Source organism: Mirounga angustirostris, unplaced genomic scaffold (genome assembly GCF_029215605.1).
Source record: "Mirounga angustirostris isolate CCGP_5_RB_7025 unplaced genomic scaffold, mMirAng1.0.hap1 SCAF_13, whole genome shotgun sequence".
Classification (NCBI taxonomy): domain Eukaryota; kingdom Metazoa; phylum Chordata; class Mammalia; order Carnivora; family Phocidae; genus Mirounga; species Mirounga angustirostris.
In genome coordinates this window covers 815,706-877,876 of record NW_026991721.1, presented here as the reverse complement: position 1 = coordinate 877,876, position 62,171 = coordinate 815,706, and the positions used below count along the sequence as shown (strand labels likewise).

At 62.4% G+C, this 62,171-nt stretch overlaps 1 protein-coding gene across 1 annotated transcript; it reads right to left on the bottom strand.

The window, feature by feature from the left end:
• Positions 1–31,674: 31,674 nt before the first annotated feature.
• Positions 31,675–61,093, bottom strand: MUC2 (mucin 2, oligomeric mucus/gel-forming). Its single transcript, XM_064576418.1, has 48 exons — positions 61,018–61,093; positions 59,895–60,165; positions 59,187–59,301; positions 58,706–58,796; positions 58,498–58,607; positions 58,159–58,369; positions 57,789–57,914; positions 57,166–57,283; positions 56,483–56,621; positions 56,282–56,392; positions 56,115–56,184; positions 55,877–56,014; positions 55,618–55,782; positions 55,126–55,220; positions 54,621–54,747; positions 54,107–54,362; positions 53,933–53,985; positions 53,707–53,807; positions 53,215–53,366; positions 52,931–53,069; positions 52,583–52,693; positions 52,318–52,497; positions 51,977–52,216; positions 51,440–51,596; positions 51,120–51,251; positions 50,453–50,600; positions 49,160–49,203; positions 48,577–48,795; positions 40,951–48,051; positions 39,799–40,104; positions 39,294–39,523; positions 38,808–38,982; positions 38,142–38,389; positions 37,374–37,557; positions 36,894–37,116; positions 36,101–36,279; positions 35,664–35,737; positions 35,460–35,550; positions 35,338–35,369; positions 34,463–34,637; positions 34,159–34,263; positions 33,967–34,007; positions 33,706–33,828; positions 33,520–33,618; positions 32,755–32,883; positions 32,597–32,636; positions 32,171–32,297; positions 31,675–32,069 (listed from the first exon to the last, which is right to left on the bottom strand). The coding sequence occupies exons 1-48, from the start codon at positions 61,091–61,093 to the stop codon at positions 31,832–31,834; spliced, it is 13,815 nt and encodes a 4,604-aa protein (XP_064432488.1). The 3' UTR covers positions 31,675–31,831.
• Positions 61,094–62,171: the final 1,078 nt, after the last annotated feature.

The following is a 62,171-nucleotide window of genomic DNA, read 5'->3' as shown; positions in this document are numbered from 1 at the left end:
TGCCGAGGGGCTTACCCCAGAAATCGTCCCAGCAGGTGGACTGAGATGGCCCGGCCCCAGACCGTGGGTGTATGGGCGTCGGGTCCTTTTGGGGTGCTGTGTACCGGGGCTGAGCTCTCCCCGACAAGGCAACCACACGCCCCACAGACCAGCAGTACCACTGACGATGAGAAGTTCCCACTGGGGATGGTGGTGGCAAAGGCAGTGGGAGTGGCTGGGCTGGGCCCCTCTGAGCATCTCTTTCCTATTCAGGGGGGCCCATCCCAAGGGCCTTATACTTGCCTGGTTTTAGGTCTCTGAGTCGTCCTCTCCCCAGGCCCTGACTTGGCCCTGGTGCCTGTGAGAGAGAGGGCACCGCGTGCAGTGGCGGATTGTGGGGGATCATGGGGAATCATGTGGGATCATGTGAGATCATGGGGGATCATGGGGGATCGTGGGGGATTGTGTGGAATCGTGGGGGATCATGGGAGATCATGTGGAATCGTGGGGGATTGCAGGAGATAGTGGGGGATCGTGGGAGATCATGGGAGATCGTGGGGGATCATGGGGGATCGTGGGGGGACTGTGGGAGATCGTGGGGGATAGTGTGGGATCATGTAGGATCGTGGGGGATAGTGTGGGATCGTGGGGGAGCAGCAGCAGAAGGCTGACGGGGTGAGTGAGTGCGGCCCCCAGCTGGCTGGTGCTTCGGCCCTTCTGACCCCCACCAGGCTCCCCTGCTCGGCCTTGGAGCTGGATACCAGGTCACCTGCGGCTGAGCAGGGCAGCGGGGTCCCCAGGGACAGGCAGGGTGGACGGATCTGGCCCAAAGCGCTGTGAGGCTTTGGACAGGAGAGTGAACAGTGGTAACCGGGGCCGTGGGCGCCTGCTCATGTCTCAGCTTTTGGGGCTCTTGGGGGACCCCTGGGGAGGGCACTGGAGTCGGGGCAGGTGTGGGACTGGCCACCTAGCCTCAAACATCGGGGTCCTTCTTCTCTGTGACCTTGTGCCCCTGGGGTGGGCTGAGGGTAAGCATGTGGCCTTCTGAGCGTCCAGTGCTTGGCCAGCCCACCCCCAACATCGTCTACTTGGTGGCCATGCACAGAGCCAAGGTCAAGACTATGGAGGGGGCTGTGAAAGGATGAGGGGCTGGGGGTCCCCTGGAGCAGCTCGGCAGTGACTGCACCCTCCTGCCCCTTCTCAGGGGGCTTCATGCTCAGGGAGGGGTGGTGCGGGGGCGGGGCGAGGCTGGGGCTAGTCGTGGCCTCCCCGAGCCTCCATTCCCTCATCTGAGGACAGGGTGCATGGGAATCTTGGCAGGCAGTGGGTCACACGAGGAGAGTGCCGTGTACAGGGAACAGGGGGCATACGTGGTGACGGGCCTAGCCCGGGGCATTGGCCCCAGAAGCCTTTGCTCCCTGGGTTCCCCACTGCCAGCCCCCCACCCGCAGGTTTGATAAAGTGATGGGCTTGCTGGAGTCTGGTGAAGCCAGGCGGGGTCCGGCACTCACAGGGTCTAGCCGGCCTTGGCCGCGTCCCAGAGTGGGGCTCTAGCTGTCTCTGCTATCGCTGGGCCACTCAGGATTTGGGACAGGAAGTGGCCATCAGATGGCCCTCTTTGTCACGGGTGGCTGGACCGAGACTGACCCAGGTGAGGACGAAGCCCACCAGCCGGGATCGGGCCTGAGCAGGGCCCCAGGGGGAGCAAAGGCCCCGCAGGTGGGTGCGAGCCAGTGCCCCCATCCTGGGGCGAGGGTGAAGATGGGGGGCAGTGTGCTCCCTGCAGCTCAGATGCATGAGGTGATGGAGAGGCAGCCCCCAGCTCCTCGCCTGGGACAGAGCCCCCCCTCCTACTCCTCTGACGCCCATCACTATAGGAAGAGCCACAGTCCTGGGACTCCCGGCCCCCAGCCCTGGCCTGACCCTGACCCTGACCCAGCCCAGCCCAGCCGTTCCTGGGCAAGGTGACCAGGGTGGGGGACACTGGTTTCCACACCGCTGGCCCTCTGTCGGGGTTCCTACCCTGGACACAGCCAAGGCCCCGAAGCAGGTGACCCACGGACCTGCTGGGGTCACTCAGTGCTGGCCAGCGGGACCTGGGGGGCTGCCCCCAACTGCCCTGCTCCTCCATGAGGCTGCAGGCGGGGTCTCTGTCCAGGGGAGGCCAGGCTGGGCTAAGGCGGGAAAGGAGGCAGTTTCACGGCTCTTCTCAAGTGGGGCTCCATGGGGCTGTGTTCTCCCTCCAGGATGAGGAGGTCAGCAAGGACTGTCCTCCCTTCCTGGTGCCCTCCAGGGGCTGCAGTGGGGACACACCCCAATTCCACTCTCCCAACGGGGGGGCACTCCCACCCAGCAGTCAGCACCTGCACCCCACACGCCAGGCCCCTGCACCCCCTCCCCCAGGGAGAGGCCCCTCCCGGTGGCCCTGAGTACCCGGCCAGCCACTCCAAGGCACCGACGGCCAGAGCCGGCCGAGCCCGCGTCTCGGGGCCTTCGTCCGTTCGTTCAGTCCTTCAAAACCCAGACCCCAGAGTGGGAGGAGGTGTGGTTACCCCACTTTGAGGATGACTCAGGTGGGAAGCACCCAGCCGGGCTGGGACCCCAGACTCGGGGAGAAGGTGTCCCACCCACGTGTGGCCCGAAGCCAGCATATCACCCTCCCTGCACCTCAGGTCCCTCCTCTGGGAAACAGTGACCACAGGACCAGCTGCTCAGAGACATGAGTCAGCCAGGCATCCTCTGAGCTTCATCTGGACCCCAGAAGTGCCCCTACTGCCCCCGTGGGGCCCGCCACCCCACCCCGCCCCCCGAGACTTGGGCCGAGTCGGACCCTTGCAGAGTTCCTGCTGCCAAATCCCTGAAACGGCCTGATGACCCCGCACTGTGTCATTTCTTGGACTTTTGCACATTTAATGAGTGTGGTCTCGGCCCCCCGACTACATCAGATCTTGCACCGTGGCCCCGCCCGCACCATGCCTGCCACAGAGGACGGCCCGAGGGTCGCAGGTGTGGCCCCGCCAGCCCCCACCCAGCCCACAGGTGCGGAGCTTGCTGGCGTCACAGATGGGGAAATGATCATTTGTGGAAGGCTTACTGTGCGTCCGGGTGATAGGGAGTGATTTCTCAACCGGGATAGGCCACGACCCTCATAACCGCGGGGAGGAAGTGGGAAGTGGGCTGGGCTCTGGGAGCCACTGATAGTGGAGGCCGGATTATCTATGGGTGCTGTTGACACAAAGGGCAGGTGCGGCCAGGAGCTTCCTTGATAAGGACAAAGACAACCCGATCCCTTCCTGTTTCGCCGTGGGGCCCGGGAGAGCCAAGCGGCGGTGCCAGTGGCTGGGGTCAGCCTCCTAGACTGAGGGGCCGAGACCCTCACTGCCCGATGGGTCGGCGGTCAGGGGTGTGCTCTCCCATGAGAGTGAAAGGGAGTGGAGAGTAAATTTGGTTTTATGGCGGGGCTGCACTGATTTGGAACCTCCGTGTGCGTATTTATTTATGTGAATCACTGGACAAATAGAATTCCTCCGGAGAGCTGGGCTGGCTGCTGAGCCCTGGCCCCCAAGGTCCACTGTCTGGTCGAAGGGACAGCTCCTCCCGCGCCCTGCCCCCACCCCATCCACAGAGGGCCCCACCCCTGCCCCCATCACCCCAAGGGTCTGTGACGCGGGGAGCGGGCACTGTCCACTGGGGCTGATCCCTGAAGCTGAGCACGTTTGTGTCCTAGGGGTCAGGGAGTGGCTCACAGGCTACCCCTCCTCTGCCCCCAAGGGGCCACCAGCCCCACCAAGCAGCCTCGTCCACAGTGCCATTTCCCCACTGGGCTCAGGGACCTGCCAGACCACTTGATCACCAGGAAGGGGGGACAGAATGCACTGTTATCCACACGTCCCTCACTGCGGCTCCCCATGACACATGGACCATGGGTCAGTCCCTCTGACATCAGCACCACAGGGGTGTGTGGGAGGTGGAGGGTCTGTCTAATACTATCAACAAATTTAAAAGGTATTTTTCTCAGTATAAAATCCTATTTGCAATAATTACAGCACCATTTCTGGGTATATCCCTCAAAGAATTGAAAGCAGGGTCTTGAGATATTTGCATCCCCACATTCGAAGCGGCATTACTCACAGCAGGAAAAAGGTGGAAGCGGCCCAAGCGTCGTCGACGGACGAGCGGATAGACGTGGTCCATCCACACACCGGACCGTCACTCAGCCTGAACACGGAGGGACACGCTGACACCTGCCAGAGCGTGGGTGGACCTGGGGGACGTGATGCTGAGTGAGATAGGCCAGACACAGAGGGACAAGTACTGCAGGATTCCCCCCACATGAGGTCCTTAGAGTCTCCAGATTCACAGGGAACAGAGTGGACGGTGGGCGCCGGGGGAGGGGCGGGGGTCGGTGACTCAGGGGGACAGAGAGCAGACGATGGGCACTGGGGCCGGGGGAGAGATGGGGGTCGGTGACTCGGGGACAGAGAGTGGACGGTGGGCGCCGTGAGAGGGTGGGGTTGGTGACTCAGGGGGACAGAGTGGACGGTGGGCACCGGGGGAGGGTGGGGTTGGTGACTCGGGGACAGAGAGTGGACGGTGGGCGCCGGGGGAGGGATGGGGGTCGGTGACTCAGGGGGACAGAGAGTGGACGGTGGGCGCCGGGGGAGGACGGGGGTCAGTGACTCAGGGGGACAGAGAGTGGATGGTAGACACCAGGGGAGGGATGGGGGTTGGTGACTTGGGGACAGAGAGTGGACGGTGGGCGCCGGGGGAGGGGCGGGGGTCGGTGACTCAGGGGGACAGAGAGTGGACGGTGGGCGCCGGGGGAGGGGCGGGGGTCGGTGACTCAGGGGGACAGAGAGTGGACGGTGGCACCGGGGGAGGGATGGGGGTTGGTGACTTGGGGACAGAGAGTGGACGGTGGGTGCCGGGGGAGGGGCGGGGGTCGGTGACTCAGGGGGACAGAGAGTGGACGGTGGCACCGGGGGAGGGATGGGGGTTGGTGACTTGGGGACAGAGAGTGGACGGTGGGCGCCGGGGGAGGGGCGGGGGTCGGTGACTCAGGGGGACAGAGAGTGGACGGTGGGCGCCGGGGGAGGATGGGGTCGGTGACTCGGGGACAGAGAGTGGATGGTGGATACCAGGGGAGGACGGGGATCGGTGACTCAGGGGGACAGAGAGTGGATGGTGGGCACCAGGAGAGGGATGGGGGTCAGTGACTCAGGGGGACAGAGAGTGGACAGTGGGCACCAGGGGAGGGGTGGGGGTCGGTGACTCAGGGGGACAGAGAGTGGACGGTGGGTGCTGGGGCCGGGGGAGGGATGGGGGTTGGTGCCTCGGGGGGACAGAGAGTGGACGGTGGGCGCCGTGAGAGGGTGGGGTTGGTGACTCAGGGGGACAGAGTGGACGGTGGGCACCGGGGGAGGGGCGGGGGTCGGTGACTCAGGGGGACAGAGAGTGGATGGTAGACACCAGGGGAGGGATGGGGGTCGGTGACTCAGGGGGACAGAGAGTGGATGGTGGGCGCCGGGGGAGGAGTGGGGGTCGGTGTCTCAGGGGGACAGAGAGTGGACGGTGGGCACTGGGGCCGGGGGAGAGATGGGGGTCAGTGACTCGGGGACAGAGAGTGGACGGTGGGCGCCGTGAGAGGGTGGGGTTGGTGACTCAGGGGGACAGAGTGGACGGTGGGCACCGGGGGAGGGGCAGGGGTCGGTGACTCAGGGGGACAGAGAGCGGACGATGGGCACTGGGGCCAGGGGAGGGATGGGGGTCGGTGACTCAGGGGGACAGAGAGTGGATGGTGGGCGCTGGGCACTGGGGTAGGGAGGGGGTCGGTGACTCAGGGGGACAGAGAGTGGACGGTGGGCACTGGGGCCAGGGGAGGGATGGGAGTCGGTGACTCAGGGGGACAGAGAGTGGACGGTGGGCACCGGGGGAGGGATGGGGGCCAGTGTCTCAGGGGGACAGAGAGTGGACGGTGGGCACCAGGGGAGGGATGGGGTCATTGTCTCAGGGTGACAGAGTCTCAGTTTGGGAAGATGGAAAGTTCTGGGGACAGGTGGTGGGGACGGCTGCACAACAGTGGGAATGTGCTTAGTGCCCCTGAGCTGTGGGCTTAGAGACGGTGAAGACGGTACATTTAGTTATGTGTATTTCACCACAATTTATTTTCTTATTTTTTTAAGATTTTTTTTATTTATTTGACAGTGAGAGAGGGAACACAAGCAGGGGGAGTGGGAGAGGGAGAAGCAGGCTTCCAGCTGAACAGGGAAACTGATGTGGACCTCGACCCCAGGACCCTGGGATCATGACCTGAGCCGAAGGCAGACGCTTAACGACTGAGCCACCCAGGCGCCCCTTAATTGGAAAAAATTTTAAGCAAAACCCCTGCCTTGAGAAAATAACCATAAATAAATTTAGGTAGAATTTGCAGATCTAAAAGGAGGCATTTTGCAGCAAACTCTTCCAAGCCTGTTGGTGGCCGCCGGGGGTCCTCCGGCCGCACAGCCCTACCCAGGCCTCCCAGCCAGAGGGGCTTCTGCTCCTCCCATTTCCCAAGTTCTTATAAAATACAAATAAGCCGGCCCATCTCCGGGTATGTTCACAAAGGCCATGGTTGTGGGGGCTGAGCCACGGCAGGGGCCCCGAGGCTCCCAGGGCTGGCGGGGCATTGGCACCAGGAGCTCTCATGCCTGGGCGCCCGCTGTGGGGGCTAAACGCCCAGAGGCGCTGGGGAACCACCCTGCCTGGGGCTCCCACTCAGCAAAGCAACGGGCATGCCGACGCTCAGTCACACCTGGCATCTCGGAGGACTTCCGTGTGGGTAAACGGTGCAGGTGCTCTGCACACGCCTGCCCCCCAGGGCATCAGCCTGCACGTGGCTGGACTGCTATACCCCACCTCCCTCGGCCTGGCCCCTGTGGGGTGGGGACAGCACCGTGTCCCTCCGGAGGGACCAGGGGCCCAAGCCGCTGGGCAGTGACCCTGGGAGAGAGACGCTCGCGGCCCGGGGCGCGGGGATTTGTGAAGAGGTGATGGCAATTTGCCAAAGGAAATCACCACGAAGACAGCGGGGATGCAGGTGGGTATCCCTTCCTCCCAAAACACGGCCCCCAGCCAGAGAGCTGAAGCACGGTGCTGGCGTCCCCGGAGAGGTGCTGGGGGGACCCTGACACCCTCCCCGACAAACCCTGGGCCCCTGGCAGGGAGGGCGAGTAGGGAGCTCTCAGGAGCCCTGGGGGCAGCAGAGCCCCCGCCGCCCCGGGCCCGTCTGGCCTCCTCTCCTGACCCTGGACTGGAGGCTGAGGCAGCGCAGAGGCATGGACGGCGGGCACCAGGGGCGCCCTGAGGGGCTGCTGACTCCCCCCCACCCCGCCCAGCTCAGAGGCTCAGGTGGGGCAGGGAAGCCCTGCCTCTGTGGCCCCCGGAGCTGAGGAGGCTTGACCAGCAGAGACAATGGGCCACTCAAAGCGTCCACCCCGTTCCCCACAAGCCACAGCCCTGTGCAGACGGATGTCACTCAGATGCCCTCTCCGTGAGCTGCCAGCCAGCCTCTGGCTCCCCACTCTCTGCTCCGTCCTTGAGTGGGGCCCTGCCCTGGCTTTCCTGTGGGACACAAGTGCCCCTGATCGGGGGACAGAAGGCTCCCGTGTGTCCGAGCCGATGGCGGGGTGCCTGCGCCGCTGGCTCTCCCTGGTGCGTCGGGCATAGACGGAGCGGCCGTGGGAGCAGCTCTGTCTCCGGGCGCCTCTCTGCCCCGCCCGCCCGCGCCTCAATGGCTGTGGCAATGCCATGGGTCTTGACTACCAAAGTCCGGGGAATGGTGGCGAGGTCCTTCCACGTGGCTCCTGGAAATGCCGTGGCCACGGCCCCACAAATCTTAGCCGAGCTTGTCCGTGCCTAAAAAGCAGCTGGGGTTTGGACGGGGACGGAGTGTGAGGGGAGGCGGCGTCTTACCAGCGTCTCGTCCTCCAGTCTGTCCACATGATGCGCTCCTTCCGGGTCACTTTCAGCAATTCCCTGTGGCTTTCCGTAGAGGTCGTGCCTATTTCTGGTTCAATTTATTCCCAAGTATTTGAAGGGTTTTGTTTTTTAAAGATTTATTTATTTATTTGAGAGAGAGCATGAGCGGGGTTGGGGAGGGGCAGAGGGAGAAGCAGATTCCCCGTGGAGCAGGGACCCCGGAGTGGGGCTCGATCCCAGGACCCCAGGACCATGACACGAGCCGACGCCAAGCGTTGGATGCTTGACCAACGGAGACACCCAGGCACCCCATATTGGAAGGTTTTTTAATGCTAATTTCCAGTAGTTTGTTACAGAATGATTGCACTGGAATACTTTCTTGTGTGTCTTAGGCTGGATCATGGCCTGGACATCCAGGCCCCAATCCACGCGACCTGTGGGTGCCACCTTACGTGGTGAAAGGGACTCCATAGGTGTGATTAAATTAAGGATCTTGGGATGGGAGTGGGGGTTACCCTGGATGATGTGGGAGTCCCGATGTAATGAGGTCCAGGGTCTTTATAAAAGGGAGGCCGGAGGACTGGAGGAAGGAAGCAGCCGGAAGAAGGCGGTGGACGCAAAGTTGAGGGGAGAAGATGCACCAACGGCAGTGCTGATGGGGGACAGGCCTCCAGCCAGGGAACACGGGCGCCTCCAGGAGCTGGAAAAAGCAGGGGACAGACCCCCACCGCACCCGAGCCTCTAGGAGGAGGTCCTCTTCTCTGTTGACCTGTCCATCAAAACTACTGCCAAGTTCTAAATTGAGCAGTTGGCTTTGTTATTGTTAAGGTTCGAATCCAAGCTCTTTACCAGATTTGTGACTCGTAAACACTTTCTTCCGTCGGCGGCTGGTCTCCTCACCCTCGTCACGGGGTCCGCCAAGGAGCAGCTGGTTTTGCTGCGAAGAGACTGTTTACCAAGTCCTCTTTTCACGGGTCTTGCTTCTGCTGACACAGCTAGGAGACCTTGCCTTACCCGGGGCCACCAAGATTTTCTCCTGTTTTCTTCTAGAGGTTTATAATTCTAGGTTTTATATTGAGGTCCTTGATCCATTCTGAGTGAATTTGTCACAAAACCGTAGCGGGGGGTCTCAGCCAGGCTGGGACATGGACGCTCCGGACAGGGAACCTTGCCGTCCCCGCGAGGAGCCGCCCCCCTCACGCCCACCATCTATGTAACCCCTGGTAACCACAAATCCGTTCTCTAGTTCGATAATTTTGTTGTTTCAAGAATAGTCTCTGACCTTCGGGGATTGGCTTTTTTCATCCAGCATAATTCTCGGGAGATTCACCTCAGATTGTCTTGTGTATCGATAGTTCGCAGCTTCTTGCTGTGCAGTAGTGATCAGTGGTGCAGACGGCCCGCCACTGGTCTAACCCGTCACGTGTGGAAGGGCGGCTGAGCTGTCTTCCGTTCCCCGATATTCCAGAAATAAAGCTGGGGCCGACATCGTGAGAACATGAGCGTTTATTTGTCTGGGACAAACGCCCAAGAGGGTAATTGCCGGGTGGCATCACAGTGGTGGCTCTGGACTCCGGAGCACCTGCCAAACTGGAGCCCCAGAGGGGGTGTCACTGGACGTTTGCATCAGCAGAACGAGCACGCCCGCTTCCCCATGTGCTCACCAGCGCCCGGGGCCCCCAGGCGTCCTGACACGCCGCTGGGGTTTAATCTGCAAGGCCCCCAGGCCAGGGATGGCCAGTATCTGTCCTCGTGCGCATCGGCCAACTGGAATCCTCATCGGTGAACAGACTCTTCGTATCTTCTGCCCATCGGTTATTGGCTCGTTTGATCTTCAGCATCGAGTTTTGAGAGTCGGTCGTATATTCCAGACACAAATCCTTTGTTGAATGTGTGGTTTGCAAACATCTCCTTGCTGGCTGCCCCTTGTCTTTTCATCCTCGTTGGGTCTTCCATGGAGCAAAGGTCTTTCGTCTGGATGCGGTGCGGTTTGCCGTGTTTTCCTTCTCAGGGTCAGAGCCACGAACGCTTGGCTCATCCCTGGACCCCAAAGAATGTCTCCTATTTTTCCCAAAAGTTGCACCATTTTGCACTTTGCACTGAAGGCTATGGTCTGGTTGCCCCAGTGACTTGTTGAAAAGACAACCCTTCTCCCATCAAATTGCTTTGGCACATTTGCCAAGATCAGTCAGGTGTACGGTGTGAGTCTGTTCATGGGTTCTCGGTTCCGCCCATGGACGCACGTCTCCATCCCTCTCCCAGCACCACACAGTTTGATCCTTGCAGCTTAGTAGGTCTTGAACTCAGGGACACCGATTCGTCCCAGCGATATAAGTCCCCCAGCCCTGCCTGAGCTTTGCCCCTCAATTTCTGACACGCTGTGTCTTTCGTTTCCACGCGGCTCGGCGTATCGTCTCCGTGCTTCCTCGGACTCTCCCTCCTTGGCCCATGGATTGCTAAGACGTGTGTTTCCAAGCGTTTGGAGATTTTCTGGCTAACTTGCCATTACCAGCTCCTAATTCTCTCATCAGAGAACAGACTCTGCCCAGTTTGGTTTCAGTTATGTCCGACACGTAGAGGTTTGTTCTGTGCCCAGGATGTGGCCCATCTCGGTCTACGCCCTGTGGGTGCCCGAAAGGCGTGTATGCTCTGCTGCTCTTGGGTGGCGTGTTCCATAAATGCCAGTCCTGTTGGTCGACAGGATTAAGTTCCTCCACATCCTTGTTAATTTTCTGACCAGCTGTTCTATCAGCTGTGGGGAGGGGCGTGGGGTGTCTCCACAGGAATTGTCCATTTGTGTATTTCTCCCTTGGGTTTTGTCAGAGTTCAGTTCATATAGTTCGCAGCTTTTAGGGGCCGTCTTCTGGTGCACAGATCTCAGCTCCTTCCTCGGAGGATGTTTTGTCTTCCTTCCACTGATGAGCCCCTGGCTGGGAGGGGAAGGGCTGGGTCGGCACCACTCCCCTGACCCCGGCAAAGGGGTCATCTTTCCACCCTGACTCTGCCGGACCTCCAGCCAGAGCTTGGGGTGCCCCCCGGCAGCCGGGTAGGGGTGGGAGGCTAGCACCCTCAGCCTTTGCTGGGGGCTGGGGCACAGTCTGCTCCTGGAGTCAGGCAGCTGCTGGGCTGGCCTCTAAAACCGCTCTGGGGCGCCTGGGGGGCTCAATCCGTGACACGTCTACCTTCCGCTCGGGTCGCGATCCCGGGGTCCTGGGATTAAGCCCCGCATCAGGCTGGGGAACCTGCTTCTCCCTCTCCCTCTGCCCCCACCCTTGGCGCGTGCTCCCTCTCGAACGAACGAACGAACGAATGCGCTTGTTCCACCAGCCTGCCCCTTTCCCGACCACCTTGGCTCAAGCAAGTAGGTTCTCCTGGCACACTGCCCGCTTCCGAAGCTCCAAGATGAGGACTTGAGGCAAAACTAAAGGCCAGAGACCTCACCGCTGGGGTGCACTTTGGGCCCCGAGGCCCCTTCTGCCCGCCCTTCCGTCTCCTTCTGTTTGTCTCACAGATCATGCTCGGGGTATGCGGTGGTACTGCTCCTCTCTGTCCTGTTGCATTTCTTGTTTGAATTCCCCGTTTCCGGGTACGGACCCTGCAGCCCTGCGCTGACCTGCTCGTCCTCCTCGGGCACCTCGTGCCTTTACTTTTCTCTTTCCTGGGACGCGATTCTTGTCAATAACAGGTAGTCAGCCTGTGGTGCTTCTCTCGTGGCCCGATCTCCAGCTTCCTTGCTGTGGGGAGCCGGCCTGTGCTAGCGCTGGGTCGTCTCGGTTTAACGCACACCGCCCTTTCTCGTTGGTCATCTGTCCTGTTGCAGTTTGTCCATGGGTCCCTTGCCTTTTTTCTCCTGCAGATCTTCCCTCGATTCTAAGTTCTCACGGAGAAATCACTACGCTCTTCTTCCTTCCAGGTTGTTCTGAAATGTCCCATCCGGATCGTGTAATAAGGTCCCCCCGGTGATCCGTCCTCCAAGAATTATTTGTGATCTTTGTATTCTGTGTTGTCACCATAATGCACAGTTTTCCGGGACGACCCCTGAACCAGATCTTTCCAGGGTTCACAGCAGGTTATTAAGACTTCCCCACTCTTGACTTTTCCACTGAGATTGTGTCTCGGTCGACTGAAGCCTGCCTTTGAGTGTTTTTAGTTTTCAGGAAAGGTATAGGGAGCTATGCTTCCCCTTTGCTGGACAGTCTTTGGGGGGCCTGCCCTCTCCCACCACAGGCTTCGCCTGGAGCCATCGGCATCTCAAGACCCTGTCCTTACCCTGCCACTTGCTTGCGGCCACCTCCTCTGGCCGTCCCCTGCTGCAGGCTGGCCTCCCTCCCCACCATGGGTTTTCCCACAGAATTACGTCCCTTTCGCAATTACACGCCAATTACTGAGATTCTATAACCAAACCATAATCCCGCTAAATTCTAACCCCCATGAAAGCAAGAATTTTGTCTGTTCTGCGCACTTGGCTCAATGAAAAGCAGAAGTTCTCAAACAGCTAGCTGAATGAGCAAGACTGAAGTCTTGTTTCGACTCAGAAATGCTTCGTTTTGTTTTTATTGTGTCTCCAATCTCCTCGAGTTCCCGTGTGCTTGGCTGAGCCTACTACCGCCCAATTCAGTTTGTCCTTGTTCCTCTTTCCTTGTTTCTTTGCAGTTAATCAATGTATTCTTTATTTTAAAAATAAACTCTATTGAGATACAATTTCCATGCAATCAAATGGATTCATTTCAAGTTAATAGTCGGTGATTTGGGGCAAACGTCGGAACCACCGTCACAATGAACATACAACATTCCCATCACCCCAAAAGGCTAGTGCAAGCCCCCTTCCCGTCACCTCCCCCCCCCCCCAGCCGGCCTGGGTTTGGTCGTTATACTTCATTTCTGCCCATTCTGGAATTTCATACACATGGAGTCATAATGGACTCATGCCACTCGACATAATGTGCTGAGATTTGCCCATGTTGTGCGATATCCACGGACGGCTTCTCGCTATTCTTGCCTGGCATCCACTGGGGATGCTGCAGCTTGTTTATTTCAACCACCGCTGCTGAGTAGTTCCGTTGTTTCCAGTCTTTTCTAATAACCAGAATGCTGCCACAACATGTTTGTGCAAGTCTCTTCATACACACTCTCTGTACATTTCGTTTGGGTAAATATCTAGAAGTAGAATTCTGGGGCCGTATATTCAGCATGTGGCACCTCCTCTCCAATTGGTCCACGGCCTTGCCAACACTTAGTACAGTCCGTTAAGGACTCTGCATTATTGAGTTCTTAACACCTCCGTTGGCTTTCTAGCAATACCGCTTTATATTTTTAGGGATTTCCTTAAGGATTGTAGTATGCATTCGTTTTTTTTCATTTATATTTACCCATATATTACCATTTCTGGTATGTCTATCATGACATCTTTGATCTAGAGGTGATTTAGAACTCACCATGCTGTTTGATTTTCAAATATTTTCTCACTGCCTTATTGTTACTGGGTTTTAGTTAATTTCTAGTTTAGTGAGAAAACATACTTTGATGATTTCAGTCCTTAGAAGCTTATTGAGCCTTGTTTTATAGCCTGACGGTGTTCTCAAGATCTTAATGAACGGTCCACGTGGACTTGTAAAGAACGTGTATCAGGGGTTCTTGGGTAGTGTTTAAAACACTAACTAGGTCAAGTCTGTCCATGGAGTCTTTCAGATCTTTGATAGACTTACTGAGTTTTTATTTATTTGCTTTATCAGTTACTGAGGGGAAACAAAGCGTTAAAATCTCCAAATCTTGTGGGTGTGTCTGTTTCTCCCTTAAATTTTGTCAATTTTTACTTGGTGTATTTTGAACCTTTGTTATTAGGCATGTCATGCTTTCCTGAGAATTGGCACTTTCTCACTATAAAATGACCCTTTTTATCTCTGGTAATACCCTTTGTCTTGAAGTCTACTTTGTTAGTAATACAACCACTTTGGCTTCCTTGTGACTGATTACTGATCACAAGGCATACATTTTCCCATCCTTTCACTTTTAACCTCTCTGCATATGTATATTTACAATGTGTCTCTTGTAGGCTGCATATAGTTGGCTCATGCTTTTTTGTATACAATATTTGCCCTTTTACTTGGACAATTTAGTCTACTTATATTTAATACAAATTTTTATATGATTGGATTTATAGCTACCATTTTATTGTTTCCTCTGTATGCTATATGTATTTTTTTTCCTAGCTGTTTAAAGATTTTCTTTCACTTGTTCTTTTTAGCACACTATCATGTGCATAAATGTGATTTTTTTTTTTATATTTATTCTTCTTGGGGTTTGTTCCTTGGAACTAAGATCCTTAATTTTTAGTCAAATTAGAAAACATCTGGCCATTTTTTTCCTTCAAATACGTTGTCTATCCCCTTTTTTCCTTTCTTCTCTTCAAACAACTTAATTTCTGACATTATCTCAGGTCACTGAGACTTTTTAGAACATCTGTTTCCTCTTTGTTCCTCAGTGTAGATTATTTCTACTCACCTCCTCCAAGCTCATTGATCCTTTCCTCTGCACTACCTTATCTTCTGCCAGTTAATAGCCATTAAATGACTATTCTATCTCAATTTTTTTTTTCAGTTTTAGGATTTCCATTTGGTCATTTTCCAGAGTTTCTGTATCTCTCCTGAACTTCCTCCTTCCATTATATCCATTTTCTTCTGAAGTTACTTAGTTTCTTTATAAGGCTACTTTAAAAAGTTTATGTTCTAATTCCAAAACATGATCTCTGTGGGTGTTCTCTTCCTCTTGGTTGTCGGTCACACTATCTTGCCATGTGACACTGGACCTTGTGTGTGATACATGGCAGAGAACTTAGACTCTGTCATCTTCGTCACAAGAGTTTTCTGTTTGGTGCTAGTTAAATTATTGCTCGCTGGATGATCTTGAGGGAGATGCTTTAGGCTTTGTTGTCTGAACGTTTTTCAGCTTTGTGTCAGGTTTCGGGGCGCAGCTCTTCATCCTGGGACACAGTCCTTACCCCAGATGCAGTGCTTACGGAGTTTTAATGGGAAGTGCAAGCCGTTTATCAGGTGACTTGAACTCCAAACTCTTATATCTTTTAGCCTTCCACTATTTCTTTCCACTGCGATGCTAGCGTTGCCGGCCCTCCCCCCCCCCCCATTATGTGCGATGTTTAAGGACTCAGCCGATAACCTGTGGCTGCATCACTTCCATATCTTCCTTCTAACTTCCAGGCTCTCCAGCAACCTTGAGCTTGGACCTCAGATTCCTGAGCCCCGTGAGCATGCTGCATTTTACTTGAGCTCTGCCCAGCGTGCCTGCAGCCCGGGGAGGTTCTTCTGGGGGAAGCCAGCAAAATGCGGACCACTCCTCTTTGGCTTCTCTTTCTCAAGGGCAGTACCCATCTGGTTGCCACCAGCTCTGGGTTGCTCCCCATACTTAAAACCGTTGTATTTTATCTTTTGTCCTGAGCTGATCATCCTTGCTGGCAGGCGCACTGGTCTGATATGAGTTGCTTCAAAAACACTGAAGAGGCCGCTCACACCAGTTCATCTCTTCGTCCTTTTCTTCTTTATTCTAGAGAACTTTTGATATCTTCCGCATTACTTATTCAATGCTGTGCACTGTCATCTTGCTCCTTACTGGTTTTAGCAGAGATGTCAGCTCTCCCTGTGTTGTCTACTTCCTTCGCACACCCTCCTCGTGTCAGTCTGTTACCTTTCTCATCCATCTTCCACTTTTTGCTTCACTGAGTCAATGTTTCTTGAATTAATATTTTCTTTTTTTTTTTTTTAATTTATTTGAGAGAGACAATGAGATAGAGAGAGCATGAGAGGGGGGAGAGCCAGAGGAAGAAGCAGACTCCCTGCCGAGCAGGGAGCCCGATGCGGGACTCGATCCCGGGACTCCAGGATCATGACCTGAGCCGAAGGCAGTCGCTTAACCAACTGAGCCACCCAGGCGCCCTGAATTAATATTTTCTAAAATATATCTCATTTCCCTTTTTATTTTATCTTTTTTACAAAACTATGCTCCCCCCCACCTCTCAAGGGAAATGTTTGTTATAATAGCTAATGAATCTTTCCACTTCAGGTGGTTTGACTTGTACGTTGCTTGCTTCCTTTGACCTCTGATACTTTCTTATTCATAAGGGCCATGGGTTCAACTCGTTCCCAGACTCACCAGTCAGGTAGGTTTATGAGTCGCTGATGACATCTGATGTGACCACATCTCCCCCACAGGCCCAGCCTCTTTGCTGAAGCCCTGCAGGTGGGTCCCCCACTGGAGGAGGTCTGATGCTAGTTAGGGGCAGGGGGAACAGGCTGACATTCTAGGTGTGTGTGACAAGGGTGGGGAAGGGTGGGTCCCACATGGCCCTTGGGAGGGAGGCCACAAGGCAGTCCCTGAGAACTGGCTCCAACCAGGTGGGTCTTCTGGAACCTCATGGTGGGAGGAGGATGGTGGTGTTGACTCCCAGTCTGGGCCAGGACCATGGCCTTGGCTAGCCCTCCTTTGGCCCCTCAATGGGTTCTCAGAGGTCTTGGAGACACTGGGAGCTTGCTCCAATAGTTTCTGCGTCTTTGTCCAAGTCCCTTCCCCCACTGCCTGTGGGTAGGACCTGTCTAGATTACAGACTCCTCAGCCCACCTGGCTTTTGTCCCCTGAACCCCTCAAGCAGAAACCAAGGTTGCAGACAAAGGGGTGTTTGCTTTCCTCTCCCCAGCTGGTGACTTCACCTTGGCTCTGGGCCAGCCTCGGGGCCCCAGGCCCACTCTCCCAGAGTGCCATTGGCCAGAGCAAGCTCCCAGGAAGCATGGGCATTTCTGGGGCTCAGCCAGAGGGCCTAACTTGGGAGCTTGACCTCAGGAGCCTATCTCCTTTCTGCAGGCACAGCAAAGGGGGACAGGAGGTTGAGGATGGACTCCAGGGGCTTCACTGCCCGCAGGGGGATGTGGCGGGTCTCATGGAAGGTGTCCTGGTTAGGTTCAGATGCAGGGTACATCTTATAAGTAGACATAGGGCTGGAAGTGAACAGGCGTCCTGGGGGCAAAAATTCAGAATGGGCATGGTCAGGGAGTGCAGAAGTGGGAGAAAGAAGGGGCTGCTGGGTGCCTTGGGGAGGTCTCAGCCTGGAGCCCCAGCACCTGTGGGTCTGCACCCACCCAGGCCCCCAGCCCCAGCCCTCCCCTGGCTGTGGGGCAGGAGTGAGCCATGCTGCCTGTTGGTGGCCTGGGAACGCCCGCCTCAACTGGGCCTGTCTCGCAGCTCCACCTGAGACAACATCCTGGCCCTGATAACGCCGATTTCACCCACTGGGGTGCACATAGCACTAATCTGCTTATCTGCAAGGTCATCCAGGCCATACCCAAGAGGAGCTCACGCTGGGCTGTGACAGAGGAAGAGAGAGAGGCTCGCTCCACTGCCCCAGCTCAGCTGTCCAGCAGGGTCCCCTCCCCCTTCCTGCAGGGGTCACCTTGGAGCCATGCCCACCTGCAGGACAGCCGGGCTAGGAAGGACCTCCATCCATGGTAGTGGACAGGTCCCAGGCTGGGGGAATGCCCATATGTGGGAGGGAAAGGTCAGGACACCCTAACCCCCCTCCTGGTTGGCTGGACACTGTCTGCATACCCTGGGCTTGCAACCAGAACCAAGTCCTTTGACCCCTTTTTCATCAGGCAGCTGTGGGCAGGGTGGCAGGGAGGCATTTGCCAGGTGACTCTGGGCCTCAGTTCTCTGGCTGGACATTGAGAGTATGGGGGCAGGTGCAGCATGCCCCTGAGCCCCTCCCCGGGGCTGGGCACTGGGCACCCAGAGGGAGGGAAATGAGATCCCTGCCCACAGGGCTGCCTGCCAGGGTAGAGGGAGTGGGGAGGGCAAGAACCACTGCCCCTCCCCTGTGGGGTGCAGCAGGTTGGTGGGGACAGGAAGCGGTTCCAAGCATGGGAGCTGGAGAGGGGTGGGTCCTGGGGAAACCATCAAGGAGTGGGGCCAGCATGACTGCACCCTGCAAGCTACTTGAGAGTGGACAGGGAGGGCAATGAGAAGTGGCCAGCATGGTGGGCACTGTGGGGTGCCACCTGGGCCCCTCTAGGACCACAGCCCTGTCCCCACCCCCAGCCACTGGAAGGGTTGGCTATGAGGCTGGACTAACCCAGCCCCTCGTCCCAGCTCCAATGTCCCCAAGCACCAGGGCTCCCAGGACGGCTGTCTCGCAGCGCGGCCAGCACCCCTACCTACAGAGGTGCCCCTCCCCTCACTCCCCAGAGCCCCACCTACCCTGCTTTCCCAACTCAGATGGGACTTGGGGACTCCTGACGGACGGTGGTCTGTTGGTCCCTCTGTCTCCAGAGAAAGGCCTGCCTGGCTCCCAGCAGTAGTGACCACTGCCCATCAGGGATTTACTCCATGAATGCAAAAGTAACTGGGGCAAAACTTGGCATATTCTGTTTGCTGAGCCAGAGGTGTCCAAGAGCAAACACTCCACAGAGGCCCACTGGCCAGTGCTTGAATGACCTTAGCAACCTGCCCCCCGAGGACTTCACCCCTGCGTGTTGTCCCATACATGCTGTGGGGCTCGTGGGAGATGTGCTGGTGACCTGGCAGGTCAGGCCCCTGGTGGGACAGCTGGATGTTGCCCTCAAGTGGAGCCGGATCGTCCCAGGGGAGGGTGTCCTCCCGTGAGTCAGACCCAGCCCGGGGTCCAGCTCGGGACGGATCCCTGTGCTTATCACGTGGTGGTCTCACGGCGCCCCCAGCATCCCCCCCAGGAGAGCCAATGCACCCCACTGGCCCAGGGCGTTCTGGGCACCTGGCACTGAGGGGGATCCCTCCCATCCTGCCTGCTCCCCAGGGACAACACTGTCTGAGCTGACTTGAGGGGGTGTGGCAGGGCGCAGCATCCCCCAAGTGGACACACGCAGGAAGGTCGTGTCCGCGCTGTGCCCTCCAGGAGGGCGAACTCGGGCTGTTGCCCGCGACCCACCGAGAGGCTGTCTGGGGAGCCACCCAGCGAGGACACCTGCCGCAGGGAGGCCCGGCCCAAACCACGGTTTTCTGTTGTCGCCTTATGGTGGATTAGCAGGCGGCGCCCCTTCCCCCAGGGGTATTTGATGACAAAGGCGAGTGTGCTGGTCTCCAGGGTTAATCCAGGATCTCCACCTGCTCCGGGGGGTAGCAGCAGTTCCGGGTTCCCTGGGGCAGCCTGAGTCACGGCTGTGGCCCTGCAGGGCTCATGGGCCTGTGAGCCACGTCCTTGGCACCAGGACGGCGAGAATCACATCTACTCAGAGACAAGGAAAATATCGTCTCTGCTCCCCTCCTCCCAGGGAAAACAAAGGCCTGGTTCATCAGTGCCTTGGGGAACATGCCCTGGGTTGGAGAGTCCAGGTTCTTGCGAGAAGGCGGGGAGACAGGACTCAGCCACGGCCAGACCCTGGGCCATCGGAGGCTGACCCCCCCCCCCCGCTGCAGCCACCGCTCAGGCCTTGGCCACGGAGGGGCTGGGGCGCTGGGGGGCAACAGCTGGGCCGAGGGTCTCCAGACGCCCCACTCTGAAGGACCCCCCCGTGACGATGTCCTGGGGCTGGCCCCCAGGCCGAGGCTCTCGCCCCTCCTGGCAGGTCAGGCCCTGGGGGCAGAAGCCTGCAGTCCAGAGTCAGGTCTCCACGATGGCAGGCCTGCCCCACGCACTGTCCCTGGGGCTGGGCTGCCCAGCGCAGCACGTCCATCGGGATCCCAAGGGCACTTCTGGGCCCATGTGGGAGGGCCAGCTGAGGCACAGGAGGACAAGGGACAGGCTGGGGGTGGGACCATCCTCAGCTGTCCTGTGTCCCTCCAACTCGAGAGCCTCGGGGACTCTGCAGCCCCCTGCCCCGTGGGGATGCTCTTGTGTGGGCACTTCCTTCCTCGTCCCACAGACACATGCCTGGGGGCTGCCCCACCCCTGGACCTCACAGCTGAAAGGAGAAGGCAAACAGTGGTCACACAGGTGGTGACCAACAGTCAGCACAGATTCTCAGACCACCGCCACCCCATGCAGGGCCCTGGACCGCAGGACGCTGGGCTCAGGGCCCTTGTCCTGCCACCTCCAAGCGCCCCCAACAGCTGCCCAGGCTGGCCCTCCAGGAGTGGGGATCAGCCCCTTGCAGTTTAGCGACCTCTGTGTGGGGCACTCCAGGCAGAACTTCCTTCAGGGCACCCGTGGGGCAGGAGGGAGGCCATCGGCCCACCTGAGGGCTCACGTCCCCCCCCAGGGCTTCCCATGACAAGGCCCACGGTGCGGCCCGGGAGAGCAGGCCCTTGCTAGCCCTCTCCGTCATGCTCAAGGACAGGGAACACTGGGGATCGCCAGAGCAAGATTTGGGGTTTGCATAAGCAGTAAGGAGAGTGTGGTCTGCCCAGCCTGGCCTTCATGGAGCCCTGGTTCTGCCTGGGGCCCAAAAAGAACACGGGGAGGGGGGATCCCAGCAGGACAAAGAAAGGCAAGTGCCCCCCGATGTCAGGTCATGGTGTTTGGGGGCCTGGACAGCCCTGCCTCCAGCCTGACCAGCTGAAGCCAGGAGGTCCGTCAGAGGAGTGGCCCTGCTTGCTTGCACCTGTATCCACCTCGCGGCCGTCTGGGGCAACGTGGAGGGGACAGACCCTGCCTGCCACAGTCCCTCCCCAGCAGGGGCTCAGCAGGATGGTGGCAGGGCCACCGCCCCACCGCAACCCTCCCAGCAAACCATGAAGCTAAGCTACCCCCAGAGCAGATGGGGTTAGCTCTCCCCAGCCCCCACCACCCATGAGGGATGGCGTTTGCCGGGAGAGGTCGAGGTCAGGGCATGGCACACACGTTCGCAGCTTCCCTCTGTGCCAGGGCAGAGGACAGACACACCGAGGTGCAGGCCCAGGCCGGTGGGAAACAGGCCACACAGCCCTTCCCACGGAGGCCCAACTGCCAGCCCCAACTGGGTGGAGATGTTGTGGTTCGACCCTCACTGTGTACGTGTTATGTAACCCATGGGGCAGCCACGGCCAGAATGAGCAGCCAGGGTCCCAAGCAGCCCAGGCAGGAGCCGGATCTGCAGGTCCCCAGCTCAAAGTGAGCCAGACCCAGGATGGAGCCAGTGCAGCCTGGGGGGTCTCAGCCCAAAGTGCGCTGCTCCCTGGCCCCCCAGCGTGTCACTCTGAGCGGCAACCCCAAACCACTGCCTCCGGGTCCTGGGGCCTGTCCCCTCCCATGGCCTGCTCTCCCTCCTCTTTGTGAGTCACCCTGTGGGCCAGACCTGTGCCGGGCTGCAGGGGTGGGGCTGCAGGGGTCCCCTGAGCACCCCCACCCTGTCTCAGCAGCTAGACCCCAGCCAGGCTGGGCCACTGTCCCCTTGCACTTTGGAAGGACATTGGGTAAGGGTGTGTTGGTGCAGCCAGGAGGGACTGTCCCAGAAGTGGGACTTGCTGGGGGACTGTCCATCCCCATCCCCAGGACCTGGTCCCCACACTCCTGAACAATGGGGTGGAGGCCACACGGATGCTTCTTGTTTGCACACAGGGCTGGCCAGGCTGCCTTATTTAGTTATGAGATTTGTGGGGTTTTAATGAAGCCCCATCTAATGACACAGTCACTGGTCAACACCAAAGTGGGGCGTGGTCTGAGAGACAGAGACACAGAGATACAGAGATGCAGAGAGACAGAGCCCGAGGCTGCTTAGCTGGGGTCAGCTGAGCAGGGAGGGCAGCAGGAGGCCACGGGGACGCAGGCTGGTGAGGCCCCTCCATCTTCCCCCAGCCTCATCCCTCATCAGGCTCCCGGCTGTGGAGGTCGGAGGTCGAAGGTCAGCAGTGGTGCCCGTGGACCGAGGGGAGAGACGTGTATCAGTGTGTCATAAGGGCAATAACCAGGCAGGGCCACGGGCCAGACCCCCGGGCATTTGTTCCTCCCAAGCCCCTGCCCGTACCCAGGCTGTTGGGTCAGAAGCTCTTCCTCCCCGGCTGCCCAGCCCAGCTCACGTCAAGGTGGGTCTGAGAGCTTGTCCTCATGAGACATTGACCCCATCAGCATCCCTCCTTCCTCCTTAAGAAGACCCTGGAATCCTACCAAACAACTGAAAAGGGGCCTCAAACCAGCATATGCACCCCCATGTTCACAGAGCAGTGCTGAGAGCAGCCCAAGCGTCGACGGACGAGCGGATAAACGTGGTCCATCCACACACCGGACCGTCACTCAGCCTGAACACGGAGGGACACGCTGACACCTGCCAGAGCGTGGATGGACCTGGGGGACGTGATGTTGAGTGAAATAAGCCAGTCATGAAAGGACAAATACTGCAGGATTCCCCCCACATGAGGTCCTTAGTCTCCAGATTCACAGGGAACAAGGAGTGGACTGTGGGGGTTGGGGGAGGGGTGGTGGTCGGTGACTCAGGGGGACAGAGTCTCAGTTTGGGAAGATGGAAAGTTTTGGGGACAGGTGGTGGGGATGGCTGCACAACAGTGTGAATGTGCTTAGTGTCCCTGAGCTGTGGGCTTAGAGACGGTGAAGACAGTACATTTTATGTGTATTTTACCACAATCAAAATTTTTTAGTTTTCATGAAGATGAACAACATTAAAGCAATAATAGGAATAATATGGCGACAGTAAAAGACAAAAGCAAGGCTATAAACCAAGCACCTGGACCGGACGGTCAGCCACTGGCATCGGGGAGGGCCTGGGGGCGCTGGCCCAGAATGGCTCCTGGTGTGGACCCTCATGAGAACATCACCAAAGGTGAGTCACGCTCATTAAGGGGAGTGGACGTGAGTCTGAGAAAGGTGAGCCCGGCTGGGACTCCTCCATGCACTCTGGTGAAGGGACCACGCAGCCATATATTTTAAGTGCCAAAGGAAAGGATCTTTGAATTTTGTTTTATACCCAGCTGAACCGTCACTCAAACTGCAGGACATAGAACCATCCTCGGGGTCTCGAGGCCCCCGAGGGCTTGGCACAGAGACTCAGGGACTCAGATGCCAGGAGCAAGCACTGAGCTGCCACAAGTCGTAAGCCTGGTGAGAGAGTGCATGTGTCCGGGGGGCCCGGATTGGGACCACAAACACACAGGCTTGGGGGCAGGTGGGAGAGCCCAGCAGGTGCATCACCAGTGTGGGTGTTCTGATGCCCTTGGGGGCTTCTCCCACCATGCCACCCCCACCCCCGTCTATGCAAGACATCCAGACCCCCACGCATCAGCCAGTCCCCAACAGGCTCCCCAGGCAGGGCTGGGGAGGTGACAGGAGCACCCCCACCCTGATTCCAGCCATTGTGCACCCAACCACAGCAAGGACCCCCAGGGTCAACAGTGTGGCTGGCACCTGCTGCATTCCCAAGAGGCTCCATCCAGCTTCTGCGTAGACCATGCCAGCACCCCACATTGGGCAGAAGCGGTCCCTGTGGCTGGTAAATTTTGAAGCATGGAGCGCGGCCCACCGCCCAGCCAACGGGTCTGAAAGGGCCCTAAGACAACTGCTCTTTGGGGTCTGGTCTTGTTTGGGCCCTGATTTCACAGACAGGAGGCCCAGGATGCCCCTGCTGGAGACCCTGTCTGGCATCCTCCCCCGGGAGGGTCTGGAGGCCAGCACTAAGTGGGGGTCACATTGGGGCCCACGCTCACTGCAGGGGTTACCCTCCAAGTTCTCAGCATGTGTCCAGGTCCCTCTGGGGCCCTTCAAGCAAAGGTGGGAATTGACTCTGCCGGCTGTAGGGAGAGGCAGTTTGGGCAGTGGAGGGGGGCAGACACCCGGAGGCCCAGGCTGCAGAAGGGGCAGCATCCAGGTTTCCCTGGGGAGGGGGCTGGCCAGAGCTGGGGGGGAGGGTCATGGAGGGGGCATGGTGGCCCCGTAGCCCACTGCCCACCCTGCAGAGCGGCGGCCGAGCCCTGTCTGTGTCATGGGCAGGCGGGGAGCGCCTCTCAGCCATGCAGGAAACGGGACGGTGGCTGGATAGCTCGCTGAGCCTGGAGATAAACTGCAGAAAGCAACCCTTTCCTCGCCCAGAGCAGCCCAGTGACGGCCTTGGGCTGCTGGGAGGAGCCTGCCATCTCTTTGAGGCCTCTTTAAATAAGCCGGCTGACACTTGAGGAGATTCGAGGTGAAAATGCCCAAACTCTCCACTGTCCACTGACGGCGCAGAGGGGAGGTGGCTTGGCTGCAGAGGTGCATAGGAAGAGCAGGAATTCGGGCCGAGGGAGCGTTTCCGGCCAGGACAGGGCAGGTACTCCTGCAACACGACCAGCCCGGGCCAGTGTGTGACCCAAAGTCACTTGCCCATTTCAGCCCGCTTGCCATCTGTGAAGGTGAGGGGCCCCCCCTCAAGATCGCCACGTAGATTAAGCGGTTCTGCCCTCGGCACAGGGCACTACGTTGGTGCTTACTCCCCCGTTATCCCTGCGGCGCCTCAGGAAGTGGATTCTCAGCAGAAAACCACCTGGCCCTCTCTAAGCTTCTCGAACTGTCTGCCTGTCCTCCCTCCCATGTAGTCGTGGGCTGGGTTGGCCTGTGAGTGTCCGGGAGCAGCCGTGACACAGTCCCCCAGAGAAGGCAGCTCACACAACACGTATTCTCGCCCGGTCTCTGCAAGTGTGGGGCGGCAGGGTCCCCCCAAGGACTCTCTCTTCGTGTGTGGACGGCCGTCCTCCCCCTGGGTCCTCACAGGGTCGTCCCCTGTGCGGGTCTGTGTCTCGATGTCCTCTTCTTACCAGGACCCTGGTCACACGGGATCAGGGCCACCCTGGTGACCTCGTGTTACCTTGATCACCCCTTTGAAGACCCTCTCTCTGGGCACCTGGGTGGCTCAGTCATCAAGCGTCTGCCTTCAGCTCAGGTTATGATCCCAGGGTCCTGGGATAGAGCCCTGCATCGGGCTCCCTGCTCGGCAGGGAGCCTGCTTCTCCCTCTGCCTCTGCCGGCCACTCCCCCTGCTCGTGCATGCTTGCTCGCTCTCTCTCTGTCAAATAAATAAATAAAGCCTTTAAAAAAAATAAATAAAGGCCCTCTCTCTAACTACAGTCATCTTCTGAGGTGCTGGGGGTAGGCTCCTACATACGAAGCTTGAGAAACACGGTTCAGCCCAGGACAATCTATAAGAAAGTGAATCCAAACTCACTCCACAGGGAGAAAATGCCTTCCAGGGGCCCAGCAGGTGGGTGGGTGCAAGGACTGGCTGCGGACCTCTGAGCCAGGGGATTTGATGTGACGCCATCAGCAAGCATGGGAGCTTCTCCGCTGGAGTCCACCCAGCGCCCTGAGGTTTTCAGAGCCTGGCCCCACCTGTACACTCCTGGTCTTGGGTCCGTGGGCTCCGCCTGGCCGGCTTAGGGGAGGGAGAAGCGGACCACAGCAGAGGGGAGGACCTGGGACCCGACATACTGGGGCGGGGCTCAGGGCCGAACCTGGCACTTGCCCACAGCAGGCCTGAGACCCCACACTGAACAGCTCGGAGCATCACCACCTCCCATTCTCTGTCCCAGGAATGACTTCAAACACACTGTGAAGAACAGAACATGACCACATGGGTGCCCATGTACCACCGACAAGCTTCACCCACCACGAGCAGGTTGCCATTCCTGCTTCACCCACGTGTCCATCAAGAAAGAAAATACTCCCTGTCCCTACACCCAGTCCACTCGGCCTCGTGGGTGGTGCAGACGGGTGAAGCCAGCCAGACGGGTGAACCTCACCTTGCACTTCTTTGAAACGCTCTTGGTTCCCCGTGGCTCTTTGCCCCTCTCACGGGTTGGTGGAGCGGCCCGCCGCGTCCCATGAGAAGCTCCCTACAGATTCTGAAGGGCATTTCACTGGATTTACACGGCTGTTGGCCGGGAATTGACCTTAGTTTTCAAACCTGAATCTTACCTCTCGTGAGCATGACGCAGCTCTCCACGGATGAAGATCCTCCTGCTTGCCCACCCGCACTGTGGAGGGACTGCCCCGTAAAGGCCGGGGACACGTTGTGTGACTGGCTCTTAGGAATCGACACAGGTTCTAAGGCTGCTGTTAGTGAGATAATCTTCTATTACATTCGCCACTTGGTTTGGTGTGGTTTCGTGTTTCATTAACATTGTATCCAACGATGTTACTGAGCTCCCCGTTCCCCAAACAGAGCAGAGTGTTCTCTTGGCTTTCTCGGTGGTCACCGCATCTTTAAATCAGGTCGGTTTAATCTCTTTCTAACCCTGGTATTTACTATTTCTGTTTCTTGTTGTAGCGATCCGGCAAGAACCTCCCGAAGGCCGCAGGTGGAGGGCAGGAGCGGCGGAGAGCCCCCATTCTCCCCGACCTCCACGGGGATGGTCCGAAAGTCGCGGCGTCACATCTGAGGGCTACTGCCATCTTTTGACAGCTACCCCTTAACATGTTAAAGAACGTTGCTTGTGGCCGGGGTTCTCTTTCTTAACACAGTAGAGACCAGCTGTTTACCTTTGTGAGACGCTGCCTGTGCGCCTACCAAGAAGCTCACGGGGCTCTCCTCCCGCAATCTGCGCAGGTGGGCATCACCGGGGCTCGTAGCGAGCCACGGGCTCCCCCTGCCGTCCCCTCGCGGCATGGCACCTCCCGGCCCACGGCGGTGAGCGGCAAGCAGCCCGGGACGGCTGGTTGGAGGATTACACCCCGCGGGGCCCTCCCACGGCCAGTGGCCAGCGGTCTTGGAGGCCCCAGGTCCCCGAGGGAGAGGATGTGCCACTGGGCCCCAGCCACACAGAAGCAGCCAGGAAGCCTGAGTGACCGAACACCAAGATTCGGGGGCTTCGGTTACTGCCACACAGCAGAGCTCTCTGGGCGGGCACAGGTCGCCGGTACCTGTTCTCGTGCTCGTGTCCTTGGATCCCGGGAAAACCCTACTCGCTTGGGATTGTTGGGACGTAGGGTGCGGGGGGAGGTTGGTACACAGCAAACCCCCACACCTGAGTGCTTGAATCAGCTGAAAAATGAGCAAAGGGTCTTGGCAGATGCAGGGCCACACCTGACTTCGTGAATTATAAATTCACGGACTGGAGGCCGCGGACTACGTTTGTGGGTGAGTATATGTCCCCCTGGAATTCAACAGACAACCTTCCAGTGGCTGGCAGCATGGGCCTGGACCAGCTCCCCTCCGGGTCACCCCGAGAGGATGGGAGAGAGCAGAGGCGGGATGGCCGTGCCCTCTGTTTCCAGAGGAGGGTGGCAGGCGCCGGGGCGAAGGGGACCAGCCCCCCTGTGGACAGAGAAAAGCTCCTGCCCCTCGAGGCTTCTCAGCTCCGCTCCTGAATTTGCTGTGCTGATGTATTCCTCAGGGTGTCCGTCTCTGTGTTAACAAGTGGGTCTTGTGCACAGCGTTCCTTCCTTGGGCGGCTCTTGAGCGATTTGGGGGCCACACTAATTCGTTTCCAAATGAGACGGCTGGGCTTTCCCACTCTTTCTACCATCTAGTCCGTGTGACGTGAGGCTGCCAAAGTCCCGGTCGTGCATACCCCGTGGCGTGTCCTTGCTGATCTGGGCGTGGTCGTGCACGTGGCTTGTGGCCACCGGAACAGCCGCGAATGTGACGGGGGCAGCACAGGAAGTGCTTGTGTTCGGGCCGTCCTCTTGTCACTCTTGCAAACAGTGGGGCATCGTGTGACCTGCCACCTCACTCTGGAGAAGAGGATTTGTGCAGGGGGGCGTCCGTGAGCCCCGCTCCCCCAGCCACAGCTGGCCCTGTGGACCCCCCAGCTGACGGCAGACACGTGACGAGCCAGCCTGGGCTCCGAACCGGAATAATGAGCTAAATAAGTAGTAGTTGTTCGAGGCAACTGTCGGAAGGCTCACTCTCGTATCGAAGTGTGACTTACGTGCCGTAAGCGACATCAGGTGACGTGCAGTCTGATACGTGGCATGTGCCCACCACGGAGCGTGTCTGTGCCACTCTGCGGCCGGTCCCCTCCCCAGGCCCCCGTCCCAGGGAACCACGGCTCTGCTTTCTGCTCCCGCACTTTGTCGTTTCCACACTCCGCAGTAGGAAGTGTGTGGTCGCGTGTTGTCCCAGCACTTTCGAGATGCATCCACGCTGTGTAAGCCGGGACAGCTCGTGTTCACCGTTTGGACAGTGGACTCAGCTCTGACTCCAGACAAACGCTCCCCCAGGAAAGGGAGGTGGGGAGACAGCCGGGGCGGGGGGACCATCCTCAGTCGCCCACCCTGCCTTCCCAAGGCCACTGCTCAGGGAAGGCTCTTTCCTGGCTCTTTCCACAGAAGCCCCATGATTGAGGGTGAAACAGTGGGGCCTGGGGCTCCCCTAACCCATGGTGCCCAGCAGACTCAGGAGGAGTAGCACCAGAGTCTGGACAGGACCTGACATCACAGCAGGGTGACCCCGAAGCCCCTTCTGTCTCTGGGGCCAGGCAGGGGTCCTGGCTCTGCCACCTTCCCCTGTGCTGAAGAATGAGTGTAGCCTCTGGGAGGCCCAGTGGGCAGCAGGCTGGCCACTGGCCGTTCGTCGTAATGGTCATGATCCCACTGTGAGGTGAGGGGCTGGGAGGGCGTCCCAGGCCCTCAGCCAACCGAGCCTGCCGGTATAGCCAGAGCCTGAGCCGGACTGACCCCTGGAGGCCACACCAGGCCCACAAGGCCCAGCTCCTGAGAGCGTGTGAATGCCCACTGAGCCAGATGCTCGGGATGCCGTGGCGTCCCCAGGAACCAGGCATAGCAGGACCACGAGGCACACCTCTAATCTAAGGGATGCTGTGTGGAAAGAAGGTAGGCCAGTGTGGCCAACACAGGCCATAACCTCTGGACACCTCGTCGGGCCCTGGGTGGCCTGTCCCCCTGTCCCCAGAGCCCCCTCAGGTGGCAGCAGGGACCATGTGGCCCAGCATCTGAGCTTACAGCCACCTGGACCTTGTCCCAGGCCCCGCGTCCCCACTGAGCCCCAGGACAATGCAGCTCAGGGATGTGGGCTGGATGAGGGAGACGAAAGAGCTAGACGTGACCAGACCTCCTCCCTTGCTGCCCCTCACCCCCCTTCGCCTGCACCCACCTTCCTCCTCTGAAGAGGACGCTCCAGGACCTGCCCATCTGGTTCTGGGTAGAGAGAACCCAAGAAGACCGTCCTGGCTGGGCCGACAGAGCGGGGGTCGGTTGGGGGCGGGGGGCCCCTGCTCTGCTGAGCCCTCACTGAGAAGCCCCTGCTTTACAAAAGGGCGCCAAGCTGGGTCCCATGAATGTGTGATCAAGAACATCCGAGGCCTCCGAAGGCTGCGAGGGTTCGGGGACAGCCCTGGAGACAAGATGGGGGCCTCTCTGCCTCAGGTCAGAGGGCAGATCAGCATCTCCAACTGGTCCCAAGGGTATCAGTGCAAAGCTGGTGCTCAGCCCAGAGAAGGAGGGACCATGGTGGGTAAAGTGTGGCCTCCACGCTGGGGTCTCCACGGCGACTCCTCCCTGGCTAGAAACCAGACCTGGGCAGGTGAGGGACACCCATGGAGCAGACTGTGGGCCGGTGGGCTGTCCTCTGGACCGGACCACTCTGCTGGAGACCAGAAGCTGGGGAGCGGTAGAGGGGAAGGGTGAGGAGGGGCTCAGCCAAGGCGGTCGCTCCTGGACAGAGGGCAGGGTGGCTGCCCATTGCATGGGCGTCCCTAGCAGACCCCTCCGAGCCATCATGTAAACAGTGGGAACAGAAGGGGCGGCCTGTAAGAAGCGAAGGGACACCCCCCACACGGCCTCTGGGCCTGGCAAGGCTGGCGCACAGTGCATGGATCATTCATCCGTCCCTCCAGAGAGTCGGGCAGGGGGTCTGGGGAGCATCCTCTGCTTCCTCCGGTGGAGGGGGGCAGTCTCAGCAACCATCTGCCAAGGGTCAACAAATGATTTTGAAGCCGAAAACCTCTTTCCAAACAAAGCCTCATGGAAACTGCCATGTGTCAAAGAGAAAACCTGGTGATGCTGCTTAAACTGGGGTCTGGGGGCGCAGCCTAGAGAAGCAAGCCGGGCGCAGCTGCACCCTCGCCCACCCCTGGTCACCCAGAGCCCCCACCTCACAGCTGCAGAGCCAGGAGGTGGATGAGGACGTTGGCCCGAGGCTGACCCTCTCCCTGACCAGATGCAGGCCACGAGCCCCCCCCATTCTTGTGCTGCAGGTGGTCCTGCTGGTGCTGGGCTGCCCGCCAGAAGGGCACAGCCAGGCGGGGCAGAAGTGACCTACTGCCAGGATGGGCCAGGAGCTCAGCTCCACATCAACGAAACACACCACACAGTACGAGAGTTTCTGGAGCTCAAGGCCCTCGGTGGCTCCGGGGGGCACACCTCGGAACAGGTGAGAGCCACAGGTAGGCACGTTGACCGCTTTACAGAAAGGCTAGTTCTGAAGCACCCGGAACCCCCACTTGGCCACACAGCCGAGGCTGGGAGCCCCCCGCCCCGCCCCGTGCCCTCAGCAAACCTCCTGCTCGAGGGTGTCACTTGGCAGCTCCAAGGCCAGCCCAGGCCGACTGACCACCTAGAAAGCCCACAGGTCTTGGCCAGGGACAGTATGGGCTCCTGTGATCACCAGAGGGGGCTGTGCAGGGCTTTTGCCACCCCCCAGGCCAAGAAGGCATTGGACAGGCCCCAGGTCCCAGGTCCCAGGATCGTGCCAACATGCAGACACACCCTGGCCACCATCACGGCCCTCCGTGATGTCAGGCGAGGGCAGGTCGGGGAGGGCTCGGCTGAGGGAGGGCCGAGCCTGCAGCCCAGCTCCTCAGGACACAGTGAATGCCGAGGAAGGGGTGTTCCGGTCCCCCCTGGTGCAAGCCCCCCGGTCCCCCAGCATTGAGGAGACTGCTGTGGGCACCACCCTCCCTGAGAGCCTCCGTTTGGTCAAGTGTGAAATGTGGCAGACACTCGTGGGAGAGGACAGACTGTGGGCCCCAGGGGACATCGGCACCCTCCCCTTAGGCTTCTGAGGATGCTCGCAGGTAGGATGACTGCACTCAGGGCCCCTCGGCCCAGGGCCCCAGGGCTCCCGTGCCCTCGCCAGCTGCTCAGGCTGGGGGTCTGCTGCCTCAGAACAGACAGCTGGCTCCCCACCCGACCTTGTGAGCTTCCGCTCTGGTCCAGCCGTCTCCCTGGCCACCCAGACGGCCCACCAGCCTGGCACGCTCTGTTGGAAAAGGACCAGAGGCGTCCCTTCCCTAAAATTCCCACTTTGGCGGCTCAGCTCCCACAACAGCTTCCCAGATACATGCGGGCAGGTGGCCATGTGGCTGCACGCCCGGGCACACGCACGTGCACACTCACAGGGCCAGCCTCCCGCCTGGGTCCACAGAGCCAACCAGAACTTCCGCAAGTGGGTCTGAGAGTCTGCTCTGCGGGCACACCGAGCAGCCAGGAAAGACCCAGCCTTTGCAGCCGAAGCTGGCTTGCTGCCCCCGACCCATGGACCAAGGACGTCCTTCTTGCCAACACAGAGACCCAGGATGAGGCACGTCTCAACGCACACACTCAAGCCACACGTGTACACCCATGTGCACACCCAGGTGCACACGCTTGCCCGGAGCTGCCGGGCCTCACCAAGGGGAAAGCCCTGGAAAGGCACCCGAGAGCCCTTTTTTGCAAACTCAGATTGGGAAGTCCTCCTGGAAGGGGGCCTCCTGTGCCGTGACACGCTGAGAGCAGGCCAGGGCTTTCGGAGGTAGCCTAGGGAAGGTGGTCACTGGGGGTGCCCTCTCTGGGCCTTCTCCGTCCACTCGCCCCGTGGTAGCCACCCAGACCCTCGGCACCGACTGAAACACACCAGCACAGCGTCTGCCCAGGTTTATTTTGGAAAGCAAAGACTTGAACAAAGACTCCGAAAATAAATACCCGCAGGGAGGAGGTCCTCTAAGCTGAGGAAGCTCAGAGGGTCAGCGGGAGGGGGCGTGCGGAGGACGGTTTCGGGGTGGGGGCTGGACGGCGGGGCCCTGCTCAATCCCTCCCCGGGGGCAGGCCCCTGGGGCTGGCGCCCCGGGCGTGGCGAGAGACGCGGCGCGGGGCCTGCGGGAGCTCACACACGGTGTCCCTACACAGGCAGCTCTCGATGTGGGTGTACATGTACTTCAGGGAGCGGCCATCAGGGCAGCTCAGCCGTACCTCTCGCTGGCTGGTGCGCGCCTCCTTACAGCAAGAGCAGCGGCGGTCCAGGGCCTGGGCCCGCGCCGAGTACCTGGGGGAGGGCCGCGGTGAGGAGCTGCTCCCTGGGGCGCGGGACCGCCCCGCCCCCGCCCTGCCACCCCCAGCAGGGCACACGCAGGGCCTGGGACTCACATGACAAAGGTCCCACAGAACCCAGAGCAGGAATTCATTGTGACTTTCCTGGTGCAGCCGGAGTAAGAAATTTCCTTGGTAACGGGGACGGTGGAACAGTAGATCCTGGTCTCGTTGCGAGGGATGCCTGGCAAGAGGGGGTGGAGGCTCTGGGGTGGGGGCTCCACACCTTCAGGGGGCCTACAGGTTCTTCCCTCACAGCTTCTTCTCCCTCCCCAAGCGCGCCCGGCCTCAGCCACCCCCCAGCAAGCAGGGCACCCCAGGTGATGCCCTCAAGTTTAGCATCCGGTGGGGAGTGGCACAGAGGGGACAGGGATCCCAGGACACGGCGCCCTGTGCCTCTTCCCCCCGAGGGTCCCAGCTGGAGCTGCCCTGCCTGGCCGCACCTTGTGCCCTGGAGCCTCCCTCCCAGCAGCCTGCACTCACATTTCTTGCAGCATCCGTTGGGCATGAGTGTGATGGAGCCCTGGAGGGAAGGAGAATGAGCCTGGCATCCGGGACTGCCCCCTGACAGTGAGCACCCCCCTCCTGCCACAGGGTGGGAAGGGACAGGGACTGGCCTGGCCCTGGGGACCCCCACTCACCGGGAGGCAGATGCTGGGGTCAAAGTCAGGGCAGGTGACGTTGGAGACGGAGGAGATGAGCTGGTTGTGGATTTTCACGCAGCTGAAGAAGGTGCAATTGTTCGTGGGGTCGTGACTTATGTCCCCGGGCTGCAGGGCACAGGGCAGTGTGGTGAGGCCCAGCAGGAGGCCCGGCTGGCAGGCCCAGAGCCGCCAAGCAGGTGACACCCAGGAGGAGCCCCGGGACAGCCACCAGCCTCTAGTTCACAGACACGTCCACATCCTAACCCCCAGCACCTACAGATGTGACCTTTTTTGGAGAAACGGTGTTTATAGATGTGATTAAGTTAAAAATCTCAAGATGAGACCATCCTGGATTACACAGGTGGCCCTAAATGCAATGACCAGTGTCCTTATAGAGAGAGGAGGGGCCACGGGAAGATGAGGCAGAGAGTGGACGGATGCGGCCACAAACCCAGGGCCACCTGGAGCCCCAGAAGCTGATGAGGCAGGAAGGTCCCCCAGAGACTTTGGAGGGAGCATGGCCCTGCAACACCTTGAGCTTGGACTCGGGCTCCATGCTGGGAAAGTCAGTCATTCCCGGTGTTTCCAGCCCTAGTCTCTGGTCACTTGTCACGGTCGCCCCAGGACCCTTGCACAGCCGTGCCCAGCCCTGGGGAGACCCAGCCAGGGGCAGCAGGAGTCGTCCCAGGCCTCGCCCACCGCTCCAGGTCGGCCCCTCCCGAGTCAAGAGGCGGACGCGAGCAGGTGGAGCTCCCCGCGCACCTTTAGGATCATGTTCTCCATGCTGGGTCTTTTGATGATGCAGTGGGTCTGCTGACACTTGCCACAGCACTCCCCAGGGACGTCCACCAGCTCAAAGCCCTGCGAGACACGCAGGCTCAGGTGGGCGTGGGGAGGGGAGGAGCCGGGGGACAGGCGAGGGTGGCTCTTGGGGACGGGGTGGCTTACGGGGCTGCAGGAGTCACTGCAGTGCACGTGGGTGCAGGAGATGACGTTGAGCTGTGAGCTGCTGTTCCTGTCGCTGGTGCAGACACAGTCCTGGCACTTGGAGGAATACACTGGGGACCCGGGCTGAGGGCACAGGGAGGGCGGGTGAACAGGGCCACCTCCCACGCCTCCCGCCCGCCTGCCGGAGGGCTGCCCCCACCCCGGCACCCTGCCCAGCCTGAGAGCCTGCCCGGGACCCCCACCCCTGGGCCCAGGGCTCACCTGGTACTCAGCATTCCCGTGAACGCACACACCCTTGGGCACTGGGAGGAATAGAATGGGGACACGGGTCAGGCTGGCCTGCCTGGCCCCGCGGCCGACACCCAGCCACCGGACGGCATGGGCACTCGGGCCCGGGGTGGGTGTGCGTACCGTGTGGAGCGACCCCGCCCGCGGTTCCCAGGCCCCACTGACCACAAGAGTAGGACGGACAGCACTTCCCAGGACTGGCCTTGCTGCTCACTTCGAAGCCCAGTGGGCACTTGGGCGGCAACCCCTCACACAGGCTGGTATTGCATTCTGGGGGGAGGGAGGGGGATAGTGGAAAGGGCGGGGCCTGCGGGCAGTGGCCTCCCCCCTCCACACCCAGCTCGGGGGGACGGCCCAGCCCCCACAGGCCCCCAAGTCAGAGGCGTCCTGGCTCAGCGGGGCGCTGAGGACAGCCGGGGGTGGCGGGGTGAGCCCCAGGCACCCAGCGCTGCCCGGGGGGCAGCCTTACTGCAGGTCGTGATGTTACAGCACATGTCCGCCGGGTTGACCTCCGTGACCGGGTAGGTGCCGTCCTCCGTGCAGGTGACCGGCTCCTGGCGGCACTCCTTGGGCTGGCAGATGATGCCGCGCCCGCCCTCCAGGCACACGCAGTCCTTGCAGTCGAACTCAAAGTGCTCCCCGAACTGCAGGGAGGAAGTGGGCGGGCAGGGGTCGCGGCGCCAGCCCCCTCGGCCACGTGCCAGGGCCGCCCCGCAGCACTGCCCGTGCCCAGCCGGGAGGAGGCACCGCGGTGGGCGTCGCACCAAGGGTCCTGTGGGAAACCTGTGCCCTCCCCACCTCCCAGCACGTGGGGCCATGTCGCTGGCGCCATATAGCCATGACCTGCTCCTGGCATTTGCCTCCACGGGCCCAGCACACAGCAAATGCGCCACTCGTGTGGGGGGGTTCACGGAATAGAGCTAAGGCATTGGCCACGTGTGGGAGACACGGACAACACTGCGGTGGCGAAGATGTCATCTCAGGTTTAGATGGAGCATCAAGTGACCGACGGGTGGTTGGAATGAAGGGGTGGGTGGATGAGTGGATGGATGGATGGACAGTTGGACAGACAAAGGGATAGATGGATAGTTGGGTGAGTGCATGGTTGGGTAGAAGGAAGGAAAGAGAGAGGGAGGAGGGAGGGGTGGGAGGAGGGAGGAGAGGGAAGGAGGTGGACGGGTGGGTGGGCGTCCAGGGGACACCCCTGCTGGCTCAGCCTTCCGGGACTTAAATGACATGACTCAGGCTTTGAGACTCCCAGACTCTTGTGTGCAACCCACCCCAGCCCCCCAAATTCCGGGCTTGTGGGTGAACCCCACCCCAGCACCAAGAGGAAGGGCCTACCTTTCTAGGCACATTGTCAGGTCCCACACAGCCTGGGCAGGGAGAGAACACAGTCCGTTAGCAGAGCCCGGTGCCTCAGGACTGGGGTGGGTTTCGCGGAGCAATGAGGACGGGCAGCATACCACACAACTCCACACAGATGTCGAATCCTGGGGCGTAGTTCGTGGTGCCCTCGGGGCAGAAGCAGCCTTCCACCAGGCCGGTGCTCTTCTGCTTTAGGAGTCTGCGGGGGGGGGAGGGCATCATGAGATGGGTGTGCGCACGGGCTGGGCCCCGATGCACAGCCTGAGGGGCGAGCCCGCCGTCCCTGCGCACCTTGTAGCAACTAAGCTAGACTCGCAGGAGGGCTCATCTGCAGGACCACAGGCCCGGTACTCCCTGTGAGGCGGGCACGTCACCGCTGCAGGAAGGAGACAGGACTCAGAGGGGCCAGAGTTGGGAGGGAGGAGCCCGTGGGCCCCCTGGCGAGGGACAGGCCTGCCCAGCCACTCCCGCGATGGCTGAGGGTGACCGGCCACCCAGTGCTGCCCACTTCGGCCCCCCACGCCATCCCTGAGCTGGTACGCAGGCTGGCCATAGCCCCAGGCCCCCAGCCCTCCAAGCCCGCCCTTCTTGCCACCCCAAGGCCCAGGCCTGCTCTCCCTGTCCGCCGGCCCTCCCACCCCGGTGTGGCTTCAGGCCGGGCGCAGCGCCCAGTGGAGCCCAGAGCCCCGATCTGGCCTGCGGGACCACAGGTCTGGGGCAGGGGCAGCCAGGCACGCACAGCAGACCCCGTGGGTGTGGTTCCGCCAGTCGATGCAGACGTTCGCCTGGGCACAGAGGGTGGCGTAGGTCTGCAGGCTGGCGCACTCCAGGCCTGTGCCAGGCACAAGGCAGCTGTCGAACATGCAGGCTTCGTAGTAGTGCTGGGGGGGTACCAGGGCGTGGCATGGGGCAAACAAGCTGGGAGGGAGGGGGGGCGGGTCACACTCTGGCCGGCCCTCCCACCCGCCCAGCACCTCCGCCCGGCTGCCCTCCTGGAGCCTGGCTCAGCCTGCATCCCACCGAACGAGTGCCCGTGGGCAGACCGTGGTCGGAGGCGAGGGAGCTCCAAGCTCAGTGGCTGCCAGGTGCCGGGACACCCGCCTGCAACCCTGGCAGAGGGCCACCCAACCTCGACTTGCACACCTCTGGGGACAAGGCCCTCGCTCGCATGGCTGCCAGCTTTGGGGGTGCCTCCCTGACCCAGCCCTGAACGCTAGCTCTGGCCCTGGTCAGCCGCTCTCCATAAGGCCCGCAGCTCAGCCGACCCTGCCGAGGCAGGAGAGATCTGGGAGTTCAGAAAAGGCCCAGGGATATCTGACAAGACAGCTCAGCCCCGTAGACATCAGGAGCCCCCGCCCTGGGCCCTCCGGGACCCAGCACCTGCCCATGGTGCCCTGACTTCCCTCCGACACCCCAGCCCCGTGCTCAGCCCCCTGCCTCGGCGCCTCTCTGCAGACAGGCGTGCGGCACAGAAAGGGGAGAGGTAGCCGCTCCCCGAGACCCCGCAGTTCGTTAGTGACGGGCAGGGGCACCTGTCTTTCATGAGCTCGCAGAGAGGAGAGGTGCAGTCCCTGTGGGAGGTGGTGCTGCCCCCCGGCGGCGTGATGGTCGGGCCCTTGGTGGTGACTCTGGTTTGGGGACAGTGCGGCTTGGAGGGGTCGTTCACCATCCACTGATCCGCTGCGAACTCGCAGCTGGCAACAACCTCCCCACTGGGCAGCACGCAGTCGTCCGCGGTGTTGTTGGTGCACGTGCCTGTGTTGGGAGGAAGCCCACGTCGCACCAGCACCCGGCCCCACACCCCCCTTCTCCAGCCCAGGTCCCCCGGTGACCATCAGGCCGGGGCCGAGGGCACAGACCAGACAGGACTCCCACTGGCCTCTTCCCACAGGGCCCCGAGCCGGGGACCCGGAGAACCACCGCTGGGCTGGCAGGTGCTCACACCCAGCCTCCCCCCAGCCCGAGCCGCCCTCCTCAGGGCTGCAGGGAGCCCACAGGGCCGAGGGGCTCACCACACTGGCCCTTGGTGTTGTTGCCAAACAGGTGGTAGGGCAGCCTGATGGAGAAGGAAAGTCCGTTGTAGGAGATGAGGGCGCCCAGCTCGGAGATTCCCACCATGTAGTTGATGCCAGACTGGTACACATGCAGCTCACTCTTCACGTAGGGCAGGGCCACCACCTGCCTGTTGACCTGCACCTGTGACCAGACACCCGGGGTCAGGACAGCCAGCAGGGCAGGCGTGGTGGCCACTCACCTGGGGCCCCGCCCCGGCCACCTCGGGAAACAGAGCCTCCTGGGTCCAACAGGGGTGAGTCGGGGCAAGCTGAGTCTTCAGAGAGCACCTGGGATCACCCCACCCCTGCCTGTTTTCAGGCCTGTGCGTCCAGTGGGGGACCTATGCCTGGCCCCTGCCCTGGTCCCTTCCCCACTTCCTTTCCATTGCTCTGGGCCAGACTTGTCCCGGCCGGCCCCTGGGGGAGGTCGCAAGGACACTGCGCTCAGAGGCCCCTGGAGTCGCCGGGGGTGCATGCCGAGGGCAGAGTTCCCCAGGCCACAGGAACCAGCAACCCCACGTGAGTGTGTGCCCAGTGCCTGTGCTCGGGAAGGGGGCTTCTGCCACAGAGACCTGGGACTAGGGCAGGTGCTGGGAGCATGAGTGGGGGAGGTCAAGGGGCCCCTGAATGCCCCTGGAGGGCCTGCGAGAACAGCCCAGTCCCCTGCCGAGTGAGGAACCCGCCACGGGTGCATCCCGCCTGGGTGTCCTCGGCCTTGCCACGCACCTGAACCTTGATGGGCATCATCTGCAGCGTCTTGATCAGCACCTCTTGGAACTCGTAACGCACAATGAGTGCACGGGGGCAGGACACCTGGTCGTTGACGTCACAGTGGTAGTTGTCGATGTAGACCCCGAAGTTGTCCAGCGTGGAGGCGACCCGCTCCACCAGCACGTACGTGCAGTTACCCTGGTAGCTGTAGTACAGCCCATCGAACGTGACGTAGTGAGGGTCCCCCCAGCCTGTGCAGTAGCCTGAGGAGGGAGCTCTGCTGAGCCACACCGAGCCCCGGGCCGGGGCCGCGCCGGGGGCAGAGGCTGGTGGGAGCCCAGGGACGGTGGGAACAGCAAGCAGGAGTCAAGGGGGCGCCGCACATTCCGGTTCCTGGGGCGTGCGGGGCATGCAAGCCCGTTCTGTGGGACGGAGCCCCGCCTTGGAGCCAGAAGGCCTGGGTGCCGAGTGCCACTCTGCTCCTCCAACCCCGGGAGCAGCTCATTCTGCACAGGTAGCTGTGCTCCACCAGGCAAGCCCCACACCTGGACCCCCTGCCTGAGATGAGGCGCAAGGAGGAAGCCCACCGCAGGCGGCCATCACGTCCAAGGACCTCGGGCCCTGCCGCCCCCCGCCCACAGAGGGAGAAGGCGGAGGGTCCTGCGGCGTCAGGGGACTTACAGTCGCACTCCCAGTGCTGGCAGCAGTCGTGGGGACCCTTGACGAGCACGGGCTGGAGGCCGTTGGAGCAGGTGGGCTTGGGCGGGACCTCGCACTCCATCTCCACGAGCTCCACGGTGTTGTTGTACTTGCAAATCGCCATTGTGCAGTTACACAGCCACCACGTCTCGTTCTCCTACGGCAGGAAGGGCGCAGGATCAGCGGGGACCAGCCTGGACCCCCCCCCACCCCGCTGGAGGCTGGGGCACCGGGCACCCCGAGCAGGAGGCAGCTCACTGAGGCAAGGAAGGCGTGGGTGAGAAGTGGGGGGCTCCAGCGGACCCTGCACCCAGAAGGCTGCTAGAAGCCTCAGTGGTGGTGCAGGGCGCAGGGACAGGGGAGTCTCGGATGACCAGCAGAGAGGCAGTGCCTGGGCTCCGGATACCTGGCTGGTGGGTGAGTGTGCTCAGTGCCAAGGGGACAAGAAATAGCCCGCGGCACACTGACCTGTCTGGGAGGATCAAAGTCTGGGCACGCAGGGGGCTTGGTGGTGGCCGGTGTGCTCGATGCTGTGGGCGTGGGTGGTTTGGGTGTTGAAGTGGGTGCCAGCTCGGAAGGGCTGGGTGTTGGGGAGGGTGTGGACGGGCATGACCAGTTGAAGATCTCGATGGTGCAGGACCGCGAGCAGTTCGCATAATAGCAGGTGTCCCCGTGTGTGCCGTTGTATACCATCTCACCTACGAGGGGAGAGAGACCAGTCCTCCACTGTCCAGACAGGGCTGGCCACCAGGGCATGCGGCAGGTCCCACGAGGCCACCACACCCCACTTCCCTGATTCACGGCCACAGCAAAGCGGGCCTGACCACAGGGACAGCCGCCCACACCCAGCATCCAGCTTCCCAAGTGAGCTCCTGGTTTAGACTGACGCCTGACCCCCAACCACTGGTGAAAGCAGAGACCAAAGCCCCACCAGCCTCTGTCGCCCGAAAGCCAGAGGGAAAAGCTTGGGTACCTGGTGCGTAGTAGGTGTCATTCAAAACGCAGCAGAGGAGCTGAGTGGGGGAAATGACTGAGCCCGTGCTTATGGTGAGGTTGGGGGTGGAGATTGGGGTCAGTGTAGGGGTGGGCACATGGGAGGTCGTGGGGCTGGCGGTCTGTGGCCTGGACGGTGTGGGCGGTGTGGAGGTTCCTGTGGTGGTCGTTGACACAGTCGTGGGAGTGGGCGTGGAGGGGGCTCCTGGGGTGGGCGAGGGGGGCCCAGTTGTAGTTTCGCTGGTGGGGGTGGTCTTTGAGGAGGTGGGACCGGAGGTCTGCATGCCTGTAAAAATGAAGGTTTCAGGTGGGAGCTCATAGCATCCACTCATCTGAGAGACCACAGGGGCCCGATGGCAAATGCAGCCACCTCGCAGAAAACCCACTCAAGCCGTGGCATGTGGCGTGGAAAGGCCGACGTCCACTTTCCTGGCTCTCGGTCTCAAGGTAGGGCGAGGCGAGCAGGGCCCACCATGCAGTGTTAGGTCCACAGTGGTGAGGCTAAAGGGGTTGTCACAACACCGGTCCGTCTGAGATTATGCTGACCAGCTGCCCTCTGAAGCCCCATGGGGAGGTGCTGGCAGAGGTGGGGGACAGAAGGGGGGTCTCCCAGGGCACCTGACAGGAGCCTCCATTCCCAGCCCTGGCCCCACATGCCACAGTGGGGCCCCCTCCCTGGACTTCTTTGCCCATATTGCCCATCACACAGCCAAGGATTGAGGAACAAGGACCTCAGGAAGCTGTGCCTGAAGAGACATCTTGTGGGGGGCAAGTGGGGAGCTCTCTGCTCTGCCGCCCACACCTCATGTCTGAGAAGCTGTATGGCTCCCAGCAGGAAAGCTTGCTCTCCTAGGGTTAGGAGGACCCTGAGCACACCACTGGCAAGCACACCTGCTCCGTGGGGCTTATGTACCTGGAGTGCTGGCAGCAGGAGTGGGCGGAGAAGGCGAGATGCTTCCTGTGGTAGTGCCCTTTGTTTCTGTTGGCGGGGAGGGCGACAGTGTGCTGGGTGTCTTCGTGATTGTTGGGGTGCTGGTCAGAAGCGTGGTTGATTCTGTGGAAGGAGGAAAGATGAATTGAGAGTCTGGAGGAAAGGAGGGCTCAGGTGGGGGTTTTGGCATGGTGGTCTTACCTGCAGGTTCAGTGCCCGTGGTAGTGGTGATGGTCGGGGTGCCCGTGGTGGTGGTGGTCGTCGTGGTTGTTGGGGTGGGTGTCGGGGTCGGGGTGCCCGTGGTCGTGGTGGTCGTGGTGGTGCTGGGAGTGGTGGTGATGGTGGGGGTCGGGGTCTCAGTAATGGTGGGTGTCGGGGTCGGGGTGCCCGTGGTCGTGGTGGTCGTGGTGGTGCCTGGAGTGGTGGTGCTCAGAGTGGTAGTGATAGTGGGGGTCGGGGTCTCAGTAATGGTGGGGGTTGGGGTTGGGGTGCCCGTGGTCGTGGTGGTCGTGGTGGTGCTCGGAGTGGTGGTGCTGGGAGTGGTGGTGATGGTGGGGGTTGGGGTCTCAGTAATGGTGGGGGTTGGAGTTGGGGTGCCCGTGGTGGTCGTGGCGGTGCTCGGAGTGGTGGAGATGGTGGGTGTCGGGGTCGGGGTGCCCGTGGTCGTGGTGGTCGTGGTGGTGCTCGGAGTGGTGGTGATGGTGGGTGTCGGGGTCTCAGTAATGGTGGGGGTCGGGGTTGGGGTGCCCGTGGTCATGGTGGTCGTGGTGGTGCTCAGAGTGGTGGTGATGGTGGGTGTCGGGGTCGGGGTGCCCGTGGTCACGGTGGTTGTGGTGGTGCTGGGAGTGGTGGTGCTCGGAGTGGTGGTGATGGTGGGGGTCGGGGTCTCAGTAATGGTGGGGGTTGGGGTCGGGGTGCCCGTGGTCATGGTGGTCGTGGTGGTGCTCGGAGTGGTGGTGCTCGGAGTGGTGGTGATGGTGGGGGTCGGGGTCTCAGTAATGGTGGGGGTCGGGGTGCCTGTGGTCGTGGTGGTCGTGGTGGTGCTCGGAGTGGTGGTGATGGTGGGCGTCAGGGTCGGGGTGCCCGTGGTCGTGGTGGTCGTGGTGGTCGTGGTGGTGCTTAGAGTGGTGGTGCTCAGAGTAGTGGTGATGGTGGGGGTCGGGGTCTCAGTAATGGTGGGGGTCGGGGTCGGGGTGCCTATGGTCATGGTGGTCATGGTGGTGCTCAGAGTGGTGGTGATGGTGGGTGTCAGGGTCGGGGTGCCTGTGGTCGTGGTGGTCGTGGTGGTGCTCGGAGTGGTGGTGCTCGGAGTGGTGGTGATGGTGGGGGTTGGGGTCTCAGTAATGGTGGGGGTTGGGGTCGGGGTGCCCGTGGTGGTCGTGGTGGTGCTCGGAGTGGTGGTGATGGTGGGGGTCGGGGTCTCAGTAATGGTGGGGGTCGGGGTCGGGGTGCCCGTGGTCGTGGTGGTCGTGGTGGTGCTCGGAGTGGTGGTGCTCAGAGTGGTGGTGATGGTGAGGTTTGGGGTCTCTGTAATGGTGGGTGTCGGGGTTGGGGTGCCCGTGATGGTGGTGGTCATGGTGGTGCCTGGAGTGGTGGTGCTCAGAGTGGTAGTGATGGTGGGGGTCGGGGTCTCAGTAATGGTGGGGGTCGGGGTCAGGGTGCCCGTGGTCGTGGTGGTCGTGGTGGTGCTCGGAGTGGTGGTGCTCAGAGTGGTGGTGATGGTGGAGGTCAGGGTCTCAGTAATGGTGGGGGTTGGGGTCGGGGTGCCCATGGTGGTCGTGGTGGTCCTCGGAGTGGTGGTGATGGTGGGGGTCGGCGTCTCAGTAATGGTGGGTGTTGGGGTCGGGGTGCCCGTGGTCGTGGTGGTCGTGGTGGTGCTCGGAGTGGTGGTGCTCAGAGTGGTGGTAATGGTGGGGGTCGGGGTCTCAGTAATGGTGGGGGTCGGGGTGCCTGTGGTCGTGGTGGTCGTGGTGGTGCTCAGAGTGGTGGTGATGGTGGGCGTCAGGGTCGGGGTGCCCATGGTCGTGGTGGTGCTCGGAGTGGTGGTGATGGTGGGTGTCGGGGTCGGGGTGCCCGTGGTGGTGGTGGTCGTGGTGGTGCTCGGAGTGGTGGTGCTCGGAGTGGTGGTGATGGTGGGGGTCGGAGTCTCAGTAATGGTGGGGGTTGGGGTCGGGGTGCCCGTGGTGGTCGTGGTGGTGCTTGGAGTGGTGGTGATGGTGGGGGTCGGGGTCTCAGTAATGGTGGGGGTCGGGGTCGGGGTGCCCGTGGTCGTGGTGGTCGTGGTGGTGCTCGGAGTGGTGGTGCTGGGAGTGGTGGTGATGGTGGGAGTCGGGGTCTCAGTAATGGTGGGTGTCGGGGTCGGGGTGCCCGTGGTCGTGGTGGTCGTGGTGGTGCTCGGAGTGGTGGTGCTCGGAGTGGTGGTGATAGTGGGGGTCGGGGTCTCAGTAATGGTGGGGGTCGGGGTGCCTGTGGTCGTGGTGGTCGTGGTGGTGCTCGGAGTGGTGGTGATGGTGGGCGTCAGGGTCGGTGTGCCCGTGGTCGTGGTGGTGCTCGGAGTGGTGGTGATGGTGGGTGTCGGGGTCGGGGTGCCCGTGGTGGTGGTGGTCGTGGTGGTGCTCGGAGTGGTGGTGCTCGGAGTGGTGGTGATGGTGGGGGTCGGAGTCTCAGTAATGGTGGGGGTTGGGGTCGGGGTGCCCGTGGTGGTCGTGGTGGTGCTTGGAGTGGTGGTGATGGTGGGGGTCGGGGTCTCAGTAATGGTGGGGGTCGGGGTCAGGGTGCCCGTGGTCGTGGTGGTCGTGGTGGTGCTCGGAGTGGTGGTGCTGGGAGTGGTGGTGATGGTGGGGGTCGGGGTCTCAGTAATGGTGGGTGTCGGGGTCGGGGTGCCCGTGGTCGTGGTGGTCGTGGTGGTGCCTGGAGTGGTGGTGCTCAGAGTGGTAGTGATAGTGGGGGTCGGGGTCTCAGTAATGGTGGGGGTTGGGGTTGGGGTGCCCGTGGTCGTGGTGGTCGTGGTGGTGCTCGGAGTGGTGGTGCTCGAAGTGGTGGTGATGGTGGGGGTCGGGGTCTCAGTAATGGTGGGTGTCGGGGTCAGGGTGCCCGTGGTTGTGGTGGTCTTGGTGGTGCTTGGAGTGGTGGTGCTCGGAGTGGTGGTGATGGTGGGGGTCGGGGTCTCAGTAATGGTGGGTGTCGGGGTCGGGGTGCCCGTGGTCATGGTGGTCGTGGTGGTGCTCGGAGTGGTGGTGCTCGGAGTGGTAGTGATGGTGGGGGTCGGGGTCTCAGTAATGGTGGGGGTCGGGGTCGGGGTGCCCATGGTCGTGGTGGTTGTGGTGGCGCTCGGAGTGGTGGTGATGGTGGGTGTCGGGGTCGGGGTGCCCGTGGTCGTGGTGGTCGTGGTGGTGCTTGGAGTGGTGGTGATGGTGGGGGTCGGGGTCTCAGTAATGGTGGGGGTCGGGGTCGGGGTGCCCATGGTTGTGGTGGTCGTGGTGGCGCTCGGAGTGGTGGTGATGGTGGGTGTCGGGGTCGGGGTGCCCATGGTCGTGGTGGTCGTGGTGGTGCTCGGAGTGGTGGTGATGGTGGGGGTCGGGGTCTCAGTAATGGTGGGGGTTGGGGTCAGGGTGCCCGTGGTGGTCGTGGTGGTGCTCGGAGTGGTGGTGATGGTGGGGGTCGGGGTCTCAGTAATGGTGGGGGTCGGGGTGCCTGTGGTCATGGTGGTCGTGGTGGTGCTTGGAGTGCTGGTGATGGTGGGCGTCAGGGTCGGGGTGCCCATGGTCATGGTGGTCGTGGTGGTGCTCGGAGTGGTGGTGATGGTGGGTGTCGTGGTCGGGGTGCCCGTGGTCGTGGTGGTCGTGGTGGTCGTGGTGGTGCTTGGAGTGGTGGTGCTCGGAGTAGTGGTGATGGTGGGGGTCGGGGTCTCAGTAATGGTGGGGGTCGGGGTTGGGGTGCCTGTGGTCGTGGTGGTCATGGTGGTGCTCGGAGTGGTAGTGATGGTGGGTGTCGGGGTCGGGGTGCCCATGGTCGTGGTGGTCGTGGTGGTGCTTGTAGTGGTGATGCTCAGAGTGGTAGTGATGGTGGGGGTCGGGGTCTCAGTAATGGTGGGGGTCGGGGTCGGGGTGCCCATGGTCGTGGTGGTCGTGGTGGTGCCTGGAGTGGTGGTGCTCAGAGTGGTAGTGATAGTGGGGGTCGGGGTCTCAGTAATGGTGGGGGTTGGGGTTGGGGTGCCCGTGGTCGTGGTGGTCGTGGTGGTGCTCGGAGTGGTTGTGCTTGGAATGGTGGTGCTCGGAGTGGTGGTGATGGTGGGGGTCGGGGTTTCAGTAATGGTGGGTGTCGGGGTCGGGGTGCCCGTGGTCGTGGTGGTCGTGGTGGTGCCTGGAGTGGTGGTGCTCGGAGTGGTGGTGATGGTGGGGGTCGGGGTCTCAGTAATGGTGGGTGTCGGGGTTGGGGTGCCCGTGATGGTGGTGGTCATGGTGGTGCCTGGAGTGGTGGTGCTCGGAGTGGTGGTGATGGTGGGTGTCGGGGTTGGGGTGCCCGTGGTTGTGGTGGTCATGGTGGTGCTTGGAATGGTGGTGCTCGGAGTGGTGGTGATGGTGGGTGTCAGGGTCGGGGTGCCCGTGGTTGTGGTGGTTGTGGTGGTGCTCGGAGTGGTGGTGATGGTGGGGGTCGGGGTCTCAGTAATGGTGGGTGTCGGGGTTGGGGTGCCCGTGATGGTGGTGGTCATGGTGGTGCCTGGAGTGGTGGTGCTCGGAGTGGTGGTGATGGTGGGTGTCGGGGTCGGGGTGCCCGTGGTCGTGGTGGTCGTGGTGGTGCTCGGAGTGGCGATGCTCAGAGTGGTGGTGATGGTGGGGGTCGGGGTCTCAGTAATGGTGGGTGTCGGGGTCGGGGTGCCCATGGTTGTGGTGGTTGTGGTGGTGCTCGGAGTGGTGATGCTCAGAGTGGTGGTGATGGTGGGGGTCGGGGTCTCAGTAATGGTGGGTGTCGGGGTCGGGGTGCCCGTGGTTGTGGTGGTTGTGGTGGTGCTCGGAGTGGTGGTGATGGTGGGGGTCGGGGTCTCAGTAATGGTGGGTGTCGGGGTCGGGGTGCCCGTGGTCGTGGTGGTCGTGGTGGTGCTTGTAGTGGTGATGCTCAGAGTGGTGGTGATGGTGGGGGTCGGGGTCTCAGTAATGGTGGGGGTCGGGTTTGGGGTGCCCGTGGTGGTCGTGGTGGTGCTCGGAGTGGTGGTGATGGTGGGTGTCGGGGTTGGGGTGCCCGTGGTCGTGGTGGTCGTGGTGGTGCTCGGAGTGGTGGTGCTCGGAGTGGTGGTGATGGTGGGGGTCGGGGTCTCAGTAATGGTGGGGGTCGGGGTCGGGGTGCCCGTGGTGGTCGTGGTCGTGGTGGTGGTCTGGGCAGGTGTCGGGGTCTCCGTGCCCGTAGTGGTGGTGATAGTGGGTGTTGAGGTCGGAGTGCCTGTGGTGGTGGTGGTCGGAGTTGGGGTGCCTGTGGTGGTGGTGGTAGGAGTGGTGGTGATGGTGGGCGTCGGGGTCAGAGTGCCCGTGGTGGTGGTGGTTGGGGTGGTGGTCATGGTGGTTGTTGGAGAGGTGGTGATGGTAGGTGTTGGGGTCTCAGTGCCTGAGGTGGTGGTGATGGTAGGGGTTGGGGTTGGGGTGCCTGTGGTGGTGGTGATGGTGGAGGTGGTGGTCGGGGTGGTGGTAGGAACAGATATGGGGATACAGTCATCAGGCATTATACAGCATTGGACATTGATCGCATAGTTGAGGCAGAAGGCCTGTGGCATGATCCCCCCTGGCTTCTGGTCTTCATTTCTACACACCAGCCCGACAGAGAGGTTACACACCACATTCTGCCCAAGTTCTTCAATGGGCATGTTGGGAAACTGTGTGGCTCTGCAGGAGATGTTGACTGCCAAGCCTCCTTTACAGACGTTCTTAATTGATTCAATGTCTCCACCCAGTTTGGTAAAGCTTGGTTTACCTGAATCCAACCAGCCCGTCCAGTTGCAGTGAGGCACACAGGGAGAGATTGTTGGCCCTGTGGTGGTTGATTCTGGGGTAGGCGTGGTGGTGGTGGTGGTCGGGGGTTCTGGAGTAGGTGTGGACGTCGAGGTGGTTGTGGTGGTCGGAGTAGGTGTTGGGGTTGGGGTCTCTGTGCCTATGGTGGTGGTGATGGTGGGAGTCGAGGTTGGTGTGCCTGTGGTGGTGGTGCTCGGTGTGGTGGTCGGTGTGGTGGTCGGTGTGGTGGTCGGAATGGTGGTGATGGTGGTGGTCGGAGTGGTGGTCAGCGTGGTGGTCGGCGTGGTGGTCGGAGTGGTGGTCAGTGTGGTGGTCGGCGTGGTGGTCAGAGTGGTGGTGATGGTGGTGATCGGAGTGGTGGTCGGCGTGGTGGTCGGCGTGGTGGTGATGGTGGTGGTCGGCGTGGTGGTCGGAGTGGTGGTCAGCGTGGTGGTCGGCGCAGTGGTCGGAGTGGTGGTCGGAGTGGTGGTGATGGTGGTGGTCGGAGTGGTGGTCGGTGTTGTGGTCGGAGTGGTGGTGATGGTGGTTGGAGTGGTGGTCGGCGTGGTGGTCGGTGTGGTGGTCGGTGTGGTGGTCAGAGTGGTGGTGATGGTTGTGGTCGGTGTGGTGGTTGGAGTGGTGGTGATGGTGGTGGTCGGAGTGGTGGTCAGCGTGGTGGTCGGCGTGGTGGTCGGAGTGGTCAGCGTGGTGGTCGGCGTGGTGGTCGGTGTGGTGGTCGGAATGGTGGTCGGCGTGGTGGTCGGGGTGGTGGTCGGAGTGGTGGTTGGCGTGGTGGTCGGCGTGGTGGTGATGGTGGTGGTCGGTGTGGTGGTCGGCGTGGTGGTCAGCGTGGTGGGCGGAGTGGTGGTGGTGGTAGATGTTGGGGTTCGGGTGCCTGTGGTGGTGGTGGTGGTGGTAGTCAGGGGTTCTGGTGTAGGTGTGGAGGTGGTGGTCATGGTGAAGGTGGTGGGAGTGGTCGTGGGGGCCATGGTTGTGGACGGGTGACACTCATCCATTGGCACACAGCAATTGACACGTATCTCGTAGTCGTAACAGACTGCAAATGGCCCGTTTCCAAACTGGTCTACATTGTAGCAAATGAACCCAAAGGAGACATTGCACCGCGCCTTCTGGCCCGCCTGCTCCCAGCTGAGGTGGGGCTCTGCGGCCAACCTGCACTCGATGTCCTCAGGGGCTCTGCAGACACCGTCGAAGGTCTCCCGGTCTCCACCATCACTGTGTATAGTGGGGTGGTTCTCATTGATCCAGTCGGACCAGAAACAGCACAGCCCTGGGGAAGGAAGACCCAAGATTGGTCCCCACTCTGGATGCAGCTTCCAGGGAGCTCACTGGGACTCGGAGAGGTCAGAGTCCCCATGACCACCCTTCCTATCATGGCCAAAGAGCCAGCTTATAGAATGTAAGGCCGGACACCACTTCCATCCTCCTCCTGCAGCTGAACGCTGAGCTCCTCATGCCACACCTGGGTGACAGATCCTGGCCTCAGGGCCCAAAAAAAGTAAATCCAGGAAGGGTCACCCATTGCAGTGAGGAGGCCCATGGGAAGGGGCCTGGTCTAGACTCCTGACCAACAGTGCTGTCAGCCAGCGCCGGTCCCCTCCCTGTGCTGAGCCCAGGGCCTGGTGAGAGGACCCTCTCTGCACAAGGGAGCCACACTGGCCACCCGGCCCCACAGCTGGCTCTCCTGGAAAGTTCCCTTTCCCTCCTGGCCTGTGTCCCACCCCTCCCCTGCCCTGGCCCCTTCCCAGCCCCTGGAAGAGCTGCTTCCGTGGGCTCAGGGCAAGGCAGGCACTCTGGGGGGTGAGGGGTGTGGGGCCTTGGGTTCTACCTGTGCTGGGGGTTGGGGTGGTGGTGGTGGTGGTGGTGGTGATGGTGGTGGTGGTGGTGGTGCTGGTGAGGAGGGTACTGGGGGTGACGGGGATCGTGGTGGAGGGCGGCCGGGAGGTTGAGGTTATGCAGATGTTGAAGTATCTCTCCAACGTCCCGTTGGGGCCACAGATCTCCCAGTAGCAGAAGAAGCCGTCCTGGGTGTAGTTGACAATCTTCCCTGGGGGCAGGAGGGAAGGCCCAGGTCAACACAGCAGGAACAAGACAGAGACTCCCAAGAACCCCCCAGGCATCCCCCCGCTCCAACAAATGCTGGGCCAATTCCCCCTCAGGACTCCACCCCCAGACCCCAAAGGGGCCCCCCTTCAGGGCACAGAAGCTGGATGGCAGAGGGGTGACCTCGGCTCCCGTCACCAGCGTGGGGAGGCTGCTACAAGTCAGAGCCAGCTCTGAGCCAGGAAAGGCCCCTGGGGGGCCACGGGGCCAGGGGAGGACAAGACGGAGCCCCAGCCCCAGAATCCAGGGCAGGCAGCCTGGGGGCTCTCCTGGGAGCCGCCTCGTGGTCGATGCAGAGGGCAGCTTGCCTTCTTCTGGCCGGCAGACAACTTCCGAGGTGTTGGTACACACGCTGTAAAGCAAGTGCAGAGCTGTAGACCACAGGACGTGCCCCTCCAGCCTCCCGCCCTCGGCCTCCGGCCTGCTGGGTCCCAGGCACAGCCCCAAAACCTCTGCCCGTGGGCGAGAGCTCGCGCCCCCAAACCCTGGCTCCTGGGGTGTGCACATGTGGCTGTGTGTCCGCCCTTGTGTGCGTGCACGCACGGCGTGCGTGTGTTCGTGTGTGCGTGCACCACGTGTGTGCAGCTGAGCCGTGTGTGCATGTGCGTGTGTTCGTGTGTGCACGCGCACCACGCGTGTGCAGCTGAGCCGTGTGTGCATGTGCGTGTGTGTTTGTGTGTGCATGTGCACTACACGTGTGCAGCTGAATCGTGCATGCATGTGCATGTGTTCGTGTGTGCACGTGCACCACGCGTGTGCAGCTGAGCCGTGCGTGCATGTGCGTTCGTGTGTGCGCGTGCGTGTGCGTTCGTGTGTGCGTGCATACCACACCTGTGCGTGCATACCACGCGTGTGCAGCTGAATCGTGCATGCGTGTGCGTGTGCGTTCGTGTGTGTGCGTGCACCACGTATATGCAGCTGAGCCGTGCGTGTGCGTGCGTTCGTGTGTGCATGCATACCACACGTGTGCAGCTGAGCCGTGTGTGCGTGTGCATTTGTGTGTGCGCATGCATCACGCGTGTGCAGCTGAATCGTGCATGTGCGTGTGTGTGCATTCGTGTGTGCATGTGCATGTGTTTCGTGTGTGTGCGTGCACCACACGTGTGCAGCTGAATCGTGCATGCGTGTGCATGTGCGTTCGTGTGTGTGCGTGCACCACGCGTATGCAGCTGAGCCGTGTGTGCGCGTGCGTGTGTGTTCGTGTGTGCGCATGCATCACGCGTATGCAGCTGAATCATGCATGCGCGTGCATGTGCGTTCATGTGTGCGCGTGCGTGTGCATTCGTGTGTGCGTGCGTACCACGCATGTGCAGCTGAATCGTGCATGCGTGTGCATGTGTGTGCGTGTGTGTGCGTGCACCACGCATATGCAGCTGAGCCGTGTGTGTGCGTGTGTTCGTGTGTGCATGCATACCACGCGTGTGCAGCTGAGCCATGTGTGCATGTGTTTGTGTGTGCGCATGCATCACACGTGTGCAGCTGAATTGTGCATGCGCGTGTGTGTGCATTCGTGTGTGCGCGTGAACCACGTGTGTGCAGCTGAGCCGTGCGTGCGTGTGCGTCTGGCCTCCCGGGGCCCCCAGCTGCGTGAGCTCAGGTACCAAGACAGGCAGTCCTTGTCGGTGGGAACGGATCCTCCAGGCGGGTAGCGGGTGTCCCCAGCATAGCAGCCACATTTGTCCACCGTGACGCACTGCTTCAGGTCCTCATCATAGATGGGCCTGTCCTTCGGGCACTGGGGGTAGCAGCCTGGCAGGCACGGGCCATGGAGCTTGGACCACTGAGGAAGGTCCCACAACCACCAGACCCCACCCACCATCCCCACCACGGCAGGTCCTTCTCTCCAGGATGTTCCTCTGGGAAGGCCAGGGAACAAAAGGACAGGGGCCGGGACCTCCTCCCCCACTGAGCCCTACACACCACCGCATGGCCAAAAGGACAGCCAGCCCCCGCCCCCAGCCTCCTGACCCTGCATCCCTCCCACGGGCTAGGATGCTCCCTCCCCAGAGGTGGCTCACTCCTTCGTGCCCCTAGTTCTCAGCTCAAAGGCCCTGAAGAGTCCCCCAGACCTGTTGTCTGGGACACCCTGCCTTGTCCTACTCTGCAGCTTCCTGGGGGCCCCGTCCCCTCTAGATTCTTTCTGCCTCTCTTAGCTCCGTGAACGCACTCTGCAGCAAGGTGAGCCTGGTCCACCTGGACCTCAGGCCCCCAGCCCCACGAGGCGTCTCTTGTGGGGTCACCATCCCCCTGCCCCTGAGGTCCGCTCACCCTCCAGGTAGGACACGGAGATGTTGGAGTGGATGCCGTTGATGGTCCTGCAGGTCTCGAAGCTGCGGTTCCCACAGGGCTCATAGTGCCACTCACACTTGTTCGGGGGGTTGTAGTAGTCACAGAATATGGCTGCAGGTGGAGGGGAGGGGTCAGATTCAGGGAGGGCCGAGGCCAGGCTGGCACGGCCCCCGAGGAGCAACACTTGGCCCCTGGGGCCAGAGAGGCAGGAGGAACCCCCACACACCCATCGCTTTGATGGGTGAGGACTGCTTCCCCAGCACAGCGCAGCCCCCCGCTCCAGGATCGGGGACACTCACGGCACACGTCTGGCGTCCTCCAGAACACGCAGGCCCCCTCCTTAGTACACTCCTGAGCGTAGGAGGCCACGGCAGAGCAGAAGCACTCACAGTCCCCGCCGGTGTCGCAAGAGCACGAGTCGTGGATGCAGGCCTCGTAGAAGGGCTTGGGGTCCACCTGGGGGAGAAGACTCTCTGTGCCCTGAGCCCGTACTGCCCGCATGGGGCCAGACCTGCCCAGGAGCTCCAGACCCTGGGACAGGGCGCAGTCCAGCACTAGCCTCCCAGGGGGTTCGGTGGGGGAGGCCCAGAGACAGGTGGGCCAACCCTCCCCCCTGCCACCCATGGCCTGCCACTGCAGGCGTCCTTGCTCCCTCCTCGGAAGGTGCAGGAGGAGCGGGCGAGCCAGGGGTCTCGGGGAAGGCTGGACCTCTGGTCAAAGGACAGAAGGTGGCGCGGAAGCTGCAGGAAAGGTGCCACGTGGTGACAGCAGGGTGACTCCCCAGCGTGAGCCCACGGCCACGGGCTTCTCACAGGCCCGCCCCCAACCCGCCACACCTTGCTGTGGCAGATGTCAAAGACGGAGCTCTTGATGATGCTGCACTGCTTCTTGGCCCAGGAGAGGCGGTGCAGTTTCCCGGTGCATGGATCCGGGGTGATGCTCACGTCTGGACAGTTGGGGGCCACCTTCCAGCTGTTCCCGAAGTCCAGCTCGCTGTCCACCACCATGTGGTCCCTTGTGGTGAAGTCGTTGCTGGAGCGGTCGTCAAAGTTCCCACACAGCCCGCACACCATGCCCTGCAGAGACAGCCAGCCGGGGGCTCCATGAGCGGGCTCGAGGGGGGAGGCTCGTCCCCTCCCCCGGCAGGAAGGCCAGGCAGGTGAGGGCCACCACGCACCTTGTAGGACGGGGCCAGCTTGATGAAGATGGTGGTCTTCTTGTCCCAGATGACGATGATGCCGATGCTGGCCTCCACCACCAGGTACTGGCCCACCTCCCGCGTGGTGTAGGCCACGTGGTGGCCTGTGTCCCGCTGGATCACCAGGCGGCGCTTGTCCTCCAGCTTCAGCTCCGTCCTCTGTGCCCGGGGGAGAGGCCCTGTCACTAGCCGAGTCTGAGGGTCCCCGAGGGCTTGCGTGTCCCCAGGGTCAGGCAGCACTCACCCCCAAGAAGATTTTGATGGCCTTGGAGCAAGTGACCCCCGTGGTGCCACAGGGAACGTTCTCGGTGAAGATGCCGAAGGAGCCCGAGGAGGAGTTCTGGCCACAGTAGTCCTGGGACCACAGAGGACGTGAGCCAGACCGGCCAGGCCCCCAGCGCCCCCCCCAGCTGGGCTCCGCCCAGCGCAGCCCTCCTCCGGTGAGAGGGGTGACCACGCGGCACGATCCCTTCCCTCCCCACGCGGCGTGGGAGGGTCCCGGAACGGGGGGACCCAGGCCCCTCACTGGGCTGGCCGCAGCTCAGGGTCGGTGCAGGGCCATGGGCCCAGGCCGGCACATGCTGGGCCTCACCTGGGCCACCACGTAGGAGCAGTGCCCGTCGAAGTCATAGTACTTCCCGTCAAAGGTGACGTAGTGGCCGTTCCCGTGGATGATGCAGGAGCCGTAGCACAGCGACTCGGTGCACGCCCAGCGCCCTCTCCGGCAGGTGCTGAGGAGAGCGGGAAGGGGGCCTGGAGGGGCCGCAGGGGCCAGCCCTCCCCCGCTGCTCAGAGGGCAGCCTGGCCGAGTCGGCGCCGCGTGGATGGTCCCACCAGAGCACCTGGGGCCAGGGTCCACCGGGCCCGGCCACTTACCACGTGTTGCAGTCCACCTTGATCGTGTCCCCGGGGGCGTACAGGTCTGTGTTGTGCACACACGGGCACTCCTCCTCCACAACGCAGCCGCCACGGCCATCGTCCATCAGCCCTTGCGGGCAAACGCAGCCACTGACACACTCCGTCTGATACTGCAGGCGGCCGGAGAGTGGGCTTCAGGCCCCGAATGGCCAAGTCAGCCCTTCCCGTGGCTGCCCCCTCTCCTCGCACTGCAGACACCCTCTTTGTCCCTTCCCCACCCTACCCCTGGCCTGTCTTCTCTCTTGGGCTCAGCCCTGGGCCGGGAGACAGGTGAGGGCTGCCGGCCAGGGGTCCCTACACTGGCCCCGAGCCCTCTGTGGGCTGGGCGGGGGGCCCCAGGGACGGGGAGGGCCAATGAGGCCCGTGCGTATGCAGGACCCAGCATCCAGACCCCAGGGTCAGTGTGGAAGCCTGTCCACGCCCTCCCCTTTGGTGGCCCCGCACACGCACGTGGCCGGCCGCTAGCGTCTGGCAGCTGGTAGGTTGCGAGTTCTGGATGGTCAGCGCTGTCAGGTTGCTGCAGTCAATGTGGATCTTTGGGGCCGAGCAGCCTGTGGGACAGAGGGGCCCCCTCGGCTCAACGGAAGCTGGGGCCGGGGGCGGGGCCGGCAAGGCCCGGGGGGTGGGGCGGGGTGCGTGCAGGGCAGGAAGCCGTGCTGCGGCCGCATCTACTTACTCTGGCCGAGCAGCTTGACCTGCACACAGTGCAGCCTCCCGTTGCGGCAGACGCTGAGGGGAAGAGGGCGGAGGTGAGCGGGCCTGGCTCCCGGGGGGCAGGGGGCGGACACGCCCGTGGCGCGGGGACACGGGCAGGGACGTGGGCCCTCCCCACCCAGCCCAGGCCACCCACCAGCGTTCCTCCTGCCTCAGCACCACTTCCCCAGCCTCCAGGTAGAGGCCCCGGTGGTAGCAGGAGCACTTGGCCAGTGGCACGCAGCGGCCCTTCTCGTCCAGGAAGGTGCCGTCTGGGCAGCCGCAGCCGTCCACGGGCGCAAAGCCCCGAAGGCAGTGGGCGTTGGCCTCGGAGAGCGAGCGGCAGGTGGGCGGGCAGGTGGTCAGGTTGTACAAGAACACCTGTGAGTTGGGGCAGGCGCCCACGTCCTTGTCTGCGGAGAGGGGAGGGGCCCGCGTGAGGAGCGGAGGGGCGGCCCCAGCCCCCCAGCTCCATCCCCACCAGCCATCCCCGAGCCCCATCTCTGCCCAGGACAGGCAGATGCCCGCCCAGCCAAGGGGCCCACGGGAGCCCACAGGAGCCCCTGCCCCACACTGGGGGCCGCAAGCCACGAGAAGCAGAGGGCGGCTGCAGCTGGCGGGCCCCTCCCACCACAGGGCACCGTGGACGCCCCAGAGGGGACGGCACTCACTGCACACTTGCTCCCGCCAGCCCCACAGCATGACGCCCTTGGCGGCGCAGGCGCGGGCGTAGGAGGACAGCGCGGCACACATACAGCCCTCACTGTTCTGGCAGTTACACGTGTCATATCTGCACCTCTGGGGGGGGGGGACAGGCAGTGAGGGAGGGAAGCAGGCGGCACACCCCCGTGCGCACACACAGCCACCTGCACACACGGGTTGTGCACACAGAGACACCACGTGCACACACGTGTACACACAGACACCCACGTGCACGCACAGACACCCACATGCACACCCACACAGAGACATCTGTGCACATTTACACACAGGCTCACATCCCTGCAAGGTGCACATACACACATGTGCACACACACATACGTGTGCTTGCACAGACAAGCTCAGCAACTGCCAGCAGCAGCCTTGCAGGCAGGGGTCAGGCTCAGCCTGGGGCACAGAGCACACCTTGCTGGCATGGATCAGGTGGTGAGCAGTGCGTGTGCGGGTCCCACCCACCTTGTAATAGTCCGAGGGGTCCACGGCTGAGTGGCACCTGCCAAAGGGGGTCTCTGTCTTCTTCAGCAGGGAACACCAGTGCTCGGCATAGTTGGCTGGAGAAGGGGTCAGAACCTCAGCAGGGGCAGCCCCCTCCAGCACATCCCATGAGCCCAGCCGCCTGGCCACCCAGGCCCCTCCAGCCCAGTGCAAGACCACACCCCTCGTAAGGTGGGGCACCCACAGCCTCCCCTCCCTCAACTGCCCCTGACGTGGCGGGCAGCATGTCATGGCACCAGACCAGCCCTGGGACGAGGGCCACCACCCAGTGATTAACGAGCGGGCCTAGCCCCTTTGCTGTGTCTCTTGGCGGGCTGCCTCTGTGGGCCACCATAAACCAGCCACGTGGCAGAAAGCAGCAGGTGGATGGGCTGGCCACCCGGCCTCACCCGCCCCCACCCACCCACCACGTCCCCCTGGGAGCTCCACGTGCCCCACGAGGCCGAGCCTCACCGCTCTCGATGTTGAGGGAGCAGGGGTCGTCCAGCCAGTCCAGCTTGTTGTGGCAGCTCGCCTGGGCCTTCCAGGTGTTGGCAAAGCCGGCCCCCGTGGCCTCCACCAGCCCGCCCGCTGTCTTAAAGTCATCCCCTTCCAGGCCATTGAAGTTCCCGCAGAGGCCTGAGGGGCCAGCACAGGGTTGGGAAGGGGCAGGGCTCCGGGGGGCAGGCCCTGAGCGGAGCCTCTGTGGGGGCTAGCCGAGGGCACCACTCACCCTGCACGCGCCCCTGGGCAGCCTGGTCCAGCGTCACGAAGAGCTGCATGACGGGCATGAGCTGGACCTGCAGCCTGAGGCCGAAGGCGGTGCTCACCATGAGATGGTAGGAGGACGGTTGGAAGATGGAGAAGCTGGCTGCAAGGCAGGGGGTCCCGGCTGGTCAGCAGGGCTCTCGAGCTGGGGGACTGCCCTCCCACCAGCAGACCCCGCTGGGCGCTCCGGGGGCGGGACTCACCCGTCACGTGGGGCAGGTTCACCTGCAGCTCGTTCCGCAGGATGCTGCCATCCGACTTGAAGGCTACCACCTGCGGGACGGGCAGAGGGGACGGCCGGGCTGAGAAGGGCCTGGGGCCCTAGGGGCCCTGGGGTGCTGGGGGCGAGGGGGGGGGCGGGGGCACCCACGTCCTTCCCGCTGTCAGTCAGCAGCACCACCGTCTTCAGGCAGGTCTGCTTGTCCGTGGAGCCGCAGGGGGCCAGCTCGCCCAGGAGGGCGTAGGAGTTGTTGTGGTCGCCCTGTGGGGGACGGGGCGGTGGCAGTGACCGACTCGGAGCCTGACGCGGGGCCAGGCCTCCGCTCAGCCTGCACGCCGCCCGGCCAGCTACCTTGATCAACACGTAGTAGCAGTCCCCGTGGAAGGTGTACTTCTTCCCATCAAAGGTGGTGATGTGGGAGCCGCCCTCCAGGGCACAGGTGCCCGGGCACGCCAGGTCTTGGCACACCCAGCGGCCAGCGGTGCAGATACTGTGGGCGGTGAGGCACGACGTGAGGCTCAGCCGCCCCCCAGCCCTGCCCACCGGCCCTGCTCCCCTAGCCCTGCCCCCAGCCTTGCCCACCAGTCCTGCCCCCAGCCCTGCTCCCCACCAGCCCACCAGCCCCCAGCCCTGCCCGCCAGCCTTGCCCACCAGCCCTGCCCGCCAGCCCTGCACCCCAGCCCTGCCCGCCAGCCTTGCCCACCAGCCCTGCCCACCAGCCCTGCACCCCAGCCCTGCCCGCCAGCCTTGCCCACCAGCCCTGCCCCCAGCCTTGCCCACCAGTCCTGCCCCCAGCCCTGCTCCCCACCAGCCCACCAGCCCCCAGCCCTGCGCGTCAGCCTTGCCCACCAGCCCTGCCCGCCAGCCCTGCACCCCAGCCCTGCCCCCAGCCCTGCACCCCAGCCCTGCTCTCCCCAGCCCTGCCCACCGGCCCTGCTCCTCGCTAGCCCGCCAGCCCCCAGCCCTGCCCGCCAGCCCTGCCCGCCAGTCCTGCTCCCCCAGCCTGCCGCCCCAGCCCTGGGCCCCCGACCCACCACTCCTCGCAGTCCCTGCTAATGTGCTGGCCGGGCGAGTGCAGGTGCCCATGGAGCTTGCAGTGGCACTGACTCACGGGGACGCAGCCACGGGCTGTGATGTCATCGTACACGGTGCCTGATGGTGCGGGACACGGCGTTACAGCCGGCCGGCCTTGGAAAGCCCAGAATCCCCACAGCGGGGCTCCCTCTGGCGGGGCCACAGCCCCGGGCTGGCGTGCGGAAAGTGGGGCGAGCCCCGAGGTGGGGTCGCCGGCCAGGCCTTCCCCGCCCCCCGCAGGTACCTCTGCTTCGGTGCCCCCCGCCGTGCCATGGGAGCCTGGCCTCCAGACCACCTTCCTGGGGGCCTCCAGGCTCCGTGAGCGGGGCAGCAGGACGTGTGCGCAAGGGTGATGACCAGGAAGGCGTCCCCCCCGCCCAGACCCCCCGAAGCCACCACTGTGTGTGTTTAGGGGGAGGGGGTCTTTGGCATTCGCCAGGGGAGGGGCACTGCACCTCGCCTCCGGCCCCGTCGCTGCCCCCACCACCTGCACGGCTGCCCCCGGTCCCAGGGCGCACCGGCCTGGGGGGCCGCATAGGGGCAGCGCCCCCACCCCCTGCCCCTCAGCCTCCACGGCGCACACCTTCCGGGCAGAAACAGCCGTCCATGCGGTGCTCCTCACACAGGCTGCTGACCTCCAGGTGTGAGCAGGTGTCCATGCAGGGCGAGCTGCTCTCCAGGTAAACCATGTTCCCGGGGCAGCTCTTGGCTAGGAGGGCAGAGGCAGGCCACTGAGCGGGCAGGGGAGTACAGAGGGCGGGGGAGTGGGGCGCCGGCTCGGCCGACTGCTGCCTCACACGCCTCCACCCGGGCCGCCCCGCCACCGGGTGGGCACAGACGCGGCTCCTCCCCGGCCAGGGCGCGGGCTGCCCTGCCCCCCAGACGGCGCCCCCAGCCTCGGGGCCCCAAGGGTGCCCGCCGCCCCACCATCCTGGCGGCTCTGCGGCGCTTACGGCAGAGCTCGGCGGTCCTCCAGTTCCGGGGCTGCCCGCCCGCGTGGGAGCACTGGCGGGAGAACTCGGCGAGGGTGCTGCAGGTGCAGGAGGAGCCCGCCGGGCACCCACAGCGGTCCCGCACGCACGCCTGCACGTAGGGCTCCAGCGGCACCAGGCCCCGGCAGTCCTCGAAGGCTGCGGCCGTCAGCAGCTTCTCGCACTCAGTGCGCTGCAGACACGCGGGAGCGGGAGCGAGGTGAGGGCTGCCCACGCCCGCCCCTTCTCCGCGTTGTCCCTAGAAGGCCCGTGCCCGGGAACGGCTCCTCCCCCGGGCAGGGCTCTCCGGCCGCAACTCACGTGCTTAGAGCAGGACTCCAGGGCCGGCGCCTCCTCGGGGTCATTGCACACCACCTCGGGCTTGTGGATCTTCTGCATGTTCCCAAACTCGAGGGCACTGAAGAGCACGCCTGGGGGCACAGCCCATCAGCGGGGGGGCGCCCAGAGCCAGCAGAGCCTGCCCGCCCCCCCGCCCCCCCCGCCCCCCCACCCCCGGGGAGGCTCTCACCCTCAGACAGGAACTCAGAGTAAGTCTGCAGGCCGTTGTAGTCCCCGCAGAGGCCACACGTGTGGTTCCGGAACTTACTGTCCAGTTCCAGCTGTTGGGGAAAAGGAGGCAGGTGAGGGGCTGGGGGCCGGCTGGACCCCAGGCTGCGGCAGCCAGATGAGCCTCCCGTGGCCAGGCCAGCCTCAGCAGCTCCTCCAAGTGGCATCCACCGGAGGGCTGGAGTCAGGCCGGGGTGTCCTGGCACCAGGGGTCACTGAGGACCAGGAGGGGCTTGGGACGGGGGAGGGCCAGCCAGCTCCCCAGGCCCCGAGGGTCCCCTCCCTGGGAGGGCTGCTCGGCCCCATCTGCTCCTCCAGAGCACAGCCCCATGGCCGAACCCCTCAGGACAAGGCTCAGACCGCTGGCCCCCGCACTCCCCGAGGATCCCAGAGGCCTGGTGGAGGCACCCCAGCCCCAGGCCCATGGTGGCGGCTGCACGCACCATGAGTGAGTCCTCCCGGTTCCACATGAGGGTGAGTCCAGCGCGGGAGTAGACCTTGGTGTAGGCGTCGCTCTTCTCGATGAGCAGCCCAGAGCTGTAGTGCGGGGTGCTGACCCTGGGGCAGGGGCGCCGGGCCAGAGTCACACGCCAGCCCACACGGCCACCCACCGCGGCAGGCCCGCCGCCATCCCCTGCCCGGGGCGGGGCTGGGGGGGCCTGAGGCTGCACGTCGGGCGGGTGGGGTGGCCTCAGCTCCCAGCCAGCCGTGTGGGGACCACAGAGGGCGTGGTGGGCCATGGCGGGACAGTCCCTGTCCACCCCCTGCCTGCCTGCCTCCCTGGCCCCGCCCCTCCTCAGGGCCCTGTCCTCAGAGCCGGGCTTTGCCCACCGCCTGACCCAGGCTGGCCCAGGTGCTAGCTCACCCCAAGTCTGTACCCACCCCGCCGCCAAGAATGGGGGAGACAAAGGACAGACCCTGCTGGAGCCTGGGCAGGAATGCAGCTTAGAGCCCCATTGTTCCAGAAGCAATGGGGGACAATTGCCTGGGAGCGGGAGGGGCTCCCACGGGCTCCCCCTTCTGTAACTAGAGCCTGGGTAACAGGGGGCCCTCCTCACTCGGAGGGCGGAGGGCAGAGGGCAGATGCTGCCTGGGGCCCCCAGGGGAGGGGCGGGGAGCCCGCCCGCCCTCCACCGCCCAGCCGCACTCACAGGGCCCCGTTGACCACAGCCAGATGGCGGGTGAGGTAGATGGTGTCGTCCTTGATGTTCAGCAGGATGTGCTCGAGCTGGGGTTGCCCCCCGGCGCTGCCCGAGCCCCGCTTCAGGTGCACTGCGAACTCCTTGTAGGAGTCCCTGCAGTCGGACGCAAAGTTGTAGTCACACAGGCCCGGGAAGCGGAAGACGTCCCCGTCGAAGGTCTTGTAGTGGAAGTCGCCCCAAGTGCTGCAGACGCTGTGGCCGTGGTTCTGGGTCCTGCCCTCTGGGGGAGCAGGGGCGGGCAGGGGTGAGCAGCCTACGCCGCCCCCCGGAGGCCTGTCCCAAGGCCCCACCCCGCAGCCACCCTCCGAGCACCCTCCGTGAGGCCGTCCTGTCGGAGTGGCCCCTGCTGGACCTTGGTCACCCCACCCGGGGGTCTCAGCCCCCCGAAAGGACATCTCCAGCCGCCACACTTTCACACCCCAGCCTGGCACGGGATGCGGCCATCGGCTGGGCGGGCAGCGGGGGCAGAGGGGCTTTCCGGACCCCCGGGCACCCTCTCCACCCGGCCCAGTGCCCCCTGCCCTGTCACTGACAGAATCCGTGCCCCCCCCCCGCTGCTCCCACAGCCCCTCATCCAGCAGGACCGCATCCCCGCACCCTCAGATGGTGCCCACGTCGTGTCCAAACATTTGAGGCCAGCTCCCCTCCAGTGGCTTTGTCACCCAACCCACATGGGATGGAGATGTCCCCAGCCTACGTGACCAGTCTTTTCTGGAACGACCCCTTCATCATGTGCTAAACACTCTGCAGAAGGGCCATCTTGGCCTTGGCCCTCCGAGGGTCCCTGACACCCAGCCCCTCTTGGCTGCCCCTACCTCCACCCGTGGACAAAGGCCCAGCACAGGGGTTTCCAGCAGGTACCACCTCCCGAGCCAGGAGATCACCTTCAAAGGGACGGCGTGAACCCAAGACCACCTGCCCTCCTTCCTTCCCTCCACCCAAAGTCAGCAGGGCTTGGGGGCAGGATGCTCAACCCAAGTGGTACACCCCCAAGGGCTGGGCAGAGGAGGGTCACCTACTCCCAGGTAGAACCTCTGCTCTGGGCCGCCCCGGTCTTCCTGCCGCCCCTCACCTCTCTGGAGCTCTGCACACCCAGCAGAGCTCAGGGCCAGGCAGACGGCCACCAGGCGGGCTAGCGGCAGCCCCATGGTGGCTCACAAGGGCGGCAGGGAGAGCAACTGGGGCAGGGGTCCAGGCCTTATATGGCCCAGGAGGGCCGGCAGAGTGGGGCAGAGCAGGGGAGGGGCGAGGGGTGGGTGGGGCGTTTGCCAGGTTATCAAGAAAACAGCTGTGGGAGCTCCCGAGGTGCCACCCGGGAATATTGATTCAAGTTATCTGCGGCTTATCTTTTTATTGAGCCCTCGGTAAAGCTAGCCCTCCTCAGGATGCCTCAGCACCAGCGACCCCAGTTCCAACACACACCCTCCCAGCTGTGAGCAGGACCGGGCCCAGCGGGGAGGTCCTGCACCACCACACCCTGGCAGCCGCGTGCCCCTCCCGGCCCCAGCCCACCCTGCCCAGCATCCCCGCAGAGCCAGGCCTGAACGAGGCGCTTCCCCAAGGGGGGCTCCCAGACAGGACCACCACCCCGTGTTTGCTCCTCTCTCCCACTCTGATCCCCCAGCCTCCCCTACCAGGGGCTCGAGGCCCCCAAGCCAGGGAACATGTGGGCTCCTGGGAGGTCCAGGGGCTGCCCCATCTCGGTGTGGACTCTGCTCCCAGGCCCGTTTCGGCTGGCAGCTCCACGTCCGGCCCCCAGCTCCGGCACACCCCCTAATCCCCTCGTGTTCCCAGGCTGAGCCAGTCTCTGGAATTACCTGTAATTGGAACTTGGGAGCCCAGCCCACAGGCGCCTAACTGAAACACATCCTCGGGCACAGGAGGCCTGGCTGGAGGCTGGGAGCGGATGTCCCCGAGCCGACTGTGGCCCAGAGGCAGCCCCAGGCTGGCGGCCTCCCCTGCGGGTCCAGAGCTTCGTCTTCTGGGAAGTACAGGGAGAACCGAGTGGGCTCGGACTCGACAAATTATAATCTAGTGTCCCCGAGCTTCAGGGCAAGTGGGGAGAGACTCATGTCAACAATCACTGAGACTCTGGATGAGGTGGACGCCCTCGGATGGGGGCATGGGACACGCTGTTTGCCTGACCCAGTCTCCCCTCAGAGGTATGACCAGGAGCAAGTGCCTAGCAGGAGTCGGCACCTGGGCCTGCCACCTTCCAGGGGGCCC

Bases quoted from the DNA above. Each gene is read 5' to 3' on its own strand.
- MUC2 (XM_064576418.1), bottom strand. From the start codon at position 61,093: ATGGGGCTGCCGCTAGCCCGCCTGGTGGCCGTCTGCCTGGCCCTGAGC. The intron at 52,217-52,317 runs GTGCGTGGTGGC...CTGTCTCTGCAG, and splicing joins AGCTGGCCCCGTCCTACAAG to GGCATGGTGTGCGGGCTGTG. The intron at 39,524-39,798 runs GTACCCAAGCTT...CTCCCCTCGTAG, and splicing joins TGACACCTACTACGCACCAG to GTGAGATGGTATACAACGGC.